At 36.0% G+C, this 72,089-nt stretch overlaps 6 protein-coding genes across 7 annotated transcripts; 3 read left to right on the top strand and 3 right to left on the bottom strand.

Annotated features, from left to right (window-relative positions):
- Nucleotides 1–307: 307 nt before the first annotated feature.
- LOC123881223 lies at nt 308–14,892 on the bottom strand. The gene is made up of 4 exons (XM_045929920.1): nt 14,813–14,892; nt 13,919–14,003; nt 10,642–10,824; nt 308–1,317 (listed from the first exon to the last, which is right to left on the bottom strand). Exons 1-4 carry the CDS (start codon nt 14,821–14,823, stop codon nt 901–903), a joined length of 696 nt encoding a protein of 231 aa, XP_045785876.1. The 5' UTR covers nt 14,824–14,892; the 3' UTR covers nt 308–900.
- Nucleotides 14,893–21,932: 7,040 nt separating this feature from the next.
- LOC123881213 (multiple inositol polyphosphate phosphatase 1-like) lies at nt 21,933–29,896 on the bottom strand. 2 transcript variants are annotated; one of them, XR_006799433.1, is made up of 10 exons: nt 29,624–29,896; nt 29,150–29,284; nt 28,540–28,715; nt 28,009–28,134; nt 27,194–27,344; nt 25,951–26,051; nt 25,162–25,265; nt 24,481–24,663; nt 22,216–23,296; nt 21,933–22,149 (listed from the first exon to the last, which is right to left on the bottom strand). XR_006799433.1 is itself a non-coding variant. In XM_045929908.1 (9 exons), exons 1-9 carry the CDS (start codon nt 29,805–29,807, stop codon nt 23,140–23,142), a joined length of 1,317 nt encoding a protein of 438 aa, XP_045785864.1. In that variant the 5' UTR covers nt 29,808–29,896; the 3' UTR covers nt 21,933–23,139. The 2 variants fall into 2 exon arrangements, 1 of the variants encoding a protein (XP_045785864.1); XM_045929908.1 differs by having other exon boundaries at nt 21,933–23,296.
- Nucleotides 29,897–31,956: 2,060 nt separating this feature from the next.
- Nucleotides 31,957–33,622, top strand: LOC123881212 (heat shock 70 kDa protein 14). The gene has a single exon (XM_045929906.1). The coding sequence runs from the start codon at nt 32,157–32,159 to the stop codon at nt 33,576–33,578; it is 1,422 nt and encodes a 473-aa protein (XP_045785862.1). The 5' UTR covers nt 31,957–32,156; the 3' UTR covers nt 33,579–33,622.
- A 590-nt stretch (nt 33,623–34,212) lies between these two features.
- On the top strand, nt 34,213–39,728 carry LOC123881214 (kinesin-like protein 1). Its single transcript, XM_045929909.1, has 6 exons — nt 34,213–34,307; nt 34,408–34,647; nt 35,591–35,693; nt 36,630–36,736; nt 37,276–37,401; nt 38,242–39,728. The coding sequence occupies exons 1-6, from the start codon at nt 34,260–34,262 to the stop codon at nt 38,818–38,820; spliced, it is 1,203 nt and encodes a 400-aa protein (XP_045785865.1). The 5' UTR covers nt 34,213–34,259; the 3' UTR covers nt 38,821–39,728.
- Nucleotides 39,729–42,712: 2,984 nt separating this feature from the next.
- LOC123881221 lies at nt 42,713–53,267 on the bottom strand. The gene is made up of 3 exons (XM_045929918.1): nt 52,495–53,267; nt 49,643–49,838; nt 42,713–43,491 (listed from the first exon to the last, which is right to left on the bottom strand). Exons 1-3 carry the CDS (start codon nt 52,871–52,873, stop codon nt 43,314–43,316), a joined length of 753 nt encoding a protein of 250 aa, XP_045785874.1. The 5' UTR covers nt 52,874–53,267; the 3' UTR covers nt 42,713–43,313.
- Nucleotides 53,268–55,075: 1,808 nt separating this feature from the next.
- LOC123881225 (telomere-associated protein RIF1) lies at nt 55,076–70,332 on the top strand. The gene is made up of 12 exons (XM_045929923.1): nt 55,076–55,202; nt 56,524–56,776; nt 57,172–57,411; nt 58,305–58,558; nt 59,303–60,077; nt 60,490–60,659; nt 61,546–61,762; nt 62,046–62,226; nt 63,492–63,712; nt 64,139–67,228; nt 67,299–68,090; nt 68,477–70,332. Exons 2-12 carry the CDS (start codon nt 56,540–56,542, stop codon nt 68,705–68,707), a joined length of 6,408 nt encoding a protein of 2,135 aa, XP_045785879.1. The 5' UTR covers nt 55,076–55,202; nt 56,524–56,539; the 3' UTR covers nt 68,708–70,332.
- Nucleotides 70,333–72,089: the final 1,757 nt, after the last annotated feature.

The raw sequence follows: 72,089 nt of genomic DNA, 5'->3' as shown, positions 1-72,089 counted from the left end.
TTATTGAGTTTGTTACCAGGAGTTTCAGAAACAGATGGATATTAATTACTATTATAAGAGTAGTCTCTACATTTTGCTGATATAATCCAGAATTGGAGTTTTAAGAACATTCTTCTTAAAATTAAACGACAATTAGAATTTTTATTGACGTATCTTTGGTAAAATAACAGACGCCTTAAATATAAAATATTAAAATATTATCTATCTACAGCTTCTAAGATTTATAAGCTTATTGCTACTTATCAAAGTGTAAATTAGGTACCTATAACATATAAAATGACGTAGGTACCTAGCTAATAATAATATTTAAGTCTTTTGTACACGCACATTCTTGTAACTATGTATATTATGTTTCCTACCGTTTACTGTTTATCTGCAGCTGTTAATAACTATATAAGTTAATTTATAAATAACTATTTTCTAAATAACTCATCTATTTACATATAAATCTTAAATAACATGCTTTCACAATCCTAGTTAAAGCCATCCTAGCTTCTTAGATAGATTAAGCTGGCGAACAAAACGATGTAATTGCACTAAAATCGCAAAAAAATTACAGGAGAAGCAAAAAATTGAATGAAAACTGTTGAAGCTTCACTGTAATAGTAACGTTTTGATTGAAATAACGAACTGTGGGCTTAATTTTATCACAGTTTTAGGCCGTTTTGCTTGAAAATAAGTAGGTACTTAAGTTTGTATTCCGTGGTGAAAATCGTGAACTTTGGACTCAATTTCAGGTCTATTTTGCTTGGAAATGAGAGTGGGCCCATAACGTCTGGATTAAAGAAAATTGTGTTTCGATCAGTAGTGTAGGTAATTACACCGTTTTGTTCGCCGGATCCTCAATTTGTCCTCCATATTTCACATTGCCAGCAACTAAATATCATTTAATACCTACAGTTACCCTATAGAATATGATCTTTTGAATATTGCATGCCGCCTGCTTCTACAGAATTTCCGCTTAAACTTCCTGCGTGGCTGAAGCACTTTCAACCTCTCGTTAACCGCGAGAGCTTCAACAATATGCGACCATTTCTGATCTAAATCCAAGTCCTCTGGTAATTTATCATTAATCAAAATTATAGGTTTGACAAAACAAACGCTCCTTTTTTCAGTTTTCCGATATCCTTTTCGAAGTGCTGATGATATTTCAGACCAGTCCTTCTGAGTTGAACCGTCGGGTGTATTGACTTTGGAACTTTCTTTGCTCGATATGACAGATATTTCTATATTGCTTTGAGACATTTCGGAAGTTCTTCCATCGTTGTCAGGGTTGTCTGTGATAACGGCGTTCAGAGCCGCTTGTGCTGCCAGCAACTGAAAAACAAGAAGACCAAAATAAATGATATATCTTTTTTTAAGATAGTTATTTTTATGACCGCTGTAAACTCTGTTTTTCTGTGAGCAGCTGTCCCGTTGCCACCAAGGAAGGGATTAGCTATTATATTAGGTATATCATTTATTTACAGTTCTCACTCAAGAAATGTACAGTCGATATATGATTCCAGGGCAGTAAAAGATATATATATTTATAATATTTATAGTTGATAATTAGTGGTTATACAGTGTGTATGCTGCTAGTGAAATCTCTCTCTCTCTGCACTAATTTGACTAGAGCTATCAAAAAAAAACGTCTCAGGGACGCTTTCTTGGCGTACTATGACGGGCGATTACTCGGCCGTCGCACACGTACGTCGTACACTCGCTCATAGCCTAGCTACAAAACTGTGAACTATCGCTACAGCTCGTTGCCAGCTAACTCGTTTCTCACTAATAGGTATTCGGCTGTCGGACAACAGTTACTGGTTAAGGAGCTGTTGTCTTAGCAGAGAATATTACGGAATACTTTGTTAACAAATATTAGTAATGTTAAACCACCAACTATTATCCTCCAATACATTGATCGGAATTCGGAACCTATGCACTTTAGGTACCCCATACCTAAACGTGCCTAAACTATGCTTACACAAAATACCTTTATTTTAGCAATACATCATCATTTTATTATGCAAAACAAATATTATTGGTAGGTACAATAAAACGTTATAATATTGTTTTTACCGTCAATAACGCGCTATTTACTACATTTTAATTGAACCACTATTTCGAGAACAAAGGCTGCCAATGTAAACGATGAGACTCGCTTACAGCGGAACAAATAGCTAAAAGCAGATAGCTGTAAAGTTTAAATACACTGGCCCAAAGAGATGATATCTATAGAGGAGCAAACCTCAAGCCATCAGGAGTCAAAAATCGTTCCTAATTATTATTTTTGTGATCAGAAGTTTGGAACGAAAAACGTTCATAATTTAAATTTTATATATCCGTCGGTTTTGCTCTTGAGTACCATAAGAGTTGCATCAGATGATAGAGATAACAATATTGGGGACCCAGCTTTTCAACCAATTTCGAAGAAATTCGAGACGGAGATATCTTGCGTCCTGAGGGAGTACGGTTACTTTTTGTTATAGAAAATTACGTATTCGCACGGGATTTTCAAAACCTAAATCCACCACGACGAACGAAGTCATCATCATCTATTTGTTACTTATCCGAGACAGATATAGACTAATTTTTATCCTGGAAAATTAAGGAGTTCCCACGAGATTTTAAAAAAACTGAAACTAAGTTGCACCTTTATCCATCATCAAATGATGCCTCTTGTCATCACTTATCATGTTAAATCCAATTTCCGGGACTATACGAGCTCTAGTAATGTACCTACTGATAACATCTCACTGCATTGGTGTGTAGGATGTCCACACACTAGCTCCCAACCACAAAGTCGTCGTAAAATCGCGCGAAACGAATCTCTAGTCTAGCTGTTGGTCGCAAAGCTAGAAAATTAAAGTGAAGCAGAAACGTATCAACAAAATTTTACGTCTAGGTACATTCTCTCTCAATCTCGGTGACTCGCAAATCGTGTCCCACATGGATTGGATTTAGGTTTACTGCTGGGTATGAAGCTTTTGTCCCGGTCAGTTAGTTCCTACCTAGCCACTGAATAATCAAACCATAAATAGAATCATCTATTCCATATTAGGATTAGTTATATACCCACGGCTTCAGATACAAGTTAGCCCTTGGCTGCATTCTCACCTGGTGGTAAGTGATGATGCCATCTAAGATGAAAGTGGGCTAACCTGGAAGGGTTGGTATGGTAGTTTTTATCAACCCATACTCCTTGAGTTTCTACACGGCATCGTACTGGAAGGCTAAATCGCTTGGCGGCACGGCTTTGCCCACTAATAAGAACACAGCGCTTGCCACTGCGCCAGCGAGTTCGTCAAATTATTTAATTTTAGGACATAACGTATCTAGTCCATGTCCATTTCTACCAAGTATGACAAAACGTCGTCCATGCCCGTCTGTACGAAGCAACTTCATCCATTTGGAATTAAGTTTTATTTGAAATCCCGCGGAATCTCTTAAATTTTCCAAGATCAAAAGTTGTGGATCACTCGTTCACATATCTAGACATACGGGTAGATGCTACGACCGTAACACCAGCTCATTTGTAAACATGAAGGAAGTCGCTGTCGCTTCACAGTATGTATTTAACGGGGTTCACGTGTTCAAAAATTTAACACAAGTAAATGAAAGATATATACCTACAAGGTTCAATGGTGGGTGGCGGTAAACAAAACCGCAACGGGTGTCAGGTGTTTCAACCTTATAACTTCATAAATTTTAGTAGTTGAGGAGCACTTGTTGCCAGTTGAGCGTTAAATATGATGTGGTTCTCATAGTTCCTTCTTGGAAACTTGGCTTATTGATTATATACAACCACAGCACACAACCAACAAAATACCTAAGTATCGAAGTGGTAAAGATGCAAACAGCTACTTTCATAATAATATTACGGTTATACATGTAATTGGTATTAGTAGTAGTCAGTATAGATATATTTACGCTATAGATATAGTATAAACTACAACATACGGAAACTCTAATCGTAAACTTTAATGTAGATGATAATATAGGCAGGCCTGATTCACTTGTTAACGTGAGCCGAACAATATAGGTTAGGTAGGTACCCTTGTTTCTGGTTATCTTGTGGTAGATGCAATATGGTGGTGCGTCTTTTCGACGGCTACCGCTTGATTCTTTATTCTCCTAAATTAAGAGAGAGAGAGAGAGAGTTAAGAGATAAGAGTTTACGTGAAAGAAAGAGAGTCGTTTGTCTAATTTTAGACCTTAGTGTTATTGCACTGAGACGTCGCGAAATTAAAATAGGTGGTACCTACTGAATTTTTGCCTTTAAATCAAGGATTTTCAGGATCATTTTATTTTCAAGTTGTTGTGTTTCGACTCTCAAATTGAATCAACCTTTGTGAAATGTAAATTCTCATACTTAGCACTCTGTAGTTTAGGTGGCATTTCAGAATATCCTCCCACTAGATAGTCTTAGTTAAATTGTGCTAACAAAACAGGGAATGACACCAACAGCTCGTCACATTGTGGAGAATTGGGCAATGAACTTAAATTGGAAACGTTCGTTCTAACACTCCATCGTAAAATGTAATGACTTCTTTAGTTCTCGGTGCTCAATATAATTGAAAGCGATTTGCACCCGCTTTGTCTTTCATTTTAGACCTAAAACATAACATAAGATAAATTGGAAGATGGATTTGATAATGTTGAAAGGACATAGGTACTGATATGTGATTGAACATGGTGATGATGATTGAGTATTATTAGTCCCCTGTGGAACTTAGGGCTGCATTATAGTTGTTTTCTATGTCTTTCTGTCTTTGGCAACTTTCTTGACATGGTTCCACGAGAGTTTCGCTCTTTAAGGTCTGCATAAATGGACCGCCTCCAGGTGTTGGTTGGAAATCATGTTCGCCAAAAATTTTAAGCAAATAGCATGGTTACTTATGTGTTTACTTAACCAGTTTTTTAACAGGGAACCAGTAGAAAATATAATATTATTATAATATTATACCTATCTGAGAATTCTTATATTTCAATATCATAATGTGCAACTAGCTTAATGTTGAAATTTGAAAATTTAGTGATAACAGGGTTCCGCTACTCGACACCAGGATCTCGACTTAGACAATAGAAGAGGAAGAAAAATGACTCGCTAATGTAAGAGCAAGACAACACATCTGTCAGAAAGATCTTGAACACAGACGAATAACTCAGAAGGACAATTCAAAATTGGAACGGAATATTTCAAATCTAAATCAAGACCGAACTCCAAAGCTACTTACAATCCCGACCACCAGCTCGTAACAATAATAATATTATTATTCCAGATATAACTTTCCATCCAGTTAATACTAACGAGCACAATGGTATGGTAGACAACATGAATCGACTAGAACAATTAGATTTAACCAAAGGTCGAAGGTTAGAAAATGTTAGCGGCTTACATTTTTCCCTTTCAAGACTTGGTTTGATATTCGCCATTGAGCTTTGCCCTTTGACAGATATCCCATAAATTACTCGATCCTAGTCTGTTATTTAGGTGTTTAAAAGTATAATGAGTTATTCACAAAAATCTCATTAGTTACTTACATACTTTTTCAATACAATAAATAGTAACTTAAAGTGGTAAGTAGATCTGTTTAAGTACAAAAATGGTAAACTTTTTTGTTTAACTTTTTCTATTCAATCAGCTTGTATGGATATATCTATCTAGCCGAGTTTCATGCTGGTTCTTCTCGGTAGGAATGGCATTCTGAACCAGGGGTAGATTATTTTGACGATTCAAAAGCACTTGTAAAAGTTTAATTGAATAAAAATATTTTGCATTTTGTTTTTTTTTTTAATTTTAGCCTCCGCCTTCCTCATCCACCCACACCCCGCCACCTTCTTCAGCGTCCAGGTCCTTTCCAGCGGGCAGGAGGTCATTCTACACTGCGCTTACCGGTACGCGGTATCCATTCCAGAATATGTCTACCTGGTTAATTTTATTCTCTTCAAAACATGGGCCCAGTCAGACTCTACCGAGAAGGATACAAATATTTGAATGCATCTTGGAAAATTATTATTTTCGGGGCATTCAAATAAATTATTTTACCTAAACAAACTCAAAGAAACAACCGTAGTCGCTATCATTTCATTAATAATGTCACTTTGCTATCTTGTAGCCTTATCGTGTTTGAACATCTAATTTTCGACACCTTTAAAGTTAATTTGAGACTTCATTAAATTAGGAACTTTATCAAGATGTGTAAAATGTTGTGCTGCCAGAGATAAATTTTGTCTCTAGTAACTTTTATCGCTTTGTGAACTTTGAAATACCATCATTAATTTTTATTATAAACAAACAATCCGCCCCAGCTTCACACGGATGCAATTTACTAAGGAAGAAAATGAGAAGTAATTCAGATTTTCGTACCATTTAACTTTCTATTTAAATTTCCGAAAAAAAAAATCTGTCATGCCACCTTGTCCTGATAAATACGAACGAGTTCAAAAGAAAATCAGCCATAATATCGGTTGAGACGTGTTCAAATGATGATCTTTCATACTCGGTAATTGATTTTTATCTATATTGAGTGTGCGAATATGTTGGTGAAAAAAACTTATTCAATATATTATCTACTTCATTTGGCCAAGTTCAGCCAATTCCTAAAAAGTAAAAAGTTTTGATGGTTTGGTCCTTTAACTCCTACCGCCTACGTCGTCCTACGTACGTAGCACTGTGGCTAGGAAAAAATATCTTTACTTCATAAATCGTTTGCGTTATCTATGATCTTTCAAATCCGATTTATTATTTCAGGCACGTATCAGAAAGGTTTTCACATGTAAGTACGTGCAAGAAATGTGCAGATATAGATTAAATTCCGAAATCTATCGAAAATAGAGTAAGGTCCGAACACGCAACACGCTACGGCAAATTTTCCTAAAGGCATTTGTGGTCTTCGTATTGTGAAAAGGCTTTAACTCAGCGAAGCAACAACATGCGACAATGTGGCATGCTAGATAGTAATGAAAACATCTTTTCAGGAGCTAAAACATATTAAAACTTGCTTATGCCCGTGACTTCGTCCGCGTGAAATATACAAACAATATGTTACCCTTTTGGGATTTAATTTTCATGTCCGTAGTTCCGTATTAAGACATGCTTCTTACAGTTGTACATAATACATATTTATTTTCAAATGGAGTCTGTTTTTTTATAATTCTGGTTTTTTTTGGGAGCTTAATACACTATGCGATTATGCCAGATCCATAGTAGCCTAAATAAACTTCGGTCTATCTTAACTTAGTACATAGCATTCTTAAGTTTCTATTAAATTCAAAAAGAGTTCTAGGCTGAGGAAAAAGGCACCGCGAGAACATTGTGACGTTTTGCCATGCTCCTGCCAGTGTGCGTCGCTGTCGTCACGTTTTTTGTTTGACCAAGACTTTATTAGAGGTCCTACAACCTACACTGATTTGTCAAGGTCGAACTGAAACCTACGAGAATCGGAAACATGAAACGTGGCAAGTAAACACACCTTTCGGTGATTTAAGAATCTTTCAAAAGATAGAGGTTCTAATTAGAGTCTGGGATTAAATAAATATTTAGAAACGGATTAGGCGGTGTGGGCAGAAATGTATATTTAGTGTAACGTTAGAGTTAAAATAGGGTTCAAGTTTATTTCAATGCTGATGATTCACAGGTTTTTTATAGTCTACTCCTGTTATACGATGTCCATTGAAGAAGAGCATAAAAATTAAGAAAAAACATTGAATGGAAGGAAATTATGAACTTTTGGGAACAGATTCTATTTACTAAGCATCTTAGTAATTCTCGATATGATATTTTGCTTGCAGCGTTTTTAAAAATCAGAGTACTACATAGTTTTCTATAATACAACAAAACAGCGGACGCCTGCCTGTATCGACATCTCTGCGAAACCTTAGCAGCAAAAGCACTGAAGTATTATCTTACTAACAACTATTTATTGTACATATATATTCCTTTAAATATAATTCAATATCACGTGTTACGGCGAAGGAACACATCGTGAAGAAACCTGTATGTCTGAGAATTCTCCATAATGTTTGGAAAGGTGTGCAAAGTCGGTCTATGTCTTGGTGGACTATGGCCTAACCCTCTTTAATCTGAGAGGAGACTCATGCTTAGCATTAGTATCTTGTGAGCCGACGATGGGTTTGATGATAATGTACCTAATCAGTTCTGTTCCTATATTATGGTCATATTATGGTCTGATCAAAAATGAAAATACCTTCGTAAACGTAGTAGACTCGTACATTATTTACACAATAGGTAGGTATATTTAACAGATTTTAAATTACTGTAAGAATGGCGGAAGTGTCTGCCGATATTAATATATTTTTATTTATTAGAATTTTTTTATCATCTGTTGAAAATATGCATAGTGTTGAGAATATGGTACATTGTTTCTTTAACCTTGCGGCATACCTTAATATTATAAACATTAAGGGAAAATAAACAAGTTCGAGCTTCAATCTGTTTGTGTAACCGACAGACGAGTTGCTTCTTGCCCATTATCACATAATCCAATCTATGTATGTACGTAACATATGTAAGGTTATTTTTAAAAATTGATTTGAGTTGTCAAAAATAATATAAAATTAATAATTTATCTAATGCAGGTAGATTGATAAAATCGATATTTGGCTCATTCGATGTCATACAATCTGTTGCTAGGAGGCCAACAAGATTGAACTTGCATAAATACGGGTGTTTCGAAGGTTTTAGTTCAGTCTCCTTCTGAGATTCGGAGCGATATCGCATATTTTCGGTATTTGGATTGTGAACTGAATAATTAGATGTTGTGATAGCAATCACGCTCTAATTAAATTATTTATTTTGGCATTAGTTTGTTTAGATTAAAACTCTCGGATAACCTTACACATTAAACTTGTGTTTTTTGTGTTGGTAAATGAGAGGACATTCCAATAATTCCATAAAAATAATTAAATAATACCTGCTTTTCTGAGTGACGCCAATACATATGTGTCCATCTCCAAAATTATACAACCTCCACACAAATAAAAATTATAACCAAAGTAGAAATACAAAAGTATCTACTCTTTATTGAAGAAACTTCAGAAACTAGAATCGTAACAGGTTTTTTTGGCAAATAGCACCACAGGATGATAATGGAGAATAATTTATAAAGTGTAAGTCTTTAGGTGTACAAGTGTAAATTTATAATTTAAAACACCCCCGACAAGTGAAGGTTACAGTAACTAGAAAAGAGCTGATAACTTTCAAATGGCTGTACCGATTTTCTTGGATTATAGCTAAGAACACTCTCGATCAAGCCACCTTTCAAACAAAAAAAACTAAATTAAAATCGGTTCATTCGTTTAGGATCTACGATGCCACAGACAGATACACAGATACACACGTCAAACTTATAACACCCTTCTTTTTGGGTCGGTGGTTAAAAATACGTTCTTGACATTGAGTGAACGTAGAACGCGTCCTAATTCATTGATCGTAAACAGTCTGTCAAAGCGGCATCACTCTATATTGGACGGCGGGTGTTTACCCTGATGCACAGGCGGCGGTAAATGAATCAGTCCGCACTGTTTACACATTGAACATTTCTATGCTTTCAAGCCAATTTTGGAAAGTTTCTATACTCACTCTAACACCTCGTTTCGCGAGTTTCAGACTTTAGACTTTTTTCAGACAGCCGCTTTAATATTAGATACCTGCCTATGAAGTTAACTGGAGTAAATTAATATTGGAGGCACCTACCAAGTAGAGACTCTATCGTAGAACTCAAGGTTAGGCACCTACCAAGTAAAGAAAGATTTTATCGTAGAACTCGAGGTCCTAACTCCTGAACCCTGATACTGTAAGGAATTACATTCCAAAATCGTGTTGATTCATCCGTATAAATGTTTTTACGTTTGGTACAGAGATATACCTTGCATCCCTGGGACGGGCTTCTGCGGATAGGCTTGAAAAATTACCACGGGATTTTTAAAAATCTGGATCTACGCGAGCCAAGCCATCATCTAGTTGTAAATAAATTGCGGTAGGATAGACTTTTGCGACTTTACAGTATAAAACATTTATAGTAGATAGGTACATTTGCAAACTTTAATTGTCAGGTAAGATGCTGCATAATAAATAACAGCAGTAAGGTAGGACTGCTGATAGTTTTAGTGGGTAGTCCAGTTTTCTGGGAGTCCCCTGGTCGAAACCTGCCCACTCTTATTAGAAGAGTGAGCATATTAAAAAAACCGGCCAAGTGCGAGTCAGACTCGCGAACTGAGGGTTCCGTACTCGGGTATTTTTTTCAATATTTTGCACAATAAATCTAAAATTATACACAAAAATAAATAAAAATCTGTTTTAGAATATACGAGTAAAGCCCTTTCATATGATACCCCACTTATTGAAACACATTTTAATTTTTTTAAATGATGTAACCACAAATTCGCAGTTTTCAGATTTATTCCTGTATCTGTGCTATAAGACCTACCTACCTGCCAAATTTCATGATTCTAGGACAACGGGAAGTACCCTATAGACAGACAGACAGACAATAAAGTGATCCTATAAGGGTTCCGTTTTTCCTTTTGAGGTACGGAACCCTAAAAAAACATAACTTTGTTAGGTGTGAGTGAAATACCAAGAGGCCTCACTTGTTAACATTTGAACAGGTCCTTTTTCATAAATAAATTACATACCCTTTTCTTATCTCTTGATGCGGTGTACAACACCCATCCTACGTACACGAACATTATAAGCGCAGGTACCACCAGGCTGGCTACCACGGGTATCTTCCGCACCCAGGCATGGTAAAGCGCCACCATCAGGAGGCAGATCCCCACGAGGACCGCGATCAATCTTCCTGTGCGTTGCCTTTCTTCCTGAAAATAAGTACAAATTCGGATAGTAAAAGTATTCATGTTTTTAGAATACCTACCTAAATAAGTAAATAGGTAAATATTTTGTATTGATAGAATCTGTCAGGTCTTTACCAGATCACTCTATAGGAGCAGCAACGTGTCTAATGAAGAAAGAATCCTTCAACGAGCGCCCTAATACAAACGAAGTTTTTTTTTTTAATTCATTATAGGCACACGCTTAACCATTATCACGCCTGATGGAAAGTGATTATGTGGCCTTAGATGGGTTACGTTTACTCAGAAGATGTCTATTCACTCTTGTTTTAAAGATACCTACCCGGATTGTGCCTAATTGGTAAGGAACACAGATAGGAGGCATTGCAAACCTTAGCCATAAGAATGATGACGGAAAAAAAATCGAACTTTACAAAGTTTCCACTCAATCGGATGAATCGGATGAATGATTGCGAACGCTTAAGTGGGTAACGAACAGACAGACAGACAAACTAATTAATTTTTATACAGGTAATTTTTATAAAGATTATACTGGATACCCATTACCCATCTCTCCTCCCAATATTTCGACAGTAACCACGTCAATTAATCAATGCGGATGATTAAATTATGATCGTGCGTATGTGGGACACGTTGAATATTCAGGATTTCGGTTCTGAGTTCCTTGTTTATTTAATAAACCAATGTAGGCTCCTACAGTTGCCCGCCACAATTTATACGAGTAGGTAAGTAGCTATAGCTGTGATAGTTTTCTTTTTTTCCAAAGTTTTTATTTTACCACTTTGTCCACTTGATTAATATGTGTACCCATGCCAAATTATAGCCTTAGTTAATAGTCTCTGAGCTAAGCCGGGGACGGGCAGACAGACAGAGAGGGCGAAACTATAAGGATTCCTTGTTTACTTCGAAACCTCTGATACAGTAATTATGATAGACCACTTATTGGTGGAATGTGTTCGTAACGAGGTAGAGCGATTGGAGGTATTTACACGATTTTCCATGCTTCGCCAGATTGGCGGCTGTATCGGCGCCCTATCCTAATATCTGTTGGATGAGGCTACGGCTCTGTTACAGTTGTACAAGAAGACCTTACGAAAGTAGATTATTTAATAAACATAGATGCCTTATGGAGTTACATGCTCCGAAAGGAAAAACTTCTTACATTGAAGATTTAAAAAAAAAACCTCTGATGCTGTACACTTTACAAGAACGATTACATTTTAATTTATCAAAGTACCTTTTAACGTTACATTACAGGATCCTACGTAACTAATACATGTATAACTGCGTATATAACTACGTAACTTCGCTTAATTTAAAAGCTATTCACAAAATGTTTAGCGCCCGTAAAGAATTTACTGAAAGCTTGCTGTAAAAATACCGTGGGTTGGAAATCACAACATGTGGCTCAGGTATTGTACAATTTTACAAACACGATTATTTCACTCGCTGAAAATCGTAAAGCCTTGCACACACGGAAAATTGAAACGTAGAAACTTGAAGGAGAATTTTTTTTATATAACTTGAAAACAAAACTGCATTTATTTATATTTAACTAGCTGATACCCGCGACTTCGTTCGCGTGGATGTAGGTTTTTTAAAATTCCCGTGGGAACTCTTTGATTTTCCGGGATAAAAAGTAGCCTATGTGCTAATCCAGGGTATAATCTATTGTCATTCTAAATTTCAGCCCAATCCGTCCAGTAGTTTTTGCGTGAAGGAGTAACAAACATACACACACACACACAAACTTTCTCCTTTATAATATTAGTGTGATTAGGTGCACCTGCGCACTGTAACTTAATACTAATCTTGTTACAGAGAATTCAACAAAAATTGGCATAAAGCCAATGGATAGCTGGGGAAGCCCGAAGGACATAGGACACACCAGGATTATCCCTGGAAAAAAAATCCTAGTCAATTTAAAAAAATATCACGCGGACTAAGTTGCGTAATGTAGATACCTAATACAAATCGTGTGCATACTAGCTTTAAAAAGTCACGCATTAATTAAATTGCAGCAAGTTTACACTTATAACGTCTGAATGAAATATTTTTGTTGCGTGTAAGTAATATTTTAGTTTGGTTGTTAAGTATTTATTGTTGTATAGAGTAGCAATGTGCTAAATGTTAAAGTCCATTAAATAGAAATCATTGATCTAAACAAATTGTATCCATCTAATTCTTATTGTAATAATAAAAATGGTAAAGCAAAATATTCTTTACTATACACCAAATCTACGTATCTACCTAGATGTGGTATACTTTTTTCTTGAAAACGACGCGAAATGTTACTAAATCAGTAAAAGCTATTTCGATCAGACCAAAAAAACTAACTTCTCAGTACCTAGGGTTACACTATCACTTAGAATATTTCGAGAGAAATGTTGCACCCGTGTGCATCTAGAAAGCTTTCCAGAAAGCTAAGCAAATCTACGATACTTATAGCAATTTGTATCCCAAGGGGCCAAAGTGATATTTTGTTCCTTGAGGGTATTATTTTAAATTCAGAGGTGAGTGAAGAATTCTAAATAGAATCCCAAGCGCAGCAAGGGATTCTAAATTAGAATCCTGAGCATAGCGAGGAATTCAATATACGCTACCCGAAAACAAAATATTTTGACCCCGAGTGACACACTTTATCATCACTATCTATGAGAAAAATAACATACTAAAGCACGAACGCGGAACAATCAGAAGAGAGAAAGCTTAAACTCCCAATTGATTTGTTCGTTTTGTTCCTTGAGGGTATTATTTTAAATTCAGAGGTGAGTGAAGAATTCTAAATAGAATCCCAAGCGCAGCAAGGGATTCTAAATTAGAATCCTGAGCATAGCTAGGAGTTCAATATACGCTACCCGAAAACAAAATATTTTGACCCCGAGTGACACACTTTATCATCACTATCTATGAGAAAAATAACATACTAGTAAAGCACGAACGCGGACCCATCAGAAGAGAGAAAGCTCAAACTGCCAGATGATTTGTTCGTCTATTCAATTTGCCTTTTCACACACTGTTAGTAAATAGTAAAAAAATTGGATAGGTAAATAAGCAAAAAGTCTTATTAAAGTAGGTATGTACAATTTATTAGATTTACCTTTACAGAAGACACAGGCGCGCTATGAAGCAAGTTGACAGAGCTTCTTACCTCGTTCACGTTGGTTAGTTTCAGATTCATAGTGCTGTCAAAGTAAAATCACGATTAACAAAATAATAAACACTATAAAACTTCAACAGTGTATAAACTGCACTGTTTTATTAAACATTTGTATGCTCGTGAATTTTATTTCATCTCTTGCAAATTAAATGAGTTCTAAAATGTCTATTTTTAACCCCCGACCCAAAAAGAGGGGTGTTATAAGTTTGACGTGTGTATCTGTGTATCTGTGTGTCTGTGTATCTGTGTGTCTGTGTATCTGTGTATCTGTGTATCTGTCTGTGGCATCGTAGCGCCTAAACGAATGAACCGATTTTAATTAACTTTTCTTTGTTTGAAAGGTGGCTTGATCGAGAGTGTTCTTAGCTATAATCTAAAAAAATTGGTTCAGCCGTTCAAGAGTTATCAGCTCTTTTCTAGTTTTCTTGTAGAAAAGAAGGTTAGATAACCGTTAGGTTCATAATATTATGTCAATAGACAAATGTCAAGCTGTCAAGATGGACGTTGCCTAAATACATAATTATTTATTTGAAAATGATGTTTTGGAAACTCAAATACTTTGGATCGTCGGGGGTGTTATAAATTTTTAATTTACACTTGTAATTTAAGAATTGAATTCGTTTATGTGTTGAAATTAATTTTTCTTTATCACTGTACTTACGAGCACAAAAAAAAACACCTACCTAGTTACTGTAGATTTGAATAAGATGCATTTTTTATTTAATTATTCAGTAGTAAATTTTTATATTTATTAAAAAAAAATTGTTTTTAATAAGATATTATATTTCAGATGTGAGTATGTTTATTCATAATTTTATTAGGGTAGAAACACACCTTCCACTCATAAACACGCGTGTCGTATACAATATCGCGCGATCCCACCAGCAGTGCGTATGCGCGTAGGAACTGACTGTTGGGCGCCGGCACACTGCAAAATTAACTGCGAATGCATAATCATCTTCCACCGTATTTCCTTCGCTCGTTAAAAACGCGTAAACCTCTACCTCAGTGAGCACACAGTACACCATTCACAGAACACGCCTTTAGTGTCGACTACCCCGACTTCCTTCTCGTAACAATAGTGCAATTAATCATTGTGAACGTAAATATCTATCGAGCGGCCCGTGAAATTTTCCAGAGCGGTTTTTTATTGACTGCAGAATGCTAACCATCCCACTGACTGTCTATAAACAATTTTTGCTAACATCGGGAATTTACGATATAAGAAGCCACATTTGAAAATTGCACGCATAGCCGGCCATGTGCTGAGTGATGGTTAGCGATATCCACATTCCCAACAGCGCGCGGTGGTGTTTCAAAATATTTAAATCGACTATAATAGAAATTCTCTTATACTTACATACATACTTTGCATCAAAATGAATTGTACGTAAGATAATATAGGTACACATAAGTATAGGTTGTACACACAGAAATCCAAATATACTCAGAAGAGTCTTTCTAAATTGTATATGATATCACTCACGATTGTTTAAACGAACGTTAAATTATGGCAGTTACAGCTATGTCTACCTAAGACATAGCTGTAACTGCCATATTTTTTTTAATTTTTCAAAAAAGTAGGAGGTTCTCAATTCGTCGGAATCTTTTTTATTAGCATGCTTATCTTCCTAGATGATGCTCAAAACTTTGTCCACGTGGTTTTAGCATCGCAGCGCACCGCATCGCATCGCATCGCATCACATCGCATCACATCGCATCACATCGCATCACATCGCATCCGATCCGATCCGATCCCATCCCATTCCATTCGGATTCACGCTTCTAGTTTCTTTTATCATGCTCGCCCGACTACATATATACCTACACGTGACATACATGTAGAAAGTAGAAACAATTTTTTTTTACTTTGTAGTGATTTTGCAAGTCAGTTTTCTAAATATATATTTTTTTTACGCTTTTTAGTGTAAGTAGTCTTGCTTGGTACCTAAAATATCAATTCACCAGCAAAACTTTTCAAATCCACACGGCTTAGGGTACTTACAATATTGACCACCACGGAAACTTCTACTGTCGATTTAAAAAAAAACTTGCAAATCGCACCTCGAAAAAATCGGTGTATAAAATAAAAACGTGCCGAATTGGGAACCGCCTCCTTTTTGGAAGTCCGTTAAACAGCCTGCGATGTTATATATTATTATACCCTACACTGTAACTCACCATCATTTACATCTACTTATTTCGTAATTATTCCCTGGCGGTCATTAAAACAAATGAGTTCAAACGAAGCACCCCATTTATTTGGGGACTTTGAAACTTTTCCATTATTCTATTGTCTTTGATACTTTTGTACCTAAACTAACTGTCGAATTGTGTTGTTGGTTTTATGCGTAGCCCGATTTATCGAAAATAACATTGCCCCCCCCCCCCCCCCCCCCCATCTATAATAGGTAGTACCTATCTATGCGGAGTTTTTTTACAATAAAATAAGTTTATTTTCTTATTCTTCTTCGAAATACTCTTAGTAGAACGGTCATCACAAAGTGGTGTTTTTTAAAGGTTTAAAAAAATTACGTTGATAACTTAGGTATTTGTACTCGTGAGTTTTGCTTATACTTACTGTAGAATTTTGCTTTTTTTAACGCCCAGATTTTAATTAGCATAATTTAAGGTAATATAAGGTATTTAGTACATCTAAAAACTTTTATTCTGAAATAGCGAAGATCACGACCTAGTTAACCTCTACGGCTACGAAGTGCTACGAATTCTTGTTCTGCTTGTAGTTGTGTAGCAAGGTCTCTAGTCTCTACCTACGCTTGTGCAACGTTACGTTAAGAAATTTTCGAAAGGCTATCTGCCTATACCTATCAAAGTTGTTTAGAGAAAGACGACTTGGCACTTTGACTAAGCCAGGTTTAGGTTTACCTACGCAACAAGGCACAGCTGGTGACATAATAATTATTATAATAGAAGGCCTAATATTCAGGGCATTGTCACAGAGTCTCACGCAATGTAGTCTAAACATAGTAGGTACTTACCAGTTTGTTTTGTTTATAGTTTGGACGTCAGAATCAAAGCGCATATCGTTTGTCGTTAGGGCTAGACGCCTCTATTCTAATTTAACGGCCAGTGATTTATTAATAAGACAAATGATTTAAGAAGTAGGTTAACACGCACTAACTGTTAATTCTTAGGCTGTCCTTCCACCAGGGTTGCGTGAAGATGCGTATAAAGAGAACTGTGTAGCTAATCAACAAAATTGCTTCAATTTCGAAGCTTATTCAAACTCTTTTCCATCGGTTTCAGAGCTAAGGCGAGCTAAGGAAACGCCCAGACTTTTGTACACTCAGGTTAGAAATACAAGCAAACGAAAAATCGGTTAAGTGCCAGTTGGAGTCGCACAGGAAGGGTTCCGTATCAAATACAAGAAAAATAACACTTTTAAATTTTTTTAAATTTTAATGGCTGCAATTCTGAAATTTTTAGTACTTTTTAATATAGCAGCAATAACACATTCTGTAAAATTTTCACGTCTCTACCTATTACGGTTCATGAGATACAGCCTGCTGACAGACAGACGGACGGACGGACAGCGGAGTCTTAATAATATGGTTCGGGTGCTTGGGTACGGAACCCTACAAACGTCATACAAAGACGGTCTTATTGCTACTTACAATCTTTTATAAGTAACCGTTATTGAAAGGATTCGAGATTAGAGAGCGGGATAGTGCAACACTAAATTACTTAGAGCAAGGCTATGAAAATAAAGCGATCCCATGAATGGGTTTCACACACACTTCGCTGCGCATCCTCACACATCCCTGGTGGAAAGGCAACCTTATGTGCAAGTCACTGAACTGTGGCATGCTGCCCGATGCAGTTGCCAATTCTGTGACACCATAACTCAGGTCTAGCGACGACTGCCAAAGAGAAAATACGAGCAACTAGATAACCGTTGTAGAACAATGAAAGATATCCTTTATCTATTCAAAACTTTGCCAAAGTTTGGCCAGTTTGGCTTGATGCAAAGGATAGAGTAACAAATCCAAAATCTTAAAAAATTAAAAATGAATTTCCTCTTGGTGTCACTTTTCAAGTTTTGTCAAAAAAGTCACCTCAATTATTTTACCTTAATTCACGGGTACCTTAAAAGGAAAAACGGAACCCTTATAGGATTACTTTGTTGTCTGTCTGTCCGCCCGTCCGTCGTGTCTGTCAAGAAACCTATAAGCTACTTCCCGTTGACCTAGAATCATGAAATTTGGCAAGTAGGTAGGTCTTATATAGCACAAGTAAAGGAATTTAAAGCCAAAAACCGTGAATTTGTGGTTACATCATTAAAAAAAATATTAAAATGTGTTTAAATTTTCAAAGTAAGATAACTATACCAATTGGGATATCATATGAAAGGAAGGGCTTTACCTGTACATTCTTAAACAGATTTTTATTTATTTTTATGCACAATAGTTTTTGATTTAACGTGCAAAATGTCGAGAAAATACCCGAATACCTACGGAACCCTCGGTGCCCGAGTCCGACTCGCACTTGGCCTGTTTTTTTACATTTTAGCCATGAATAGAATAGAATAGATTTTTATTCAACTAAACTTTTACAAGTGCTTTTGAACTGTCAAATAATTTACCACTGGTTCGGAATGCCGTTCCTACCAAGAAGAACCATGTTATCGTTGGACGTTGGGTTGTTTTATACATAGAGGTGCCTACAGCCAATATAAAATATAAAAGATTAACGATTGATTTATCTATCAGATAATCATGGAACTTTATGAGTTTTTTACATCTTTTTGCATAGTAATTTAAAAGTCAATGTCTTTTTGTATCCTACTGTCTAAATCACTTATTACCTTCAATACCTTTGTATTCGAGATTAACTCGTTCAAACAGTGTATTATTTTAATGACCCATAAAAATGACAGGCGCGGAATGTTCAAGGAGCTTTTATGAGAGAAGCGTTTTAAATCGCTTTTGACCTGATTAACATAATTACCTTTGATATTTAATTTTGGGTAATGTGTTTGGTTCACTGAAGTACAGATATACTGAATGAATTTTTCATAATATAGGTAATTTTGATTTTGATACTTAGGTATTACTACCTATTATTATGGTGCATAGTAGATTCTGTTACGGGCCAAGACCAGGTGTTATGCAACTTTTGTTTACGTGTAAGTTGAGCATTTGCACAATGTAGAGTAGGACATGTAGATAGGTACATTGTAGGTACTTACCTAGGTATAATAATATCGAGGGCCTCAAGCTAAAAGGTCGGATCTGTAAAAAAGTAATTTTACGGGAGGCCAGGTTTAATATATCAATGATAACTTTTGTATTGCAATGTAGTTAGGTATACAGGGTGTTTGGTAATTAGTATATAATGACGACACGTACCCATGGTACTTTGATCTGATAAACACAATACTGAAGTATAATGACGAAATAAAATTATAAAAATTCCCATACAAAATTTAAAAAAAAAATATGTCAAAGTTTTTATGACCCTAACGTGCCCTAACTCACTGGGATCGTTGGCCATGTTTAGATAGGCCAAGGCCACCTGTATATACCTACGCATTTTTAGCAGAAGAAGCGCTGTTACACCCTTTCAGTATAGGTAGAGGTTGTCTATTTTGAAATGACTACTACTACTTATAATGTACTATCTTTTAAATTTATGCACATATAATAATTTCAAAAATAAGATCGAAGTAAGTGCCCAGGTACTTAAAACACTTTTTAACCTATGCTTATTTGTTCTCTCTCTCTAGTCTCTCTTTAACTATAATATTAGCACATATTATTAGTTAAATAAAATGTTTATAGTAGTCAAGTACTTTGTCGCCATGTTAAGTAGGTACCTAGGTAGCTTTTCGTAAAAGTCATAAAGCATCAAAAAGTTAAGGAAGATTAATGGATGAAATTAGCAACTCACATCCGATTTCACGCGCTCCCCAAACCTTCACATAAATTCGAAGCTTCCTGTTTACGTAAGTAATGTCTGTTTGAGGGTAATGTTTATCGATCTTCAACGTTTTATGTTTTTTTAAGAACCAGTTATTTTTTTATTGCCAACTTGTATAATACGTATGACTTCCCTCATTACCAGTGTATGTACAAACGCAATTTGGACACAGTTTTCTCTTCGTTTGTGCGATAGGGTAACGAAAAATTCTAAGTTATCTATATAGTATCTATCACCGTCATATTTTATTTCCAGGAAATTCTCAAGTCCTACTAAATTACCTACCTCCCATTTTAAACGTTAGGTATCTGTTTGCGATAATTTAACAGTACCTAAGGGCCACATGATATATTATGTGCCTACTTTTAGCAGCAACGATCGGCGATTTAGATGCTTTTCAGAAGCTCGGTGCCACAATTGAACGCTCCACTCCGCACCGTGTACCGTTGTCCCCGCTAACGGGGACAGCGGGATTCGAATAAAATCACACAATGTACAATCGCCAGTCGCAAGTCGCAACGATCAAGCTGATTTAATTATTTCAATACAGTGATTGTAGGTATGCAAAAAGTCGTCAAAACGCGATGCAGCATCGATGCAAACGCATAACCACCGATCACTGATGCTAAAAGCATCGTGCCTGCTATATGACCCTAAATGTGGACGTTGTTCTTTCTATGCGACGGTAACATGGGACACTTTAGAGACAATACTGGCACACTGCTTTTTATGAAAATGTATTGGAAGCATCAGCTGAGTAGAGCGCCCGCGACGCGCGAAAATTGAGTGTCGTGTATCGCAGTCGCGCGTCTCAATCGCCGAGCTGAAATTCTACCTTTACCTTGCCTTTACCTAGTCTTGATTAGATCTTTAAACGGTTTCCACTCCCCACGTTCCTACTCAGATAGACAGGAATATGCTCGACGTGCAAACGGTTCATACAGTGGCTACCTAACACAAAGATACAATATTATAAAATTATATCTAGGTACTATAAATGCTAAGTTATGTATAAGGATAACAATATTACACCACCTCCCTAGCTACTTAGAAATAACAATGTAAACCATGTAGATGTATTTTTCGCAACGCTGTACATCGGTTATAGTGTCGTTAATGCCAATGCGACCCTTGTCACCCATTTCTCGTATGAAACATTGTAACTATACTCAGTGTTTATTAAATTTTTCACGACCACCTTTATGCGGCTGAAAGCAGGTGAATGCGTGGACCGTTAACTTTCATAGTGTTTTGCTGTGACCGTTTTATTATGAAATGTGTTACGCTTCTCGGTTCAGCATTATATTGTTGTTGTACAAAACATCGTTAACTAAAATATGATTTTATGGTCACTCGTAAGAATGCCTCACGTGATTTGTGAATGGCCTAATTAATTGTGTATTTTATAAATCACACTTAATATTACAAAGGCGAAAGTTTGTATGTGTGTGTGTGTGTGTGTATGTTTGTAACTTCTTCACGCAAAAACTACTGGACGGATTAGGCTGAAATTTAGAATGGAGATAGATTATACTCTGGATTAGCACATAGGCTACTTTTTATCCCGGAAAATCAAAGAGTTCCCACGGGATTTTTAAAAAACTACATCCACGCGAACGAAGTCGCGGGCATCAGCTAGTAATACATATATGTACTTTACCTACTATAGATAGACGTAATATTCTAAGAGATCTGTCCTCGGTAGTAGAAATAGAAAGATTTTTATTGGAATATACTTTTACTAGTAGGTACTTTTGAATCGACACACGATTCTACCTGGTTGTGAATAATTTTCCTACCGAGAAGAACCAGCAAGAAACTCGGCAATTGCTCTTTTCAAAATGCATCTATCACGGGCATCACTTGTGTGCTACGCCTCGAAAATTCTCTTACGGTCGTAGTCCTTCATTAAATAAGATACCCAGCATCCAGTTGAAGAAAGATGCCCAACAGACTTCACTTCCCTAGTAAAATTAGCGTTAAGTAGGTTTTTTTAAAATAAAAACCACACGATACCTTTTATAAAAAATGTATTCGCTGTTTAAAATCACTGTTTAACAATATAAAATATTAAAGCTTGCATTATTCTGGTAATCATTAAAAAAAGTTTGATACCACTGGAATTCGTACTGTAGGTATACCTATCGGTGCGCGTGCAAAATCCGCTATGTGAATCCGATCCGAAAAAATATCCGATTTTCTACATAGCGGAATTTTCATGCGCAGCGATGCTAGTTAAAATTAAATCAAAACAATACAATATAAAACATTAAACACTGGAATTTGTACTGTAATACCTATGCATAATACATATTACAAAAGTTAATACTAAATCGAACACAAAAAAAGCGCCCAAAATCCGTTTTTAGCATATGTGTTGTTTCATGAGAACATCTTAAGTTATGCAATATGATTTTTTAAATAAACGTAATTGGATTTTTTCTGTTTTTTTTTTTTGGGATTTTTAACGTAGCAAAATTGACATGAGCCGCGATGATGAATATTTGAGGTGGATCTTAAATTTAACTTTATATACTTTGGTATTTGTGTAAAATTGGCAGCATAAAATCAAATTACGCAGTAGCCTTGGGCGCGGGTCGCGCCACTTTGCTAAAGTAATGAAGCTGAGTTTGAACTGTTATTAAAAAGACGCTGCACCTCGGCTCTACTTCATTCTGCGGGTGTACGTTGCGCTTTACGCTATGGGATGGGCTCCAGTATTGCCAAAATTTTTGCTTATTCTGTTGATCCACACTAAAACGAAAACCCTAGAGTATATTTTCGGAAACGTGAGTTCGTCTATCCACCCCGCATTAAAAAAAAATACAAATTCGCCGTCTGGAGTCGATAAACGAACAAATATTTTTGAATAATATACACCTAGGGTAGCTGTTTAAAGGTCATAGCTCATTCATAGAACCGCCCGACACTCGACCTGCACCGCCTCGCCTCGTATGGTTAGTATTCTTCTTTGTACGGACTTTCTATGGACGTACGCTCACTATTACACATACACATCAACTCTGTAGCGTCAGAAGATCACCTCGCTCGCTGACGCTACAGAGTTGACGTATATCCATTGAAGTCCACATACAATGTCACGAACCGCGCGAAGCAACGCGGTGCAGGTCGGATGCCGAGTGGCTCCAATGAGCTATGACCTTTAGAGTGGATAAACGGAATAAGCCATATGTTTCTACCCTTAAAAATGTTATTAGGTACTAATCAACACTGCATAAGTCAGTGAAGTTACAGTTGTGTATAGTATTGTGGAAATGCTCCTTCAGATCAGCAAGTGGGCACAGTTCGTGGGTGCACATTGGCAGTTTGATTATTTTCTCCTGATGTAGCGTCAATACTTTGTCTCCGTCCTTACATCTGGAAAAGAAGTTATCCATTTATAAGAAACTAAATTATTACATACCGCATTGATGGAGGTTCTCAAAAAAAAAACCGAGATAAAAAGTAGCAAGAGCGATTACGCACACATCCGATCCGAGTCCGTGAAAATACGGTTATAGAATAGGATTTTGCTTACGCACTAATCCGATCTCAGATCCGAATCCAAGCTATTCAGTGGACATCTTTGACATATTATGTACGATTTGAATCAGAGGCACATTCGAGATACTGTCGCGGATGACGGAGAATCGTTATTTTCATGGACTCGGATCGAATGAGTGCGTAATCGCTCTAAGTATATAAGCTATCTCTGTACCAAATAGGTACATGGGGCCCGCAACTTCATCTATGTACATTTACGTTGTTAAAGTCCCGTGGAACTTTTTGATTTTCCTGGATCAAAAGTAGTCTATGTCCTGTTCCGGGGTGCTATCTCTGTCTGCTCCAAATATCGTCAAAATCGGTTGAATAGATGGGCCGTGAAAAGCTAGCAAACACACCATATTTGGTACTTATAATAGGCATTAGTATGGATGGATAGCTGCTTCAGTTATCTATACTAATGCTTATTACATCCATTTTAGAATAGAAATTATTTGAATCCCGAATGGCGCTTGCCAAAAATGAGACCCAGGGCGTCTCACTTATAAAACCACAGCGCTCACCACTACATCAGGAAGGCCATCAAAAATTATGTTGTTGCAAATCCTACTAATATTATAAATGTGAAAGTGTGGATGTTTGGATGTCTGTTACTTAATCACACAAAAACGGCTAAATGGATTTGGATTAAATTTGGAATGGAGATAAATTATACCTTGGATAACACATCGGCTACTTTTTATCCCGGAAAATCACAGAGTTCCCGCGGGATTCTGAAACCCGTAAATCCACGCGGACAAAGTCGCGGTCATCAGCTAGTAAGAGATTTTGTTGGACACAAGAAAATACTCTCAGCGGTTCGAAAGGGCCGCGGCGCGTGCGGCTCGCAGTCTCAACCACGACGCGCAGCGAGCCGAGGCCCTATGAAAAAGGACCCCGGATAGGGCCGAAACTAGTCGGGCTTAAATCGACTAAATACGTGAGTATAGCCGGTACATTCTATACTTAAAATGTAAATAACTCACGAAAGTGTAAACATTAAAAAATAAAATACTCACTTAAACAACACAAAAGCTATATTAGAAGCGAAGCAGTCAATATTCGACATCCTCCACGGCCTCTTCTCCACCATCGCGTCTCCTCTCAAATGCCCATCTGGCTTATAAAGCTGGAGATGCGTGAGCAACTTCAAAATCGTACCGGAATGAGAGAACAGGAATGTCGCGTTACGACCCTGTTTGCTGAAATCAAAATAAAAATCAATTATGAACCATCTCAATTTTAGGGTTCTGCACTTATAGGGTGCCAAGGGAACCTATTACTAAAGGCTGGGCCAGACTGTTTTAAACAAGCCCTCCACATCGGTCTCCAACGGTGGTTTACAATACAACACGCGGTTTTACACTGTTGTAAACCACCGTTTGAGACAGATGTGGAGGGCTTGTTTAAAACAGTCTGGCCCAGCTTTAAGCCTCCGCTGTATGTCCATCCGTCCGTCCATCTGTCTGTCTGTCAGTGGGCTGTGTATCACGAACTTAATAGTAGGCAGGGAGATGAAATTTTTACACAGTGTGTATTTATTGCCGCTATAACAACAAATAATAAAATTTCAAAACCACCATGCAAATTTAAAAAAATACATGACAGAGCAATGAAAATGAAATGGAGCTTGGCTCTTTCGGACAATATAACATAATAATATAAAACACTTGAAATCATTTAGTGCAGATGTTCTTTACCTCATAGATTGGAACATATTTTTCATTACCATACACGCAGCTTGCTGTGAATTTCCATAACCATCTACCCAATATTTTTTAAGATCATCATAGTATTCTAAGACCTGAAAAAATAATTAATTGTTTGTATTAGGGTACTTAATAATTCATTTTTATTTCCACTTGCTCGGAAATTGTTTCATTATTAAAAAAAAACAAAACGTTAGTCGACTCTTTTTTCTTGAATTCATTTTACTGTTTACTGTTTCCTTGCAAATGAGAGAAAAGTAGTACAAGTCTCAGCCGAAATGGCAATGAACAGCATCATTTAGTTTAAAATGACTCGGCTGGCGCTTCTTCCTCTTAAAATTACTTGGCTTCCTCTGGTAGGTAAATCACTTATGGTATAGGCCCATGCAGTTTATTTGTACAGGTGCCCGTTTTTTGCCAAGAAGTGCAATTTTGCAGTAACAAAATATAAAGAAACATGGACAGCTAAGGTCATAACATAGTCAATTAAATGAAACTAACTTACTTTGAACAATATGGAGAACTCTCAGGCATGTAGGTTTCCTCACGATGTTTTCCTTCACCGTTAAAGAAGCAAGTGATATTAATCGCTTAAAGTTCCCATACAGTCTGAGAGTTCTCCATAATGTTCTCAAAGGTGTATGAAGTCTGCCAATCCACACTTGTAGCGTGGTGGACTATGGTCTATGGGCAAACCCTTCTCATTCTGAGAGGAGACCCATACTCAGTAGTGCGCCGGCAAAGCGTTGATCATAAACACGATGATGATGATGATCTTACTTTAATAGATTTCTCGTCGAAGCCGTAACACCATGGCGATGTTGAGTATTTGTGCCACGATATCTCAAACCCACACACTCTATACATCAAAATGACTTCATCTGCAAAACAAAATAAAAAATATTAAGATTTATTCAAATGAAAAGCACCATACAAATTGAGATTTAGGCAGCTTTCAAGCGGATAATTTTAGTGCAGGTGAATATTAAGAAAGAAAGAAAGAAAGAAAAATATTTACATAATTGTGCCAAACAATTTCAAGCCTCAATCGCTCAACGGTTATAGCTTAAAAAACAGCTCAACGGTTATAGTTATAGTTTTAAAAAAAAAGAAAAAAAGAAAAAAAAAAAAAAAACAATGCAACACTCAAAGTATGAGTTACCCTGATACTTCCACCACTAGAGCATCTGCTCATAGAAATAAAAGCGCCAGGATAATAACTGATAACTCATTATCGCGTGTGGCACAACCCGAAAAAAGGCTCCATAATGCTGTATGCCTTATAGTAAAAATACAAGAGCACACAGCGATTTTCAGCCAGTACCTTTATCCAGGTGATGCTATAGCTATGGACCAACTAAAACTATTCATTCTACCTATTCTACAAACACACTATACTACAAGATGAGTTGTTACTGTAAATATATTAATATTTATTACTATGAAATAATAAGAAGAATAACACTAAAATAAAATAAAAAACATCATACATAATAACATTGCACAGATATATTTTCAAAGTACAATTATTATTTAAATATTATACACTAGAGGATGCCCGCGGCTTCGCCCGCCTGGATTTCGGTTTTTTAAATCCCGCAGGAACTCTTTGATTTTCCGGGATAAAAAGTAGCCTATGTCCTTCCCCGGGATTTAGCCCATTTCTGTACCAAATTTCATCAAAATCGGTTCAGCGGTTGGGCCGTGAAAACGTAGCAGACAGACTGACAGACACACTTTCGCATTTATAATATTAGTATGGATAATGGTATTATAGTAATATATTATAATCATATTATGTAGTAGGTATCTTTATTTATTCAACATCAGTTCTTGGAAAGAGTACTCCGCCACATGGTCTTGAAATTCTAATTGTTTAGAAGAAATAGTCATGTCTTGAAAGAATAATTGTTTCAAAGCTGGCAAGAATGTGTATTTTAGTGCATTAAAAGAAATGAATGCAGCAAATAGTATAGCCAAGCTACAAGAGGTACTCTATAAGCTATTTTATGAATCCACAAACCCAAAGTCAAAGCTTTGTCTAGACCAAGTCTTTTGGACACAGATAGTAGAGTGTCATTCATTTCTTTGCTTTGGCCAAACAAAGATAGCTCCTTGTATGTATCGGGATTTTTCTTGACTTGCTTTTGCCACCTGTCACAGTGTTTGTAAAACTGAAAAACCCACCCTGTTGTAATTATAATAGTAATAAACTAAGATTGAAATCTATAGAGCGCACTTTGACTTTGCTTAGACATAAGCTTCAGTTAAAACGAGACAGATTGATGCCAACGGTATAACGCTGTCTCGTTTTAACAGTATCTTAAGTCTGAGCAAAGTCAAAGTGCACTTTACAGCTCCCAGTCTTAGACTCACGAGTCACGCAGCACCGATTACTGAACAGGCGGCGTCATTCGTTACCTCAGTAATCATCAATAAGTGAAAGCTATCAAACTCGTTTGACATTGGTTTGTCCTACATTGCTTCTTCACTGAGCTATATAAAAATGGTATTTCATAGCAAAGCTTTATTGGATTAAAAATAAATGTCAAATGAGCTTGGTGGCTTTCATTCAGTGATGATCACTGAGTTAGCGAATCATCCCACAGGTCTTAGTAAACACCTGCAGCAGGCCTGCCCACGTTAATAAAGCGGAATGGATATGTGTTTAGGGGACACAGATCCGTTCTCTGTACTGAGCCGACGGTGGGTTGATCATGATGATGATTTTACTGTTGAAAAGATGATGCTTGTAACTTCATCCACGTGGATTTAGATTTTTCTTTATTAATTTTTTTTTAAATTAATTTATTATGTAAGTATTTAAATTATTCTTACTCGTAATGTAGTATCAACTTTGAGGACTGGTTCAAAGTACACATGTTGAGAATTTTTTTTGTCGAATAAACCAACCGTAAAGTATCTTGCACTTTGCTGAGCTCTTTGTGTTGCTGTATATCTGAACTGAAAATAAGATCTAATATTAGTAAAATTGAACATTTTTTTATCTAGAAGATGGTGATTCTGATGTATTTCTCTAAAAAGAGCAATAGGTAGGGCACATAGTCCGTAAAACAGGCCAAGTGCAAGTCAGACTCGCACACCAAGGGTTTCGTACGCGGGTATTTTTTTTCATTTTCACGATAAATCAAAAACTATTACACATAAATCCTATGGGAATTTTTAGATTTTCCAGAATAAAAAGTAACCTATTTGTGTCTGAGATGCAAACTATCTCTTATACCAAATATCGTCAAAATTGTTTAAATGGATGGGCCATGTAAAGCTAACAGACACAGACATACTTTCACATTTATAATATGAGTATAGATACCTATAGTAAGATCAGCAATTCAATTATAGTCTTACCATAAAGGTTTTATTGTTGTATTTACTTTGAATAGCATTAGGGAACCTCTTCTGCATCCGCTCAGCGATCAGTACCATTTCATCTTGCCCCTCAAGGGCAAGGTATTTTTCCTGCCCCAATGGAATATCACTGTCCCAATTCTCAAACCAATGTAATTGCTCATTATTCAGTGTACCTTTGAAATAAATAAATTTGCTACTAAAAATAAAAGAGTAAAAAATAAACGGAGCCGCTTTGGTCTAGGTCTTGGATGAATTAATTCATCCAAGGTGAGGTGACTGATGACTTATCTTCCATATTGTTTTTATAGTCCTAAATTAATAGGAAAATTAAAATCATAACTTTCCACTCTGGATTTTGATATTTGTAATTTGTTGCTTTAATAGTAATCTGGCTGAATTTGTACTTGTATTAATATTAACTATTAACTAAGCAGTATCTTGATTTCATATATTATTAACATACACTTTTTTGTTAAATCTATGTTTCACAAAAGATATCATAGATAAAATTAGTGTGTCTCATTTTTTTTATAAGGCTTTTATTGTTTATTTTAATACAAGTATGTAAATAATGAAAACTCAGCAATAAAATCTAAAAATGACTTACCTTTTCCTTTTCTATTGTGTAATATTATATCTGTTCTCAAATCTTTTAACATAGTATTCATGAGAACTATGTCTTTCGCACTGGGTAATCTTGTGCCATGTCTGAGGACCATCCATATTTTTGTGTCCTTGCAATCTAAGACATAAATACCTAGGTATTAAATTATTGTCAGATCTATCTATTACTACTACTACTATTACTACTACAATTATACGCAGAGTAACTAAAATAGCTGAAAGGGTTGTAAAATGAATTAGCAATGAGCAGGGCACACATTTAAAAACTGCCCTTTTTTCCTACCGCCCATAAAGGGGTAACAAACATCCATACATACAAACTTTCGCGTTTATAATAATAATATAAAAGGATAAACTAAAGATTTGGCTGTTATTTGGCTAACGTTACCTAGTTTGCCATGGAGAGATCATATTGGGTTCTTTGATCTGTTTTGTACAACGATAGGAAGGTACTTACTGGGAAAAGTTATCCTAGAGTCGTCTTTGTTGAATTTATATCTGTAAGGGGTACGAGTTCCTAGGTGGTTTCGAATATCAGCTGATTTGAGAGCTGTTACAGTTAAAGTAAAACTAAAAACAGTAACGAGACTAAGAGTTATAGCGACCAAAGTGCGTACATAACAATGGCAAGGATTTTTCATTTTGTTTTTACAAAAATTTTATAAATAAAAATTGGATCAACAAAATACTAGTTTTTAAACAAAATGTCAAAAGTCAAATACAGGCCAACCAACCCAACCAACCTGATAGTAAGTAGTAAGTACCTACGTAATTGTCAAATATCGCAAATATAAAGTGGGCTTTACACTCGCGGCGCGAACGGCCGCGAAAGGCCGCGACAACAGCTGCGAATCACGAGTGTAGATCGTTGTTCACGCCTTCGCGTTCGCGCTTCGCGCCTTCCCCGATCAGTGTCGGTTTTTGGTCCGCGACAAAGGGTTTGCGGTGCGAACTTGAACGCATCGTCAACGTTACGAACAAGACTTGCGAGTGTGGAGGGACACAGTTCACGCGTGGATCGCGGCATACATTCACGGCGTGAAATAACGGCGCAACTATGCGTGCGAGTATAGAGCCGGCTTTATGTCTCAACTTCATGAACTTGACATGTTGAGTGTTGACATCAGACCCGACCGGGGTCTGATCTCTCGCTCTTATTTAATAGTCGAAATCCTTGATTATAGAAGAGAGCCACGTCGAAGTAGTTCCTTTGATTATGTATATAGGTCTTCGATTAGTTGATATATGTTGCTGTTCATGTTGTTCATCACAAGCGTGTGGATAGGTATGATGGAAGCGCCTCATACTTGTGACAAACAGCAAGCGTGTGGACGGCTGTTTGCGTATGCTTGTCAACGCTTTGGAGCGTTCCGATTGGCACCACATTGGTATTGCAAGCCATCTGTGATGTTTGCCGATGCTTACTGTATGTTGTTTGCCGCAAGCGTATGGGGCTTCCATAATATCTATGGTTTTCAATGTATTCATTGAGTACATGGATTGAGCGTATTACTCTATGATATTACTTTACTCTATGATTCATTCTCATCGTTCTCAACAGAACGTAGAATTATAGGTATTATTCTCAGAGACGTGCTACCTAAACATGATTGTGCACTTCAGCTTTAATTCCCTGCAAAAATAAATTCTATTGCATTAGCATAAAGTCCAATTTCTAATACAATTATGCTAAGCGGAAAAACGAGCCGAGCGAGAGGTCTATAAATTGGAGTGTGTCACTGTCTAATGGATTGCAAGCATAAAAAAATAATTTCTATGGTACGAATTATGATGTAGCTCACAAAGTTCTTATTCATTGTTTATTTAATTTCAAACAACAAGATTACTTTCTTTTGTTTTCGCAGTAATTTTCATACTGTTATCTTTATTTTATAATGTCATTAAAATATCATTTAGTTTAAAAAGTATTATATTTTTTTTTAAAATTAATAGGATGACAACACTGGGTGTCAAGCAAAACAATATGGCGAACATTCTGTACTATACTATACAGAAGTAGTAAGGTAACCATAATTTGATTGTTTAATGGAAGTGTTTTTTTCTGTTTACCGATAGATTTCTCAAAAATGAAGACTTAAGGCAAAAATGGATCGCTGTCGTTCCAGGAAATATCACCAAATATTAGGCAGTTTGCGGAATGCATTTTAAAGCGGAAGATTTTGCTACGGCTTCGTGTGCACTGAATTTTTTTTAAAAAGAAACGCTGTACCATCAATTTTCCCAAAAGTATGCCTTGCTTACGAACTTCCTAAAACTGTTTAGGACCTAAACACATGCACCAGATTATACAAAATAATTTTCCTTACCTATATTATAGGTACCCATACTTAACATGACTGGTACTTTTTCGCAGAACAAAAAAAAATTGAATTTCTCTACTTTTATTACTACAGCGCGGCAGACTATGGCCTTAACCTTTATCATTCTGAGAAGAGACCCGTGCTCAGTAGTGAGCGGCGATGGGTTATCATGATGATTCATCCTCTCCTATTCTCATATAATCCGTCAAATGTCTTACATTATCAAATCGTGTTGTCACCTTAATAGAAAGGGACACACTCCAATTTAGCGCTATCTCAATAGGCTCGTTTTTGGTGTCTCAGTGCACAATCTTGTTTAGGTAGCATGTCTCTGATTATTCTCTTTGCCCATCACAGATATTGACAGATATCCAATCCCATCCCATTCCAGCGAGTACCTATAATAGTTAATACCGAAGCGAAAATTGTACGTCTATGGTTAATACTTAATAGTTAATAGTTATCTCATCTGTGGTGGTGTCCCCCCCATTCATTCCTTTCATCCAGTACGAGAGTTTAGGTTATTCCGGTTTTTTAATTCTTGAACTAAAAAGTTTCCTCATTCCCTGTAGATTTATGTTTTAATTACAGTACTTGTGAGATAAATATACATTAAGAAAGAAAAAATTGAATTGTAAAATAATATTACCGCGCCATAACCTATACAGAATGGCGACAGCATACGGAATACATTTAGGTAATAGTTCTGGTAGTTTAGCAGTATTTGCTAATGGTGCCGCATCGGTTTTAGCTAATGATGCAGGAGACAGAGTTACACCAGCTATTGTCGCTCTAAACGGTGTCGAATGGGAGATTGGTCTTCCAGCAAAGTCTGGCCAAGCTTCTTCAAAGTCCATAATAAAACACAACAAACGTCTCATGAATAATGACTTCAGTGAAGATGATTTGAGTTACGTCGAGAGTTCTTCGTCATGTAGAGTGCAAAATGATGATAAGCTAGTCTACGAATTTGAGACATCCGAAACAAAGCTCTATTCTAATCCTGATAATATAGCAACAAAGATATATGCGAAATTGTACACCATTGCAAGTCATTCTGTACAAAATGAAGGCGATTTAAAGCTGGTGCTAGCTGCACCACTCAACTGGTCCAGTGCGAGCAGAGAAAGATTAGTGAAATGTGCAGAATTAGCTGGATTTGATGTTCTGCAAGTCATCAGTGAGCCAGCAGCTGCATTATTAGCATACAACATTGAAGATTTGTGTGAGGATGTTAATGTTCTTGTCTATAGACTTGGAGGTTCAACATGTGCTGCATCTGTTGTCAAAGTATCCAGTGGGTTTATGTCAGTAGAGAAAAATATTTTTAAAGCTGATCTCGGTGGACAGTGTCTCACCAAAGACCTGGCTGACTATATAGCTCAGGAGTTCAGACAGAAATGGAAGTTGGATCCACATGAAAGCCGCAGAGCTATGTCTAAATTGTTACACCATGCTGATAATTGTAAACATGTGCTGTCAACACTAAATTCTGCTCATGTATTTATTGAGTCCCTTGTAGATGGTGTCGATTGGAGTCAAAATGTGACTCGAGCGAGGTTTGAAAATATTATATCTTCAAAGATCTCATCATACATAGAGCCTGCTAAAAAAGTAATAGAGAGTTTTGATGGAAAAATAACTAAAATCGTTCTTTGTGGGGGCAGTATGAAAATACCTAAATTACAATCTGCTATAGCGAGCTTATTACCAGAAGCTGAAGTGCTTTCTGGCATTAATCCTGATGAAGTTATTGCTGTTGGTTGTGCTAAGCAAGCTGGAATGATATTAGATTTGCCAGAATTATCCCTAACTGATACAAGTACTGAAATAGAATTCCTAGGAAAGGATATTTACTTGAAATATTTGGACCAGACAGTTAAATTATTCAAAGAAGGAACACCTCCATTTGCTCAAAATGTATGTAATATTGAGGTAGAAAAGGATGCAAGAGATGTCAGTTTCACCTTACATGATAATCCTGACAATGAGAAATTTGCTGAGGAAGTTTTTAATGTGGAGAGCCTAAGCAAACCGTTTAAATTAAAAGCCACACTACAACCAGCAAATATTTTACTGCAAGTTGAATAATTTTGTAAATTAATTTAAAAAAATAAATATTGTATATTTCTATTTATGCTAGTTTTTCTTTTATATCTCAATATGCCATCCAAATTACATATTGATTCTACATATTGGTGAACTATGCCTTTTCGATAGAATTTTGTGGTTACAGGACTACAAAGTTTGTTAAGGTATTTTCGACTTCTTGAGGCGTTCTTGAGAACAAATTTTTTTTTGTAGGGTTTTCAAGCAATATAAAAATGGAACAAAATCCAGAGAGTACAGACTATGGAGGGTTTCTAAAATACATATAAGCCCAAAGAGTTCCAAAAGCTGCTAAAGATTGGACTGCACAATTCTTGGTTTTGCCTATGTAGTTTTAATAACATACTCTTTAATAACAGTGATTATATACTCTTTGACTGCGCAGGCAAGAGGGAGCATGTAACCGAAGTGTTAGTTTGGACTTGGAAAGCGTTATTGTCTACCTAATGCATCAAAAAGGAAACCCTCGCTATTAGACCAATGTTACCCGATTCTACTGTACTTTATCTTTTAAAAAGCTGCAGCTGTCTATTACTGCGAGCTTATTAAAAAAAAAATTGTCTATAGCAACCTGTAGGCGGGAAAAAATATTATTAAAAAGTAAGGTCTAACTGGATATTTTAAATTTTTTCATTATTACCAAGATAGAAAAATAATTTTGTTATGGAACGAATACAAAACATGGTACAAAGTTTGGCGAAGTGCAAAGTTGTACGTATTGTTTGCCTACTTGTATTATTTTATTATCTTGTTCTTAGTATTTTTCAAGAAATTCACGTAAATTTACACAAAAAATATTATTTTCTTCAAGGATTTTATTACCGCAAAGGAGGAGTGTAATAAATACAAGGAATTATATTTAAAATCAGAACTGGAATTAAAAGAAACGCGCGAACTTGAGAAGTCCCATCATTATCATTTGCAAACTTCACGTGAAATGATTGGAAATCTCCAGAACACAGTTTCACATTTGGTTTACCTCAAAAGAGATCACAAAAAATTAAAAGATGAAAATGTTTCAAAAGATTTAACTATAGCATCAATGGAAAAGGTATTACAATTGTATTTTTAGGTATACCTACTACCTAGGTATCCATACCTATGTCTCAGGTTAGCCAACTCCCTTAGTGATATGGCTAACGCCCGGTATAGGTACTTATGTTAAAACGATTGCGGCTGGCCATTTGGATTTCTGTGGGCTGGCCAAATGAATATATTTTATGTTCAAATCTAACTTAACCTTACTTTAGAGTTTGGTACTCAGATTTCGTTCTGAACCACATTCGATGTAATCGTAAACTCCCAAAGGAAGAAGAAGGGCGCCAAAATCTAAATTTTGGTTAGGTTAGGCTAGAACATAAATATTCATGCGCCCGGCCGGGCACTTAGGTTCTGTTGGGTAATATTATCTTAATATTATCAGTTGCTCAGTATTCTATGATTTCACTAGATTTGTTTATTGAAATAGTCTAATTGAGTTGTTGTTTTAACATCTCCTGGGTGTTAGCCATATCCATACGGAAGTTGGCTAACTCCTGGTTTATGTCATTTCGCTGCGACATACCTATATACGTATATCTAAAAGCACGGGTAGACACCTAAGTGGTGACTAATGGTAAGTTAGACGTGTTGCCTGTTTTTGTCATTTAGACGCTGATAGCAGCAGCAGTGAGCGTCATGTGAGCGTACTCGGAACTAATGCTATCGATGTGACACCTGTCAACTCAATTTTAATTCGCGATACGCTCGGTGGGGTGCTGGAATCGCCACAAAAAATAACCGTCATTTTGTATGGCACGCCTTATCTAGCGTATCTACTTGTTTATGTCCATATCAGTGATGATATCAGTACATACCTACCTACTCTGTTTAATTTCTCATTCTGCCAATTCGAACTAACTGGGAGTTGAACCTGAATTGTGTACATTTGGGTAGACCGTAAAAATAAAACTCAAAGATGTAGAAGGTCAGAAGCCATTCATTTATGTTTAAAGGACAAAGAAGACATGCAAGAAACATGCAACCAGAGAATAGCAGATTTGCGCAAAGAGTACGACCAAGTTATCGAAGAACTAACATCTATCAATGACAAAAAAAGTAAGTTATATACCACAGAATACTTGATAGTACCTTACTTGAATAGAAGGCGCACTCCGTAAAGATGCTTGATTAAAATATAGTGACTCTTGTTACGACGCAATAAAGTGCAATTATTTAGCTCGCATTAAAGCACACAAAGTTAAACAAACGCCTCTCTATCGCGTAAACTCTTATATCTTCTCACTCTTATGAGATCAAAGGAGATGGGAATATAAAATTAGATAATGCGATAGCAATTGGTAGGTAATTTGTTTTGTCATTACCTACTTTTTTAGATGAAATCTCGGTAACCCTTACGCGTTAAGATCTGTGTGCCTAGCGAATGATTTGCGAGGACTTTCCAATTATTATTTGAAAAAAAATCTATGATACCTGCTTTTTTTGGGTGGCGCTTACAGTAGATATAGATGACGTCATCATGAAAAAAGAACTGTGAACTTGAACTGGCACAGTGGATTGATCACGTGACCCAAGATACTCCCGATACTTTTTAGACTTTTATTACCCCCTTTAAGTTCGCTTCAGGTTACTTTTTCAACATTCAAGACGCGATATACAGGGTGTATCCAGAACACTAGCAAAAACTTAGCGATTACAACTCCAACGCAAAGAACTATTTGCCTTATCTTGTAGTTTTAGTGATTTAGTATTTTTCAAACCCGCATCATATACCTACCGTGTAAAACCTACGACGCGGCATTGACTTCGAGTGACATATTTACGGAACCTTCGTTAACCTCTAGCGTCAGTCAGATGTTTTATTTGCAATAGTTGTAAACTTTAAAAAAATATAGTTAGGGTTTTTTTCAAAAAAATTTTTTATGGTATCTTTAGTAATCATCAGTACGTACTATCACCTGTCTTCGTTTTTGCTAGTGTTCTTGTTACACCATGTATAGTAGTAGTACCTGCTTAATTATTTTATACTCTCAGTCCAGCAGATTCAGTATGACTCCGATACCAAGACTGCCCAGTTTACTTGCGTCATTGAAGAACTGCGAGCCAAATTGAAAGACTCGGAAAAGGAGCATAGAGATAAGGTAGGTGGTATTGTATCTAACAGGTACGATTACTGATTGCGGATCCACATGCTTGCGACAAACAGCAAACAACAAGTACCGGCAAGCATGTAGACGGGTGTTTGCGTATGCTTGCCAACGTTTGGGAGCGCTTGTGGTTCGAACCGATTGTCTCCCCGATTGACCGATTGAAGTACTCCACGAGTACTTTTTATGTTTGCCGATGCTTGCTGTATGTTATTTGCCGCAAGCGTCTGGCAGCACCATCAGGCTTTCATTTTATCGGCATCCAGAATTTCGGTTAAATTGAAAACATCTAAATGAGTACTACTCCAGCAATGCGCGGGACTCAATTGCTTGTATACATGGCATAATATTGTATATCAAATCTTTGAAAAGAGCAACCGCTGAGTTTCTTGCTGGTTTTTCTCGGTGGGAAAGGCATTCTGAACCAGTGGTAAATAGATGCTTTTGACGATACAAAAGAACTTGTAAAAGTCTAATTGAATAAAAATATTTTGAATTTTGAATTTTTACTTAATCTCTATTTTGTTTCAAAGATGAACGTTGTGGTGTTAGAATACGAAGAGAGTATGCAGAGGAATGCTGTAGAAATCACGCAACTTCAAGAGCAGCTCAGGATGCAGGCTGCGACATATGACGTCAATATTGACGCATATCGTAAGGTGAGATACACCATTTTACCATTTGAGTAGATTAACGGACTGCTATTGGAATACAAAGAGAGGATACAGAGGAGTGTTTCAAAGGTCACGCAACTTCAGGAGTAGCTCAGGATGCAGGCTTCGAGAACTGGCGTCAATATTGACGCATATCAAGGTGAGATACACCATTTTACCATTTGAGTAGATTAACGGACTGGTATTGGTATATAAAGAGAAGATACAGAGGAGTGTTTAAAAGTCACACAACTTCAAGCTAACGCCAATATTGACGCATATCAAGGTGATTTATGCACAGACGATATTTGTAATTGTAATGCGTTCGAAAGTACAAAAAAATTGAAAAACAAAAGTAAACGCCACCGCACACTTGCTTTTCTATATGCAGCAGGCAGGTCAGTAACCGCTACACTTCGTTGATATAATATACTAGAGTGATAAAATTATTTAATAGTTGGTAAAGTCAAGACACGTAAGGCCGTTTTTAAGCAGAAATTGAATTCGAGGGTAAAAGAATCAAGCAATAATTTTTCAATGGCCCCTTGAAATAAACATACCGAAGTAACTTACTTAAGTAAGTACTAATATTTTTGCTCAACTTGACGTGATTTTCGGGGCCAGTATTTTTGTTCCAGCAAAAATTGTTTAAAATTTTGTTCTTTTCAAATAGGACAATTAGGCTTAATAAATGCTAAATAGAAACTCGAGCGTGGCGGATACAATTTTTTTGATAATTTTTCAGAAAAGATAAATTCAAGAACTAGTGTAGGTAATAGGTACATTTTAACCCTAAAACTACTGTCAGTAATAAATTTAATTTTAATTCTTACCTCTCTGATATAGAAACTCGAAGACTTGGAAGAGAAGCTGAAACAGAATCAATTCAAGGATTATTTGGCGCAAAGCAACTATCCGTTGCATAGTTCGCGCTCCCAATTTGAAAATAGGGTAGAACGACCGTATTCTGGCCGCAGGGATTACACGGATGGAACTAATTATGATTCCATCCCAGTTTACCCCAGTCCAAACCCCATGACGAACCAAACATCAAACAAGAATTTTGACACACCGACGTTACAAATCATGCACAAAGATAGCCAGGATGCAACTAATTTTAACTCTCTAGTTCACCCAAATCCAAAACCCATAACGAACCAATCATCAAACCGGAATTTTAATAACCCGAAGCTAAAAGTCATGCAACATGATAGCAAGGATGCAACTAAATTTAATTCTATCCCAGGTTACCCCAATCCAAAACCCAATCCGTACCAAACACCAAACAGAAATTTTAAGAACCCGACGCCGCTACAAGTGATGCACCATGATAAAAAAACACATAATTTGTCTACAAACGAGAAACAAGGACTTTTCAAGATAACTAAGAAAAGAAAACTTTATAGCGAGAAGGACACTGTGTGAATCTTGTGTATCTAAAGGGCCACCGAGACGATCAATCGCGATTGTCAATGTTTACGTGATTGATGCTCATTGTCAATGCCAAGTGATCGTTTACCAAGATAATTGAAGCAATTGTCAATTGCAACTACGGTATTGAAGAACATTGATGGAAACTTTGATTGATGGCAATTGACGCGCTGTGTATTGACGTTCAATGACAGCAAATGTCAATCGTTTTTATAATCACCCGGCTCTGTTTCTTGAACAGTTCTTGGTAAATGTTCATTATTGAAGCGATATCTTAGTTTATCCTTGGACCAATGTCTAGTTTTTTTCGTTTTTTGTGGGTAGAAACTGTAAGAAAAAACTATATCTGCGTTTGTAATCATATTTCGAGCGACTTTACTTTTATTCTTTACAGTTCAGAATCAGACTGAAGCAAGCGCAAATGATACACCTTCATTTGAAGCTTCAATCACCCACCATTTGAAATCTTCAATCACGTGAGCATTGTCAATTGCAAATGATCGTTTCGGGCATCCTTTAAGAATAAAATACACGTTCCGAGACATCTTGGCAATGTTTTCATTTCCTGTACTTTCACATGTTTCTTCTTCATTGTTTCGTATCTACATATTTACATTGTTAAGTTGTGGTTAAATTAGAACAAAAAACGTTTTGTGACATTGTGTTCGCTAGTTACCGAATAATTACGCATGCTTTTATTTCGTATTCACAAAACGTTTCCATGTCCAAGAATGTATTGTTCTTAGTTTTTGTGCGAATTAATCCATATATAAAGACTCCGAAACTGTAGGTATATCTATACCTACTTAGTTTGCTCGTACAATTGAAAAATAATGTATGTCTTCTAGCTTTCATTAATGTGACAAATTGTGATATTGTTATATTTTACATTGGTACTGATTCTGTTGGCAACTAAATTTTAGAGTACCTACCTACCTATCCACATCCTCTTCTTGCTAATCCATACTAATATTATAAATGCGAATGTGTCTGTCTGTCTGCTACCTTTTCCCGGCCCAAGAGTTTAACCGATTCTGACGTTTGGTACAGGATTAGCTTAAATCCCGGGGACGGACATAGGCTACTTTTTATCCCGAAAAATCAGAGTCCCCATGGGATTCCTAAAAATCCATCCGCTTATTGTTATTATTATCCGCTATTGTTTTTTGTTGTGTGCATTAAAATTTAGAGTCTTTAAATTATTATATAATTTACTCTAAATTTATCTAACATTAATTAGGTATTCTTAAATAGTCAAATATTTATTCTGGCATCATCCTTTGTCATTTAAGGTCTTTCTGCCCATTTTCTGCCCGTCGCCGCTGCGCAGTACCGTACACCTCCGTAGTTCTATATATCTATACAATAGGTACACATTGAGAGGAAATAATCTGTCGCTACAACAGAATAATCATCGATACTTATTAGATCTATATTTTTGAGCAGAAGAACATAAATTGTAGCAATTGGAGTCAATTATTCATATTCATAGTCATATCGCAACAGTTTGCGATATGACTGGCATCGATCTACGCTTACAGTCGATGCGAAGTTGCCTAATCGAAAGAATCATTTGTCATTCATAAATGCAACGATGACATCGTTGAACTAAATGCGGCACTCTACTCAAACCTAATATTAATTAGGTACTTAGCTGGAATTTAGCAACACTCAAGAGTATATTAGTCTGCACCTAGCTCATACTTCATATTCTAACTTGTAACTAACCAAAAGATAAGAAGTGTCATTGCCCCGACCCAAAAAGAGGGGTGTTATAAGTTTGACGTGTGTATCTGTCTGTGGCATCGTAGATCCTAAACGAATGAACCGATTTTAATTTAGTTTTTTTTGTTTGAAAGGTGGCTTGATCGAGAGTTTTCTTAGCTATAATCCAAGAAAATCGGTTCAGCCGTTTGAAAGTTATCAGCTCTTTTCTAGTTACTGTAACCTTCACTTGTCGGAGGTGTCATAAATTTTTAATTTACACTTGTCACAGTGTGATTTCAATGAAAATATTACAATAAAACTTAAAGCTAGCCTTATCTTAATACTATACAAATCATGCCCGCGTGGAATGGAGCCAAGAATACTGGCTACATTTCCGCGTTGGACAGCCAGGCTGATCCGTTGCGCAAAAAATGATTCAGCCCTTCTGTCACCCGATGAGGCTATTAAACGCGGTGAAATGTCTCGTAAAAAATTTTTTGCACTAAGACTCCATGGCCCCAGGGTCTCCACGGCAAACGGAACAAAAATGTAACTCTCAATAATTGTAATTTCAATTAGGAAAATTTGAAAAAGCAACGTATGGTACCTACGAGAAAGTCTCTTCATAGAAGGTTTCTTTTCATAAAGAAATTAAGTTTTAAATGGAAAATTAATTGTAATATGCTACGTAACTACCTAGGCAAGTGTGTATGACATTAGTAGCGTTATTTTTGTTACGTAAATCTCATCCATTTCGACATTAGATATTTAAACTACATTCGTTTTGGTCATGTTTTTTGTTGTTTTGTATGATACATGAGCAATTTGTATGAACAAGCAGGTCGTTATGTTGTAATTATTAACGTCTTACGTAGGCACATGAATATTCATAAGTTGCAACACTAATACCTAGGTGATAAAATATGATGACCTGAACGATCTAATTTTCGAAAGTTCGGAATAAATAATTAAGGTTGGGGGCTGAATTGAAATTGGCTTGTTGTTTATTTAGATTAGAAACTGAGTCAATTGAATTTCAGGCCTCAACCTTAATTCTTTATTCCGATTTAATGATTCTTGAAAAAGATGCACTTATTTTCAAAATAAGTACCTATGTGACTGTATCAATTTTTAAAATGTTGTTGTTGCAAGCAACTTGTGGCACTTGTATTGACAGCTTAAAAAGCAATGTTGTGTCTACGATAGGTATTCGGTAATTTCGGTAATTAATCCGAAACGGTAATTTTAGTTTTTAGGGTAAGGGTACCAACGGGAGTCAGGACACTATTAACTAAGCCTCCGCTGTCTGTTCGTCCATCAGTCAGCGGGCTGTATCTCGTGAACCGTCATAATAGTTATCTTTACTTAAATTCGATCACATGGCTGTACCAGAGAAACCAAATAAAAAAGAAAGTATCTAATCTGCTACTACCCATATAATTTTTCTTTATTAAATCAGATATCTTTCGCTATAATCTACATGGAAAGTTAACCACACCATAATAAAATTATTCTAAGGTGAAAATCCTTCGTTACACCATGAATGAAAGTTAATCATTATTGTGAAACTAGCTGATGCCCGTGACTTTATCCGCGTGGATTTGTTGCTCCTCCGTTGCGATGTTATTGAAGGGCAAACCAACCAACAAACAAACACACTTTCGCACTTATAATAGCGGTAAGTATAGTGATGGTAGTAGGTATTTTATTTTTGAAGTCAAATAAAGTCAAGATATGGTTAATGCCCGCGGCTTTGCGTGTATTGGTATAGGTTTTTAACAATCCCTCAGAAACTCTTCGAATTTGCGGGATAAAAAGTAACACATATTAAAATGGTAGGTACCTAGATATGCACTTACCCTGATTTAATATACTGCACCTACCAGCCATCTTCATTCCTTTCAGACAAAATATCAGTTTATAGTCAATCTAGCGTGAAGGAGCAATAAACATCCAAACTTTCACATTTATCTATTAGGTAATATAGGATTGCAAAATATTCAATACAATTAATTTAAGCTCTCAATAAAGTTCCATAATACTTAGCCACTAAGTAAGTCATAAGTCATTTACTATATTCGATAGAAAGTTAAGATCTCTAAATTTTTATTTAAAAAAAATTAGAAATCTTTTGATGACTAAAAATAAAATTAAGATACTTAAGTATAAGAAAAAATAAATTTTTAACAATCATATTTTATTATCTTTGGCCAGAGCGTTAATTTCAAAGGACGACAAAAATTCTTTAGAAAGATAACTTTTCTAATGTTACAACTTTTGCTGTTATCATTTTACATTTTTTCTTAGATTAAAGAGATAAAATTTATAAAAATAATTAAATTTATAACTATAAGTACTGTATTTACATATTCTTGTTAATAATATTGCTATAAAAGAGGAAAGTATGTAGCTGTAAAATATTAGATATTTCTTAGTACTTACTCTAAATAAAGCTTAATACTGTAGGATGAGTAGAATATCGTTGTTCATTATAAGTGCTAACTGCTAGGTAATAGTTAGGTAATTACTTATCTGCTATTTTACTTAAGTAAGTATTTACCTGATTCGTCATTCGACCAATCGATGATTGGTCATTATATTATTAAATAATAAACGTTATATTGCAAATTACTACTACTCTCTATATTTTAGTTGTAAGATTGATCTAGACCGCATCTAGTCTAATTTTTTTAGATCTAGACGTTTTAACTTTGTGTGTCATACCAACTGAATTACTGTCACTATACTGCAACTGCTTTTTAAAGACAGTTGTATGGTAACTATTGGTTCCGTATGATTCTATCCAGAGAATTCCAACTGCAGGAGTAGTCGATTTGCAGGTGTCCGTACCTAGATAAATGAAAATTGTCAGGAGCTGTTTTCGGCATTGGTCGCGCCCAGTCTTCATATTCTGGCGACAGAGTTTCGTACGCGTATTGCTCGTACGCTTCTGCCAACCTGAAAAATGAAAGGATATATTAATAAAAACTGACCAAGTGCGAGTCAGACTCGCACACCGAGGGTTCCGTACTCGGGTAATTTTTTCGACCTTTTGCATGATAAATCAAAAACTTTTATGCATACAATTAAATAAAAAACTGTTTTAGAATACTATACAGGTAAAGAAATCCCTTTCATATGATACCTCACTTTGTATAGTAATCTTACTTTGAAAATTGAAACACATTTAAGTTTTTTTTTAATGATGTAACCAAAAATTCACGGTTTTCGGATTTATTCCTTTACTTGTGTTACAAGACCTACCTACCTGCCAAATTTCATGACTCTAGGTCAAAGGGAAGTGCCCTATAGGTTTTCTTGACAGACACGACGGACGGACGGACGGACAGATAGACAGACAGACCATAAAGTGATCCTATAAGGGTTTCGTTTTTCCTTTTGAGGTACGGAACCCTAAAAATTGGTACCTACTGAAACCACTATGCTTAGAAGAAGGTAAATGGTAACCTTACAGCTAATATCAACATAACATATTATTACAAAGACGTTTAGGACTTTAGGCTTTAGGTGCACGCACATTGCGGTTTACCAAAACGGTTTTTAGTGACAACGGCGCGGCGGCGTATAGACACGATTCAATAAATTAATACGATAATAATCAATTGTTATATGTATGCATTAAATTAATGATAATCAATTGTTATATGTATGTATTAAATCAATAGGTATGCGATAGTACTAATAGGTACCAGCCTACATACTTATTATTTTTCAAAGTATAACATTTTCGGTAATACCTAATATTTTTCCTATGGTAGGTAAGAGTACAAGAGCAAGGCAGTTTTTGTTTCGTGTGGCTTGTCTGAAATACAGGAAGTATTGATTAGTTATGCGGAAATGTAGCTATTCTGTGCTATCTTTCAAAAGGTATAGAGAAAGAGCTCGCGAGAATTAGACCTTCGTTATGTTAATAAAAGCTGAAAGTTTTTTGCGTATTGTCCCCAACACAGGGAGGACGATCAGCGACTATGGAATTTGGATCATAGTACCTTTGGGAGATAATACGCACCTAACAAATGTGTAAAAATCTAACATCAAAGTAAAAAGGTTAATTTTTTATACTTACATATTTTCTTCGAAATAGTATCAATTAGAAATCACGTCATGCTTTGCCAGACACTTTAACAATTTGTTAAACTTTAAGAGTGTCTGGCAGGGGGTTGAACCACGACAATAAGTGTCTTGCAATGGATGACGTGATTTCTAATATAATTCCGAAGAAAATATATAAATTACACTCTATACCTACTTTGACGTAAGATTTTTTAACACCTTTATTATCTGTACACATATAAACTTTCAGCTTTTATAAAATAACGAAGGTTTGGCCTTCGCGTGCTCTTAGTCCAATACCATTTCACGCGGATGTCAATTATCATATTTATAATAGTTATACCTACCTAGCATAATGCTTATTGCTTATGACAGCACGATATGATTTGGCTTTCCATTGCTTCATTAAAGTCCACTTCGTTTATGGAAATCAATTATTATTTGTGTTTAATATTGAAACCGTTTAAGTAATAACAGTAATTAGGTACTATCTACCTGTATGATTAATTAATAATAAGAACAGAATATTATAAAATAGGCATAGCGCCGGCCGGTAGTTAACGAAGTTAAACTAATTATAACTACCAGATTCTTAAAACTAGTGACATTTTATTTTGCAATACTTATATGGATTAAAGAATAAAAGGAAACCCAGAAACTCACAAATTACCTAGTGGATAGCTAACAGTAGCGTGCATCGCACTGCAAATTGCAAAAAAAGAGGTAATTATGTATTTATTAAAAGCCAGTTTTGGTCTGATAACTATTGTAGAAGTAATGGAATAATATGTAGGTAATGCAACTAGATTTTCTATATAAAAAGGCTATGTATCTTTATACGTGCAGTGTGCACATCCTACCTACTAGGCCTACTTACAGTTATTAAAAGATTTTTAATATTTATATATTTCATAATATATACCTAAAAGAAAACAAATACGAAAGTGAAAAACTGCCACGGTTTATAAACAAGGCCTATTGAATAGGCTAATTAAAACTAGATTAGACATACACCAGTTAATCAACAAATTAGGTGGGTAGTTGCCAAAACTAGGTGCCCCAACAAGCTGTTACTTAATTTCATGTCTGACAAGCCGAGACCGAGCGCTGCACCATTTTTTAAACTTTTTACATTCCACAAACTCATTAATTACGATAATTATTGCAGTTATAATGATATGCATTACTTTTGCAATTGCTATGCGCTCTCATCCATGTCAATACAAGATGGATTAGATAATTTTATTTGGTTGGTTTCTATGTTACGTTTTCGCACCAAAATGTGAAATATCTAACCAGGTTCATGCCCTGTATTACTTTCTATGAGCTTCTTTTACATAATCTAATGGATAAACAAACATACAGTTAAGTAAATAAAGATTTGTGTTAGTCGCATTATGTACCTATAGCTACGCTAAACTAAGTAAGTATTTATATTTACCTAGGTATGTGTTATGTATTTTTAACCGACTTCAAAAAGGAGGAGTTTCTCAATTCGTCGGGATCGTTTTGTGGTAAAGGGTACTAGGTTCCTCTATCAAGGCACCTATTTTGATTTTCTGAAGAGAGTTTGATCAGACTGTTTAAGCAGTAGATATTAGTGTACCTAGGAATGTAATTAGAAAGATAAATGATTTTCTTAAATTATTCGAATTTGATAATCAACTTTTCTTTTAACTTTTCGTCAAAATTCTAAAATCGATAACAATAATATTGAAATGAATCGATAACAATAATATTGAAAAGTGAATGCATGATTTATTTTGACTGAAGATGATCAAAATGATGCAATCTAGAGGTCAATGCTAGGAACAAGTTTCTCCGTGATAGCAGAGACGAGCTAGATTCTCACAAGTGCGACTTTCATTTGCAACAAGCGAGCAAAAACTGGCATACGTTCACACGATGGATAGACGAACGTTATATTACAAAGAAATCCATGTATAGATAGGTTGTTGCGAGCCCTGACTACGACGGTTTACCTTTTTTCTACTCTTTTATATGCTTGTACCGCGGAACGCTACACCACGCGGTTTTGCTGGGAATGGGAACTTTGCATTCAACTTAGCAAGTAAAAGTAAACAAAAAGCTAAGTACCTACCGATTACCACTTCTCCTAGTAGAAATAAAAACAAAAGGTACTTATTCGTAACTTAGTCTTCAACAGACGTGAAAACCTTGTACCTAAATTGATTTTATTTTAGTTTGCTAACATATGTATTAGGCACTTACTTATTTTCTTTCACCGATTCGGACGAAATTCTAAACCGCTAATTTTAGTTTTAGCGAACTAGATGAAAACTAAATTGACTTTGATTGATACTAAACTCTAAATTGACATTAATACAATTATGTTTTGTTAATTTTACAAAGCAATCCTACATTTTATAAAAGCGAATATATTAATAGAACAGGGAATCAATTAGTATTCTTTTGTTCTTGCTTCTAGCTACGTAGGTAAGTACTAATTAGGTACCTATATTTTTTTTAACAAAAAGTAAACCTATTCATCATCTGCATAAAATCAGTTTGTTCCTTGTTTTGATATGCGAGTAATCACGGAAGTATATTATTAAGTTGGGTACATTTAAATGAGTAAATTATACTGATAAAATACCTAGGTAAGTAGTAAGTACTTATTTATATGGTATCGTACTTACATACCTTCCATATAATGGTTTTAATTTACTATTTTGCAGATGCTCTAATTTTGGGCGCAACAAGAATTACGTGACCTTTGTCTTAAAAAATATTATAAATGCAAAAGTGTATCCGTCTAGATGTGCTAGCTTTTTGGCGGTCCATACGTTTAACTGATTTTGAAGAAATTCGGTACAGAGAGCTTGCATCCCGGGTCATTAGATTAGGCTTATTCCGAAAAAGCTAAGAGTTCCCACGGGGTTTTTAAATAACCTCAAACCACGCAGATGAAGTCGCGGGCATCGAAAATGCAGCAGACGTAGGTACCTATGCTCAAAGTTGTGCCAATGTGCATGTAAATAATACATGTTATTTTAGTTTGCTCCTAAAGATAATTACGATTGCGTGGATAAGTACCTGTAGCTACTCAATCGTTTTACCTCGACCGCGACAAAATATTAGAAACTCTGTTGCATGCCTTTTAGGCTAATAAAATGTACCTAGTTTGCATTAAGCAATACGGAGCAGATTTGCGTGCTCTTGAGTGGATAGATTACCATCTAGAGAGGATATGATGATGCTTTTAAGCAGGCGTAAGATTAGTTACGCGTGACGCATAATCATACAGTGCAGAGATTTAGGTAAGTACTACGTCTTTTAAAAGCTAGGTACGTTTTAACTTATGACAACGCCCCGAGACATGCGTTTACATAAACTAGCTAAAGCTACGAGGGTTCCAAACGCGTCGGCCTGCGAAGCCCACAACCAAAGAACTCAGAAGGCAGTCTTTTTCCTAAATCTGTGCCCACAACGAACTCAGGTAAAATGGCAATGCAGTAGGTAGGTATGGTCTGGGATTGATTTTGGAGATAAGGTGCAAGAGACGGGTCTGCCCGCGAAATTCAAATTTAATTTGGTTTTTCACAATTTGTAAATTAATACGACAAAGTAGGCTTATGGCATTCTAATTCCGACAATGGCAGTATCATTTTCACAGGATTACATAAAAATCTTTACTTGAAAGTGTTCAGTTTAAGAAATTCTCAACTCATGTCACAATAATGAGTTTGACATGAGCTACTCACTAATTCGTCGATATAATAGCTAATATCTTAAACTGGACTCTTTCAAGTAAAAATTTTTATATAATCCTGTGAGGATGATTCGACCATTGGCGCAATTAAAGTGCCATGTAAGCCTACTTTGTCGTATTAGTTTACAAATTGCGAAAAACCAAATTAAATTTGAATTTCGCGGGCAGACCCGTCGAATGCACCTTAAGGTTATCGAGGTATCAAGACTTACAACTGCGAATCAACTGCAAAATATACCCTATTTTACTGAGTTAGATTTAAGGGAAAAATTGTATGAATCAGTTACGACTAGTCACACTAAAAGAAGACTCAACTCTAACGGCGCCTTCCAAAGCCGCAAAGTGCCACGCGGAGGCACCGCGACAGCAACGCCGCAACCGCGCTTCAGTTCAGTTCATCGAACGAAACTAATTAAATACAATCCTGGCTATGATGCTCGAACAGCAGCGCAGCAAAGCCATAATTATAGAAAGCAGTTTATGCTAGTTATGTTTTAAAATACTTGAACGAATAGACAAGCATCTGGCAATATGCAATCAGGCTCGCGAAAGTGAAATTGCAAATGACTCCTACATAAACATAAACTATATTGGCGCATAGCTGTCTGGCTCGAGTCATAGCTACTGGCGTAGAATAAATTATGGAATCTAATATGCATGTTTAGATGCTAATGTGCAAACGGTACAGTGCTGACTCAACGGTCCCTCGCTTCAATAGGGATGATGGCTACCATACAGTCAAAGCAGCCTTGTACGACTTAGCCTGTAGTCAACTTCATCGGTATGGTCTAACGTAGGTATATACTATTTTACCTACGGGAGATATCGCAATCAAAATTCAAATACATACCTACTTAACTAGTACCTAATATCGTCTAAATAATTGTACCTGATACCTAATCATGTTGAGAACGTAGCTACTACCTAGGTACATATAATTATTATTATTACTAGAGGATGCCCGCGACATCTTCCGCGTGGATTTAGGTTATTAAAGATCCCGTGGGAACTGTTTGATTTTACGGGATAAAAAGTTGCCTATGTCAATCACAGGGACGCAAGCTACCTCGGTACCAATTAATTGCATACAAATCGGTTAAGCGGATGGGTTTTTGGGAATCCCGTGGGAACTCTTTGATTTTCCGGGAAAAAAAGCCTATGTCCGTCCCCGGGATATATAAGCTAACCCTGTACCAAATTTCGTCAGAATCGGTTAAACTGTTGGGCCGTGAAAAGGTAGCAGACAGACAGACACACACTTTCGCATTTATAATATTAAGTATGGATTATCAAGGAGGATACCTGGAATGTCTTCGATGCTTGCCATATCCATTTGCCATCGCGTAATCAGGCTGGTGTTGGAGCGACATACGCGGTCTAGGAGGGTGCATGTATGGGTTCGGCATTGGCACTGGCCCGTACAAGCTCTCATACACCATCGGGTGAGCCATAGGTATGTATACTGGCTCCTCGATGTACATTGACCTTCTTCGTTCCGCTGTAAACAAAACAAATGCTTTGAATAACTTTCAGACAGATGCTTTTGCTTAAAAAACTAAATAGTTAGGTAGGTAGGTACTAGGTACCTATACTAGGTATCGCCGGTTTAAATTTTCGAAATAGACGATTTTTAGAGCAACTTCTAATGAACAAAGCAAGTTCTGCAGTTCTGATATAATTATAATAATCATTATTTAGGTAAAGCGCCTAGGTAGCCTATACCTAGCAAAAGTTTTTCGCAATCTTACTGATCGATGATCGATGGTGGTATGATATGATTTTTGTCGGATTTCAATCTATCCCTAGGTAATCTGTCGAGCACGAGTGTACCAGAATGTCGACCAGCAGGGAGAAGTGGCGAATGCTCGTGAGGCGTGTAACATCTGCCCCCCAAAACGTCACTTCATGATGACCACGACCTCTCTGCCAAGAGTGTAACGACAAAGAAGAAGAATCTGTCGATAAGTTAGTACTTGGCAACGCTTAATATATACTTACCTACCTACTTCTTTGTCAAAAACCATACAGATCTTTTTCGACAATTAGGTACCTACTTATCTACTCGTAAGTACATAATTTTGCTTAGCAACCAAATAACTTATTTACAGATTAGATTAGGTACAGCTATAGATTGAATCTGCCGATCCGCACTTAGCCAGGGTGGTAGACTATGGCCAAAACCCTTCTCACTTTGAGAGACCCGTGCTCTGTAGTGAGCCGGCAATGGTTTGATCGTGATGATGATGATGACAGATTGAATATATTGAAACGCTAGACCGAATATAGCGATTGTATAATCATACTCACAGATGACTATTAAACTCGTATCTCTAATTAGCTGGTATAAGGCATCGTTCCGGAACGCTAAATCACTTGATACGGTTTAGCCGGCTAGGTTAGTTAATATGGTTTGGACTAGTCGTGGTGCTTTTCAAGATAGTATCAAGGTTTTCATTTAAAACCCTTTTGCATTCCTCCGGAAGTAAATTAATAACTCGTTACAATAGTGTGCTAATCCGCACTTTGCCACCGTCTGTGGATATGGTCTAACTTAAAGTCTAAGAGGAGACTCGTACTCTATAGTATAGTACGCGACAGGTTGAGATGGCAATCAGGGTCTGAGGCCGGGGGACGCCCCGTACATCCACATGTCAACCGCGCTCATCCGCAGCGGGTTAGTGCGAGAGCTGTGCGGGTGTGCGAGATGTCCCCATCCCGGTTGCCGTCTCAAAGCTTCGATAGCTCAACGGTTGAGGAGCGGACTGAATTCCGGAAGGTCGGCGGTTCAAACCCCACCCGTTGCACTATTGTCGTACCCACTCCTGGCACAAGCTTTACGCTTAATTGGAGGGGAAAGGGGAGTATTAGTCATGATTAGCATGGCTAATATTCTTTAAAAAAAAACCTGTCGCGTACAATAGGTCTGCTATCAGTTGACATGATGATGATGATGAAATGAAAAAAAGGAAAGTGAATCTTAAATCTTTTCCGATCGGCTTAGCGAAATCATTTAAGCGGTTGCACAGATAGCAAAAAAATTTGTTTACCATAGAAGTTCAAGAGAGAATACAAAAACAAATTAAGAAGGCAATCATGATGGCGCAAGTAGACTGACCTTCGTATGCAAGTTTGTATCGCATTTGAACGATTTCTTTAAACGCACATAATTCCGAAAAGAAGAGGTGCGTCGGTGCGTGGTACTCAGCAATACCTAAAGGGCGCCCATGTATTTCATTATTTTACTAAGTAGGCAAGTAGGTACCTAGGTATTTTTAATCGTGCGTAGACCACTGCGTAATCTAGGATTGTCATACTGAAACTTAAATATTTAAACCAAAAATACAAAAGAAAGTCGGTATGCTTAGTTATTAGACGTGCTTCATGTAAATCTAACCACAAATATGCAATTCTCTACCAATTAAATAGGAGTAGAGAGGTACCTAAGAGCCGTAACGTGCTTAACAGCAATTAGACATCAAATTAGATAAGTGTAGCTAGGTATGTATAGCTAAGTATTTATTTGCAAAGATATTTGTATTAAATTGATATTATTATACCTTCAAAACTGTTTTTTTTTTACTTTTCAATAGTTATAAGTACCTCCTGTATAATTTCCTGTCAAGGCTTTGCTCTGCTAGAAAACCGAATATCAATAGAAGGAACTCGATGGAAGAATTTCAACCTGACCACCTGGGTGCCTGAATGTACCGTACCTACTTCGACTACCCGTTATGCCAGATTTTTTTCGACACATTATTTTGGAACCTACAATTATAATATAATATAATATAATATATTATAATATAATAATATTCGGCGGTATTTCCACTAGATTTTAACTTATGTAATACAAGTCAAGCATCGGATCAACCTGAAAACCGTCAACGCATTTCCGGTTCCTCTAGTGCTGCAAATGTTCATGGTCGGTGACAAGCATGATTGTCGTAAAGTGCAAGCTTACCATGCAATAAAAAAACCATACAACATCAGGTTACTCGTCTGCTTGTTTGCTCGATATTTATTTTAAAAAAAACATAAATTCAGAATAATAGATGGATGTAGTATAATTGAGTCGGACCTATTGCCGCTGAGCTATACGCTTGAAAGAATTGTTGAGGGCGGTTATTTTTAAAAGTATTTTTCACTGGACTTACGCATTGGTCTGTGACCGTAGATCGGCATGTCGCGATCGTAATCAGGCATCACATATCTAGAGGTTCTTCGTCCGTAAACAGAATAATCAGGTGGGATAACATCCTCTGGGAACATCGTGCGCTTGCTTGATTTCGGCTCCTCTCCAGAATCGTAAGTCTTAGTAGGAACGTAGTAAAAGCTGGCGCTGACCGGTTCTCCTGCGAACGAATTCATTTGTTCTTGGCTGGAATCTGGGGATTCTCCTTGCAACATCCCAAACGCGTCGTTATCCCAAGGATCGAGGTACACACGGTTACTCGGCGGTGGGGTCTTCTCTTCATCGCCTTCGCTGTCGAAATCCACGGCCGTCCAGTACGGACTGCTTGCGTGTCCCGGCATTATTGATACTTCAAACACTAGCACACAATCAATTCAAATAAACCTCCCGCACTTGAAACAACGACTTCCCAGTTTGGGCACACAACCATTACAACAGTTCGCACGTCCTATCCACACATGGTCGTGTATTTATGTGTATTCGCTTGGCAATGCTTATGTTTATTCCGAGCACAGCACGCGAGAACATTCAACAATGCGATGCAATTGGCGGGAGTAATTCTCGGAGCACGCGAGTGAACGCCACGGGATTTACTTTTAGAATAAGCAAAAGCGTGAAACAATAATTACGCTTGCGTGGGGAAACACACTACGATAACCTGAAGATGCCTCGAATGTCGTTCAGCGATCTATTGTATCTACCTAGCACAGTGTAGGACATGTACCTAGGTACACCTACAATACGTAAATGGAACTACTTATAAAATAGATGGGTGTACTCTGTGATACCTACGGATATACATATAAATTTTTTTACCCGCAATTTTTAAATAACCTTTCTCTTTTAATTTTAGAGCCACATAATATTTTAACACATCGTTTCTTCTCGAATTTCCTTCTGTATTGTCGATAATGGTTATTTCCTAATTTCACCATTAGTGTTAATTAAAAATTTAGAAAGCGGTAATAGTGGGATTTTATTTTAGTCAATTTAGTGGAACTACGTTAACTAGGGTTGTAATCCTGTAACTTATTCCGTAACTAGCTGATGCCCGCAGCTTCGCCCGCGTGGATTGGTCAGATCCCCTGCAGCATCAGGATTGAGGAGTTGGACTCCAAATTTTTTATGAAACAATGTCGCAAAGTTCCTCTATCGATTAAAAAAGAAATGACGCAAATCGGTTCAGAAATCTCGGAGATTTCGGTGTACATAGGTAGAAAAACACAACTCCCTTTTTGAAAGTCGGTTAAAAAAGTAGCCTATGTTACGCCCTGGTCAATCCTCTACTTGCCTGTAAAAGTCCCGTCAAAATCGATTCAGCCGTTCCAAAGATTAGCCTTTTCAAACAGACAGACAGACAAACAAAAATTTTAAAAACGTGTGATTCAGTTATGGTATCGTTCAAATAACTATATGAGCTTAATATGAGGTAGTTATTTTGAAATTACAGACAGACACTCCAATTTTATTTATTAGTATAGATTAAAGTGTCTTACAGATGGACTAAGAGTGTTTCCGGGGCATTTTAATTATCTTTAACAATAATTAATTATTTATAGAAGTCGTAACATTCGAACCAAATGCGAGGGTATTATTATGTCGAGTATAAAATGGGTTTATGAGGTTTTATGACGGAGCTATACACTCTGCTTTTCATTTCAATTGCAAGCATTAAGCACTTAAAATTATTTTCATCCAAAGTGAGAACGAGAACACCCTGAGAACACAATATCATAATTCACACAAGCGCTGAGTCTCTTGTTTGAAAAATACTAGGTATATGGCGTTTCCAAATGAACACTGCATCGAACACGGATCCACCATATTTTGGGTTGACTGCAGACACAGATGTGTGAATGTAGGTACATGAAGTCGTGACTCAATTATTTTCAACGTGTGTCTCGTAAAACAAGCGTGCAAAATTGCATGTTTTAATGTGCATAAAAGTCCACCAAGGGCAAATAGAGGGTAGTATGAAAAAAAATGTGACACACTTTGTTCCGTCATTATATTAATCAATGAAATATCCACAATTTTGCTGTTATTGTTCAATCGTTACGGGTAACATTGTAAACGTGTGAAATATTTGTGAGTCGACGGCTTAGTGGAAATAATGGCAAACTATAAAAAAACAATTACAAACTGCGTTTTGTGCATTCAACAAAATAATTAAAAACTTCACTGTCTGAATGGTGTGTTTTTCTTAAATATCTACCTGTATAAAAATTCATTTAAAAAATTCTATGTTCTGGTTTAACTCCTTCATTATCAAACTTTTAAAAACCACATTGTTTCACCGATTCTTGGGTTTTTAATATCAAAATTATCTGCTCACAAACCCAAAACTATATGGTAACTTTATCATAGCACAAAAGTCCGATTTAAATATCCTTTAAATCAGACACCTAATTCATTCACAAATTATACACAAAAATAATTTAATTGTAAACCTAAAATTCGCCCCTACTATATTAATGTTACCCGTTCACCCGTTTCTACTGTTCGCGCCATCTTCGCGCCCAATTCGCGCCAGAATTGTTTGAATGTCAATTGTCAAATGTCAATAATTTATGTGAGATAAATTTTTATTTGTTTGATTTGCGACAAAAATAATTAAAAAAGAGAACCTTTTATGATTCTAAGGTGGTTTGGTTCATTTTTCGAAAGAAGGTAAGCGTTTTTATTATTATATAGTTTGCTTTAAGAGAGTACGACGACGGGAAATAATATGCCCCTGGGTGATGTTTGACTGATAGCTGAACCACTAGCCTGACGCCATTTTCCGGTATTGTTTAACACCAACACCGGTTTATTTAGCGTCAGGTAAGTACATTGTATCGATATACTTTCATGATAAATACCATTGTGTACTCAACATTATAATTGGGCATATCGTTTTTACTGAAACCTAATCCGAACTTCAGAGCCTCGCACCTGATATTACTTGGTGCCTGGTAACCTGGTAGTAAATCTACAGTATCGGTACCTATCAAATCCGAAAGAGTAGACCTAAAAACAGTGTCATCCTATTCACTATGCTTTAATATCTACTGTAAAGGTCAATTTAAAATTTCTAAGGGTTCAGTTTGGGTGACAAAATAAATGGTGTAAAAAAGAGCAATATGTTGGGACCTAATTTTATGCTTCTTTGTGTGTGCTGAGGCTCTTCAGCAATCATCTGCAGTCTGCATTATTAGGTACTTTTCTTGTACTTACCTAATCAAGTCTTGACAGTTCAAAGGTTTAGGAGACCAGGTTGTTAGCTCAAAACCTACCTGTTGGATTATTTGCTATACCTATTACCTACTCCTAACAAAAGCATTACACCTATCAATAATAGTACAAAAATTATGATATACTTACTTATTTAGAATTTAAAAAAAAACATACATTTTTTCACATTTTCTGTGAACTCATCACACTGATAACTAAATATGTTAAGACATTCACGGTTTGCAAAGTAGGATCCACTGAGCCAGCAAGAACTCAAAAAGACTAAATGCAAAGCAAATTGCTTCTATACATCTTTCTTATTAAGGACTACTTACTTTAAATTACACTTAGATTCATTGTTTTACAAATTTTTCTTTGTTAAGTAAATATATTTTTTAAATCCAGTGAGAATTCTTTGATTTTTTGGCATAAAAGTGCCCTGTCACTCTCCAGGTCTTTGCCAATATCCATGCTAAAAATCGCATCATTCTGTTGCTCCATTGTAGGCAAACCAACAAACAAACGCACATTACTGGCCGTATTATAATTGTGAAAGTGTGTTTGTTTGTTGGTTTATCTTTATTGGTTTGTCCCTCAATCACTTCACAACAGATTGATGTGATTTTTTGCTACTTTATGCTGGCTACTTTATATCCTGGAAAATCAAAGAGTCCCCATGGGATATTAAAAAACTAAATCCACATGATTGAAGTTGTAGGCATCAAGTAAAATATGGGTAGTGATGTAATTATTAAATAATCCTTTTCATTTATTTAAGGTTTGATATTTAAGTCATGCCTGAGGATTGTACAACAGAGAGTGAACTTGAGCAGGTGCTAGACGATTTGGAGGACTACAGCCTCAACGCTCGCAATTATCAGACTTTACTGGACACATTGAATTCAGTGGACCATATCACAGCATCAACAGCAGAAAAACTACTATTACTATGCTTTAGAGACAGGATAGAAGACTGGAAATATACCACACATGTCCTAAACATAGTAAAAACTCTATTGAAAAAAATCAAAGTGAGTTCATAACTTATTTACCTAAACCACTTTATTGCATATTATAATATGACAAAATAAAAGTACAGAAAATATTATAATTTAGTAAGCATAACAGAGGGTGACCTTATGACTTAATTTATAAACTTGATTTATAAATCTGATCAATTTCTTGAAATTCCATGACATAAAAGGAACAAACGTATGGTGCAACATGCAGCATGGGATATGTACTGCTCGCCCTCCCACTGATAAACATGCAGGAAAAACCAGCCACTAAGCAAGCTATATGTACCACAACCGCGCAGCACCACACATATCCCAAAACCACGTGACGCACGTTTCGCCCTGACGATATGATGATGCCCTGCATCTGTGATAGATATATTAATATTTTTACAAAAATTTTTTTTTAGGATGGACTTTGCACACCACTACCAAATCTTGTACCTTCAGCATTAGCAATACTAAATGTGCTTAACACGGCAGCACAATTCAAACTTGAAGCACTGAAGACAATGTGCTTTGAGATTTTATTATCTTACCCTGATGAAGCTATTATCGGTCTATGCATTAGCCATTCTCATGAAATATTTAAGCTTATCAATCTATATTGTCAGCGCGATGATTTAATACCTGCTGAACTCAGAATACAGGTAAGCTCTTTTATAGTACTGAACTGTAGTATAAGAACTGGGTTACACTGAAAATATTGGCTTATTCCATTTATCCACCCTTAAACAGTCACCTCAGGGTTTATACTCAGGCATGTGAGTCCATCTACCCCAGACTAAAAAATAAGCAATTAATTGACTGATCCAGGGTGGATACTGAATAGATGGACACATTTTTCCGTGCATACGACCTAGGTTATTGTTTTATGGCAGATAATTGGAATAAACTCAAAACTTTGAGTAAAATATCATGTATCTGTTAAAGTAAATCATTAAATTTTTGTTACTATATGATGCCTGCAATTTCGTCTGCGTGGATGCAGGGGTTTTTAATCCTGTTTTTTTTTAAACTGATTCTCCTGAATAAAAAGTAGCCAATGTCTGTCTCTGGGATGCAAGCTATCTCTTCCAAACTTCGTCAAAATCATTTGAATCGATAAGCTCTGAAAAGCACTTTTACATTAATATTATTAGTATCAATTTGTTTAAGTATAAAACCAGCTTGAGAAAATCCCCACGATTTTTCTGCTAGATTCCACCATTTTGATGGATAAAATGTATATTATGAGAATGGCGTTAGTTCTCTTTTTTTCCTCTAAACTAAATTTAGAGTATCTGCATCTTTTTCTTTTTAATATTGCTATAAAAGGACAGACCATGAATTTTTAATTTTAAGACACTTTTTAGTGCACGCTACAAATTTAAACAATAGGCTCGCGACTGGCAGCTAAAGCCATGAGGTTTGTCTGTCCTTTTCTTATTCCATTGGTAAGAAAGAGATGCTAAAACTCTAAATTTTAGTTGCGCTCAGAATCAGGACCAAACCAGGAATCAGGACTTCTATGAGTACTAAATTGTTTATTAATTATTCCCAGCCAATACACATTGTAGCAAGACTTCTCCGAATATTGCCACCTGATACAAAGGAAACATTCGTAAAAGATGGAATTAATATTTGGTTCACACGAGTTATACCACTTGTGGTTGGAGAGTCAGTTACTAATACTAGTGACACAGTGCTGAATTTATTGGAGGCATTAGAACTGTTGACTGATGAACTTGTTAAATTTGAATATGCGAAGAATTCAAGTTGGCTAGAGATTTTAGTAAATATTCATACACCAACAAGGTAATTTGAAAAGTTGTGTACATGACTGTATTAGGCTATTTTACATCTTTTTAGGGTACCATACCTCAAAAGGAAAAACGGAACCCTTATAGGATCACGTTGTTGTCTGTCTGTTCGTCTGTCCATCTGTCCATCTGTCCCATCTGTCATGTCTGTCAAGAAAACCTATAGGTCCTATAGGGTACTTCCTGCTGACCTAGAATCAGGAAATTTGGCAGGTGGATAGGTCTTATAGCACAAATAAGTTAAAAAATCCGAAAACTGAATTTGTGGTTACATCACAAAAAAAATATGTGTTCATGAACAAATAATTAGTATTTTCAATTTTCAAAGTAAGATAACTATACCAAGCGGGGTATCACATGAAAGGGCTTTACCTGTACATTCTAGAACAGATTTTTATTTATTTTTATGCATAATAGTTTTTGATTTATCATGCAAAATGACAAGAAAATACCGGAGTACGGAACCCTCGGTGCGCGAGTCTGACTCGCACTTGGTCGGTTTTTTTTCTTTATGAGAAAGGTTGTCATACGAAAAGTATATTATTATACTACACAAATAGGTTTAAAATTAGACTCATCTAAAACAACAAATTATAATGAGTGTCATTTGGATATATTATTTAGTTATAAATTATAACATTTCTCATAAAGTCAAAGTGTGTAGTTTCATATTAATTAAGAATTTGTTATGAAAGATGTACAAATTACATTTACCTCAAGATTCCTATGAATGTTTTAGGTATCCAGCATTAGTGAAAAGCCTTTTAGAAAATCGCAGTAACTATTGGCATAGACTATGGATTGTTTTCATCAAATTATTAAAAAGTCAAATAACAAAATGTAATAATACAACTGCGAGTCCAATTAATACATTGCTCCCTTGTGTAGAGACAGCTTTTAAATTGGATGTTAAAAACCGATGTAGAGCTTTTCTTTGCTGGAATGCTTTAATAGACAACTTCTCAAAAGAGCCAAGTGAAGCGCTCTTGAACAAAAGGTTGAAACTATTAATGGTACCTCTTACAGCAAATAATGCAAAGGTAGAAGAAACAGCTTTAGCCAAATTGAAAACATGGTGGTATTTGATTACCAGTTTTGAAGCAAAGCTAGATAAATTCTTAGAAATAGTTGTGATACCGTTCTTGACATTCTGTTTTGGTAAACCAGGAGGTCATCTGCTAGTACCAGGAAAGATTTCTGCTAAAACAAAAGTTATGTGTGTACAAGCATTTATCAATGTAATTGGACATTCTCAATGCGAAGGATGCGTGGCTATGCCTAGATTGAAGGTGAAGTTGTTGAATACAAAGCTACTGGTAAATCATTATAAAGACTGGATTCATTCCATCAGCAGTGCTATAAGGATATGCGTGGAGCAAAGTGGTGATTTTACTGAGCAACACATCAAGTGTATTTGGAAGTCTTTTATTATGACAATCGGCGAATTGCCAGAGAACAATATTAGACGAGATCTTTTTAACGAGGCATTAATATTGTTGGATGGATTGACACAGGTATTTTTTTTCTTTTATTGTTCACAAATACTTACTGATGACATTGGCAAATGTACACCATTTGAATGAAATGTTGAATAATTATTTATTATTTTGGCATAATTTATAATATCTAACCTGTAATTTAATTTTAATGTTGTTTCTAAAAATGTATACCATGCCATATTTCGAAATGAGTTGAGTTGTTTCCCTTAAAAATGTTACATGCAGACACATTTTGGTATTTTTTTGATGTAACCATAATTTACGATTTTTGGAAATTTTCCCTTTACTTGTGCTATAAGATCTACCTATCTGCCAAATTTCATGATTCTAGCTGAATGGGAAGCATCCTGTAAGTTTTCTCGACAGACACGACAAACTGGCAGACAACAAAGAAATTCTAAAAAAGTGTTATTTTCATTATTTACAGGACTGTGACAATCGGCTGATGGGGGCTATAGTGAATGTATTAATACCAACATTGTTCGACAGGGATGAGGAAATTCAGCCATTGTTGAAGTCAAATGATGAACAAAACGCACCAGTTCACAAAATTTTTGCAGTACTCAATAAACTGCCACTTGACAGCTTAGAAGATAGGTATGTATAGTACGCGACAGGTCGACATGGCAATCGGGGTATGAGGCGGGGGACACCCCCCATACCCGCGCTATCCCGCATAGAGTTAGCGCTGGAGCTGTGCTGCTCTGCGGGGCTTCCCTCCGCCTCATACCACGTTCACGATGCCGACCCGTCGCATACTATATGTGTAATAACTGGTATCTGATTAATAATTTTTATTTGTAGCAAGTTACAATCTCACCGGATGGTCCGGTCCGGATCCAGTCTTTTATCAAAAACACTTGTGTGATAAGAAAAGTTCCACCATAAGTGGAAATTCATATATGATTCTGATCACCACTAAAATATTTGCATCTTTCCTTACCAATGTAATAAGAGAAGGACAGACAAACTTAATTTAATTCAAAAGGGTCAAACCTTGTTAAAACAGGCACAGTCGCGCAGGTTTACTTGAATTAAACGAGAATTATAATTAAAAGAAAGCAACTTAAGAGAAGAGTATTTAGAGTCTTTAATTTAAAATTAATTTTCCGTCCTTTTTAGCAGTATTAATAATAAAAAGATGCAGATACTCTAAATTTAGCTTTGAGAAAAAAAGAACGACGCCAATCTTTAAGCAAAACTACATTGACATGTCTAAACTCTACTCTAAAGGTATATCCATTTCCAGAGATCGCACATTTTTTCTTAGAGAAGAATTGAAGAAGATAATCCTATTTTTAATGGATCTGTCAGTTTAGTTTCAATCAGTTTCAATTTTGTTTTATGGCGCCTCCCTCCCTAGCTAACTCCCTTACTAAGAGTGTGTTTTGATGTTTGATAAAAAGTCACTGATTTGACTGGTAGTCATCATCCCTATTGAACTAGCTCCATTATGATATAAAACAAATTTCTTCTATTGCAGGGTAACTGCGCTAGAAAGTATCAAATTGATGGTAGACTATGCTGTTAAGACATCAAGCAACACAGTGGAATTGTTGTTGATGACGTTGACGTCAAACGGCGTGTTGCTGTGGACGGCGCTGGCTGAGGCCATCGGTTGGCGTGTGTACAGCGCGTGTCCGCGCCTGCTCGCTAAGATGTTCCTGTGGCCGTTCAACTTTATGAACAATTTTGCTAACGTAAGTATACACAATAACACAGACTCAGATAAAGAATCAATGGATTTGTCAGACGCGTATACCCAATAGGGTCAAAATAACAAACAAATCATACTTACAATTGAAAGGTTTGTTTCTTAATTTGCGCTTGCTATGACTGTTACAGCCGATCACACAGCAATGCACCATAAAGGTCTTTCGACACACCTTCAATACTAAATATAAAACAGAAATAAAAGACATACTTACCCAAGGTCTTCGAAAAAATAAATACATATTTAAAATTATATTTTCATTGTTTTAGAAAGTAGAATCGACGTCAGCTTGGCTCAACCTATACAAAACCATAAGTTCGAATAAACAAATAAAATCAATTAATAAAGACATTATCAAAGCATTAATGACCCATGGTGTTAAACATTCATCTTGTGTGTTCGTTTTGAACGCTACAATTGCTGTGCTGGAGAACAAACTACTGCAAGGAGGTTAGTATATACAACCTTTTTTTAATTAGCCTATATTACGTCCAGATTCTTTATAGGTTGAATAAAATATGGCAGCAAAAATACGAATAGTAAGAGTGTAAGTTTTAAATTCGTCTTTTGGGGATTTTCTATTTTTTGGCTTGTAATCATTGAAGTAAATTAAATTAGTTCATTATAAAAGAGATATTTTAACCAAAAAAGCTATCAAAATTAGTATGACACTGGAAATCAAGTTGTAAGCAAAAACGAGTTGCAGCGAGTTGCATTTTTTCATCATGACTATTCGAAAAACGAATATAGACATTAATGGCTGGCGGGTACATAATTCTATTTTGTTCTTATGGGAGTTTGAATTTTCTCTCGCTGATTGAGCCGTGTTCATGCTATAGTATTTTGTTTTTTCTCATAGTTGGTTATGAAAAATAGTGTTTCACTTGGAGCCAAAATATTTTTCTCGTAAGGCGTAGGTATAGTGAATTCCTCGCTACGCTCAGGATTCTATTTTAGAATCCTTCACTTAGCACTGAATTCAAAATAACGCCCTCGAGGAACACAATATCATTTTGGCCCCTCGTGACACAAATAACTATTGTTCGGAATGTCTCGTCTTGTACTACATAGAGCGTGTAATATAAATAGATTTATATCTGTCATATTTGATTTGATTGGTCATTTTTGACAGCGAAACATAGAATTTCTAAATGGACTCTTAAAACTTACACTCCATTATTGGCTTGGAATTTGATGTAGTATGCAATGAGCAATAAATGATTAGAAAGGCGTGCTGAAATCACTCTACCGACAGTGGAATAAGCTTCAGACTCTACCCAAGACCCGCTCACTGAAATCTTGGTGGCAATAGCTCTTATCTAATGACCATTGTAAACTCAGTGAGACAATAAGGATTTACAACTAAATTGTTGCATTTGTGACTTCATTAAAAATGAAAATTAAATTACATAACTTATTTAATTAAACTAATGTATTCAACATATTGTTATATTATGGAGTTTTTAATGCAATAGCTTAGTTTAATCATCAATATGTTCTTGTAGAAATAAAAATTTCTGATTTCAAGATATAAGCAGAAATTAATTGAAGTATTGAACAAAATATTTATGAATTGTGGCAACTTGGGTACAGCTTACCACCTTGGTAGAAATTTGACGAATCTTTAGTAATATGATATTGCTCAAAAATTTGTTTATGGATTTATTACAGTTGAAAACCTGATGCATAATAACTATGGTTAATATTTTTTTCAGATACTGATTTCGATAAAGAGGTGGAGTTGATTCTTCAACTGACCAGTGAAGTTAATGAAACACAAATAAAATTAATACTTCCATCGCTTTCTGGTATTATAGTTCATACACTAACTGCTTTGATTAAAAACATAAATGTACCTGTAGCAGAAACTGTAATGTTTATTATTAACAACATATTGAAAATATGTAAAGTGGTATTTCAAGAACAACCTGAAAATGTAAGTATTAATTAGTTTAAATATTAATTCAGTAATAATTAATTATTATTAATATTTTAAGATGCCTTCCCTGGCGCAGGAGTAAGCGCTGAGTTCTTATAAGTGGATGGTCCTGTGTTCGACTCTAGACAGAGGCAATTTGGGAATCTACAAAGATCTGGTCTGGTGGGAGGCTTTGGCCATGGGCAGCTACCACCTTACCTACAAAGCTGTGCTGCCAGCGATTTAGCGTTCCAGTGCGATGTTGCATAGAAACGCATCAAGGGTATGGGTTAATCAAACTGCCACGCCCCTGCCATATTAGCTTGCTTTCATCTTAGACTGCATCATCGCTTGCCACCAGATCAGATAGCAGTCTAGGGCTAATTATTATTGGGATAAAAAAAAATTATAATCCAAATCTTTGAATTGTCCTCTTTGTTCCAGGAAAGTGATCTCCTTAAAGATATCAATAATATCTTCAATTCATTAGAATCCTTCTTCAAGTTGGATTTGTACTCTAGACTAAAAATTTATTTAGCGGATCAATTAAAAGAGTGTGCACCATATCTTAAAAATGACAAATTATTACATAGCCACATTCTCGCCATTTATAAGACATCTGTAAATAAAAATCTTGCTTACAATACTGTGGAGGAAGTTGTCCAAGCATTTGAAATTAATGAAGTGCCTAATTTAGAAAGTCTAACCCCTAAACAAAATGAAGATTCAAAAAAATTTCCTACCCCAAGTGGTAAGGCTGTAAAGAAATCCAAAAAGGAAGCTAGTATAACAAGTACTGTTATAGAAAATGGAGAAGAGTATGTTGTTGTCAAATCAAACTGGAAATTTAACCCTAGAAAATTAACAGAGAATCAGAAAGAAAAGCTGCAAAGAAAGAGAGAAGATATACCAGCCATGTATCAGGATCTGTCTCAGTCACAAGATGAGTTTAAGCTAACAACTTGGAAAACAGATTCACAAGACACAAGTACCACATCGAGTAAATCAGCAAATGAAGATGTTTCTGTGATACTTAAAAATATACCTAACTTTTTTCCAAAAATAACAGAAAATGTCTCCTCCAAACCTGTAACAGATGTAACACAAAACACAGAACCTAGTAAAGAAAAATTTAACATTAATAATGACAAATCTGAAAATGATAAGATAAATAATGTCCAAAGTACTGTTAAGGATGTTAAATCTCCGCGTATGGCATTGAAAGATCGTGTTTTACGTAATGTGCGGAATTTGACAGAAAGGTCTAATTTAGATCAAGAATGTACAGATGTTACAGTAAATATTTTGAAAACTCCTATAGTTTCAAAAGTCAAGCCTTTAAGTAACTCAATAATCTCTACTCCTTCGCAAATTAATCCAGAAAGACCATCACGAGTGAAAAGAAAACCTAAAAAGTTTGACGATGTAGAATTACTCTCACTGACAAAAAAACGGCATTCATTAAATAGCAGCGATTCACAAACCGATATCGAAATAACTGAAAATCAAATTAATACTAAAATGGACACTGTGAAAGACGACAAGACAGTTGATTATAAAGCAAAAGATGATAAAGATAAAAAAGATGATGACAATGATAAAGCAAAAGATGTGGACAATACTATTGAAAACTCTGCAGTGGTTAAAAGTGATATAAATGCAGTAGAACGTCATGAAAATGATGAATTAGGAGGAAAAGTAACAATGACCAATTGTTTTGTAGTAACAGAAAATTTAAATCTTACAAATGATGCTATAAAAAAATGCTCTAAAAAAGATGAAAGTAAAAGTAATGCCCTACCTGCAACTATGTATTTCAAAAAGAAAGAAACAATAGAAGAGAAACCATGCCCTTATAAAACTGATAATAGCAAGGTATATATATCAAGTGATAAAATAGAAACAGTAAAGGAAAAAGCTGAAGAAAAGACATGTTCTGATGATAACACTGTTGCTGTCTCTACGCCTAAAGTAACAGATAAAGTGATAGAAAAGCAGGCATGTTCAAGTAAAAAGTCAAACAGGAAGAAATCGCGTATAGAAAGTCAACTGGCAATCGACATGGTCGAAGGGCATCCGTTTTTGAAAGTTCAGTCTGAAAAACGATCAACGAGAAAACCCGTCTTAAACTCTCCACTTAAACGAAAACGTCTGTCGTTTGATCCGGATAGTAATAAGTTTAAAAGAAAAGGTACACGCAAAGCGGAAAATAAAACAAAAGAAAAATCTATTTCCATTAAGGATACTCCGAACTCTGAAGACATTTGCGCATCACAGGATTTTATTGAAAGTTCCCAGGATTCAGCTGTGACTACGATATCTGTGAAATCTTCAAAACCTCTTGAAATTAAAAAAGCCGTTGTCGTATTAGAACCCATACAACATGCAGAAGGCTCAGCTGAAACAGATACACAAAATTTGATAGATGATCAAATCAGCATAGATCTAACAAATATGGAAAATAACAGTGATATTGAATTGCCTTGCAACAAGACCAATTTAATCAATCTAACAGAGGAAATGGACACTCAACCAATAGATTATAATGCAGTGGATGTTTTTAGTGAAAACAAAGATCCTCCAATTCTTGTAATTTCTGAGGTCGTTATAGAACCATATACACAAAATACGGCTGATGCCGATACGGAACCAGTGGACCCCAACATGTTCTTAGAAACATATACTGTAAAAACAGGCACATTTGATTCAGATCAGAACACACAAATCACAGACATTCCTGAATCTAACAAAATAAATAGTGAAAGTGCAGAAATAATTGTAATAGAGGACAATGAGACTAATGCATCCCTAATGACAACTGCTGAAGATGTAACAAAAACTTTGTCCGAGTCAATATTAATAGAAGTAGAAAAAGAGGATTCGAACACAGCGTGTAATAATGAGCAAAGAAAAAAAGACTTTCTGAATAACACATTACAAATATCGCCTATAAAATCAATGAGCCCGGTTCGAGATGAGAAATCTCCATCGCCCGAAACGAGTACCGATTACGTAGTGATAAATCTGACATCACCTGTACAAAGTAATGGACAACCGTTTGAAATTTGTGAATCTCCAGAAATATTTACGGAAGACAAAGTGTCGCCTGATAAGCGAGACCAATCTCCGCCGCGAGAGGAAGTCAGTGTCAAAAGTGGAAGTCCCAGTTCGTCTTTGTCTTTAAAGAAAAATAGACCCCAGATGCGTTCCGGCGGCAGGGCTGCCCAAATGCTAGGACTGTGCGTCCCAGATAGATTACAACCAATCATGGCTTCCGAAAAACATACAGACCCCGAAGAGGCTAAACGAAGTCCATCTTTGAATACATCCGCGAAACGTAATTTGAGAATTCTTTATAATAGTTCTGTTTCTAATAGTGAAAATATTAACACTTCCGATGATACCGAGGACAGCGAAAGTTTCCTCAAATTCAAAAGAACTTTGCCCACTACTGATTGCAGTCCTTCCGGGCCAATTTTGAAGAGGAAGTTAATCGACATTACAGACGAAACCACCGCATCACCGGCGAGTAAAGTGAGTGTTTGCCATATGAAAATCTCGTTATGTTTTAACACAATTTGCTTACTATCTTTTGTTGTTTCAGAGAAAACGTGTGAGCTTCCACGACCCACCGGTATCTACGACTATTTGCGTTAAAAAGTATATTGAACCTATCAGTATTCGGTCTCCACAAAATTCTGCAACTAAACGCCTAGAGAGGCAGACGCGAGCACAAACAGCTGCCAAATCACCCAGAAGATTAGAAAACGCATTCAAATTAGATTGCGTATTAACTAAAGCGGTAGAGAGTTTTACCGGGGCTCCCGAGACTATGACCGAAGACACGGAAATGAGCTCTCTAGATGAAACGCCTGTACTTGAAATAATAAAAACCAGTGATTTGAATGATACGGATCCAATTTGTAAAGAACTAGAGGATTGTGAAGATCTTATAGATAATATAGCTGCGGAGTTATCGTCGCCCGCGATGAAAGCGTTGCTTGTTAAGAAGTTCGAAGGAAAGGTAGAAACTATAGGGGACTTGGCAAAAATGACTGAGCTCGAAGTTAATAGACTTTGCATCAAAGCACCTAAAGTCCAGATCGCTAAGAAAGTTTTAAATGAATATTTGTCGAAGCTCAAGCAAGCGAGTGAGGAAATTACTCCGACGGTCGAAGCGGCGATGAGCGAATCGACTGTTCTGGAAGCCAGAAAAAGTATAGAAGTTCAAACAGACAGTACTACATTAGAAAGTACTGAAACACAGACTGATAGTGTTTCAGTCGCATTAGCCAGTTCTCAGACAGATGAAGCTGTGATGTCACATAGCTTTGCACAAACTAATGAAACAGGAAGCAAATCAACGACAGATATTATAACTGAATGTTTATCAGAGGTGGGTAAATTAATGACATACATAAATCAACTGCAATAGATATAAAACATAGTGATTGTTACAATTCTCTTTCTTAACATTTTATTATTAGACATTTATATTTCATTTTTATTCTATTTTATTACTGTAATTGTGTAATATTGCGTACCGTGAGGCTAAATTTGGCTGTACTTTTTGCTTAGATCAAGACCAATGTATTTTAACTCAAATCAAAGCAATAAATTGATGGATTGATTGATTGATTTATTAGTCTGTTGGTGCAATGGTGTTACCGCATATATGGGAGGACCCAGGCTCGAGTACAAACTAGATCAATTCGAACCTAACTTGGTAGTAGAGTGCGAATTTAGGTGATACACACTAATAAAGTGCATATATCTTTTCAGAGACCCGATTTTGTTGAAAGATTATCTGAAACTATGGATGAGATATCCAAAAAGAAAATTCTTGAAAACTTACCAAATGATGTATTAATCAAAATATTACTGGATAAGAGCAGCAGTGGGGATGGTAAACACGTATTATCGATTCTGCAAGATCATCTAGTGGAAAGGTTTGAACATAAAGATTTGATACTGTTTTGCAGTAGTTTGTTAAAAATGGTTTATGATGCGTAGTCTATACTTATATATTATAAGTTGGTATGTACAACTAATCCAAACATTACGTATAGTACCTATGAATAAAATATCATGAAGTCTCCCTGTCTCCCTCGCACACGGGCTACTTAGCATGATTGAGAAAATTATTGTTTTGTTTGTGAAATACAGCGTGATTTTTGTTTTTAAACCGAACATTACATAACCATTTGTTAATTATGTATAGCTTTCGTTAAGTGTTCGACAGTGAATGATAGCCACAAAGCTCATTTGACATTTATTTTTAATCCATTGAAGGTTTTCTATGAAAAGTTATTTTAATAGAGCATAGGCGAAGCAGCAATGTAGAACTAACCAATGTCTAATCAGCTTGGTGGCTGTCATTCAATGTTGAACACTGATTTAGGGAATCACTCGCTGGTCTATCAATGTAACAGTTTACTATGTGGAATCTAATTAATTGTATGTATTATAACTATCAATATTATACTTGTACATATTACACGAGAATAGAAATCACTTGGCATCAATGACATAATCTGAAACATTATTTAATTTTACAAAAAATCTTATCATTATTGTATGCTAAGTCCAGTTTAAAATCCTATGTTTTCTGTTGTGTGACCCTCCATAGCAAAAAACAGTATTAATGCATAGAATAATTAAATTGATATGCAAGCAATCAGCATACTGCTGAGTCGTATTTACAATCAAAATATTAAAAAAATTCAAAGTATAAAATACTTTTATTGTTATATTTTAAACACGGACACAACCATTTTCAATTTGATACCATTTCTTTTTTTTTTTTTCAATTTGATACCATTTTTCACTCGGCTTTCACTAGACAAACTGTACAGTGTACATGCTTTTTTTATTGTATTCAGTTTTATTTATTGTATCTCAATTTTCAATAGTTTTAAGATGTGTGTGAATATGACATGCGACTAGTTGCGACGGTAGATAGTGATGTTTTATACAGTACTAAAGTTGAAAATTGAAACCTATAGAGCGCACTTTGGACTTTGCTTAGACTTAAGTTTGACTTAAAACGAGACAGACTTATGCCAGCGGTATAACACTGTCTCGTTTTAACAGTGTCTTAAGTCTGAGCAAACTCAACTCAAAGATCTCGCCTTTACTGATCGCAGACAAGTAGTCCAATCTGAATGTTGCAACATGGAGGTTTATGCAGGTCATAGACTAAAAAATAGTACACAAGCCCGCCTAAGATCTGGTTTTAGGATTACGTACATCAACAGGAAAAAAGGAACCCTTATAGGATCACTTCGTTGTCTGTCTGTATGTTTGTCCGTCTGTCGTGTCTGTTAAGAAAAAATTATATGGTACTTCCCGTTGACTAAAATCATGAAATGTAGACAGACAGACAAAGTGATCCTATAAGGGTTCCTTTTTCTCAGGAGATACGGAAACCACCTTCGGCCAAATCTTCGGCTTCACCCAAAAAGGGGCCGAAGTTTTGACTTAAAGCTAAAGGTTTCTAGCATGTGCAGAAATTGAACGAAAGAGTTTTAGGAGTTGATTATTATGATAATCTAATTATTTCACACTAGTTGAGAAAAACTGAGACTGATTATGATTGTTAAATTACTTATGTAAATAAATTTTATAATTGACTTTTTTTCGAAGTGTTTTATTAATAACATGTTTAACTTTCAACAAACTAACAATTAAAAAACCGGTTAAATGCGAGTCTCACTCGCGCACGAAGGGTCCCGCACAAAATATTTTTACATTAATTTTTTCGTGAACACATTTTATTTTTTTTTGGTTATTTTTATAGGTTTTCTTGACAGACACGATAAGCGGAAAGACAACAAAGTGGTCCTAATAAGGGTTCCCTTTAGGCCGAGATCTATAGAGCGTATTTTGACTTTGCTTAGACTAAAGTTTCAGTTAAAACGAGAGATTTATGCTAATCATAAAATTTGGCAGGTAGGTAGGTCTTATTGCACAAGTACATGAATAAATCTGAAAACCGCGAATTTGTGGTCACATCATTTAAAAAAAAATTAAAATATGTTTTAATTTTCAAAGTAAGATAACTATACCAGGTGGGGTATCATGTGAAAGGGCTTTACCTGTACATTCTAAAACAGATTTTTATTTATTTTTATGCATAATAGTTTTTGATTTATCGTGCAAAATGTTGGAAAAAATACTCGAGTACGGAACCCTCAGTGCGCGAGTCTGACTTGGACTTGGCCGGTTTTTTTTTGTTATTGAATGAATTTGGAGTATCAGCCAGTCTGACTTGATTGCATTCGTCACACTGTAGCTATCAAACTTGTGCTAGGCCTGCTGAACGTTGATTCATACTTAAGGCTTCATTTACACGAGAGCTTTTTTAACGTCCGTTAAAAAAGCGGCTAAAAAAAGTATCTGTTCACATGTAAAAAAGCGCTGACGTGTGAACGTAAAGGCACTTGGGAATACATTAAAATTTGTTCTATTTGGACGCTTTTTAACGGACGGTAAAAAAGCTCTCGTGTAAATGAGGCATAAGGGAGGAACAAAATCAAATAATAATGCAAATGTTATCAAAACTTATTTTATTTTATTTATATAAAACAATTCAAATATTTACAATATTCAGTCATGAGTTGTGATCGTGTGTGATCACGATATACTTGTCATTCATACATAACAATGGGTTGTAGTAATTACAACAAATGCAAGGCAATATCGTTACAGTATGAATGAGCTATTTTTAAAATAGAATAAGGTAATGCTGAAACGGACACAAAGCGCGACGGAAACCAACGGAAACTGCGTGTCAGAACGTAACACAACGCGTGCGTATGGTAATATAACGCATTTACGTTCTCACTCGCCACTTTTGCTTTATGTGTACCTACGTCTGTCATGACAAAAATGACGTGGCATTTGTCACATAGAGCAAAAATGGCGAGTTATCAAAATGTATGCACCCTATAGAGCCGATTCACACCCAGCACGTACACGTGACCACGCGTGTAGTGACGCGCGTGAATCCATAGACATAACTGCACGCATTACGTCTAAGCGAACGTTCACGTCACGCAAGCGGTATGCCATGTCGCATACAGTTCCATACATTACAACGTCATGGTACGCCCTACGTCTACGCTTACGCGACGCATACGCGGCCTGTGTGGCCGACGCATTAACTGCATGAAGTATGTTGCACTCTGTGGCAAGTCATAACAGGAGCGCGACTTATTCTCTGTCTTACTTAACACTATACCCGTGTATGGGGTGTGAGTAAAACGGAGTTATTAGCGCTGCTTCATTTCGATTCGTTTCTTTATTAATACGCGTTATTATACCTACTCGCGCTTTACAATATTCCTTCGTACAGCTCTTAGAATCGCGTATTTAACATGTTTCCGTCGAGGTT

Source organism: Maniola jurtina, chromosome 3 (genome assembly GCF_905333055.1).
Source record: "Maniola jurtina chromosome 3, ilManJurt1.1, whole genome shotgun sequence".
NCBI classification, from domain to species: domain Eukaryota; kingdom Metazoa; phylum Arthropoda; class Insecta; order Lepidoptera; family Nymphalidae; genus Maniola; species Maniola jurtina.
Note: the sequence above shows the minus strand (reverse complement) of the source record. Positions and strands in the feature narration are given on the sequence as shown.

Excerpts from the sequence above, each read along its gene's own strand:
- LOC123881223 (XM_045929920.1), bottom strand. Across the intron at positions 10,825-13,918 it reads CGCCTGTGTCTTCTGTAAAG|GAAGAAAGGCAACGCACAGG; the intron begins GTAAATCTAATA and ends ACTTATTTTCAG. Across the intron at positions 1,318-10,641 it reads CATCAAGAGATAAGAAAAGG|TTGCTGGCAGCACAAGCGGC; the intron begins GTATGTAATTTA and ends CTTGTTTTTCAG.
- LOC123881213 (XM_045929908.1), bottom strand. The coding sequence starts at position 29,807 with ATGAAAAATCCTTGCCATTGTTATGTACGCACTTTGGTCGCTATAACT. Across the intron at positions 25,266-25,950 it reads TCGACGAGAAATCTATTAAA|GTCTTAGAATACTATGATGA; the intron begins GTAAGATCATCA and ends TTATTTTTTCAG. Across the intron at positions 24,664-25,161 it reads AATATGTTCCAATCTATGAG|CAAACAGGGTCGTAACGCGA; the intron begins GTAAAGAACATC and ends TTTTGATTTCAG.
- LOC123881212 (XM_045929906.1), top strand. The coding sequence starts at position 32,157 with ATGGCGACAGCATACGGAATACATTTAGGTAATAGTTCTGGTAGTTTA.
- LOC123881214 (XM_045929909.1), top strand. The coding sequence starts at position 34,260 with ATGGAACGAATACAAAACATGGTACAAAGTTTGGCGAAGTGCAAAGTT. Across the intron at positions 34,308-34,407 it reads GTTTGGCGAAGTGCAAAGTT|GATTTTATTACCGCAAAGGA; the intron begins GTACGTATTGTT and ends ATTTTCTTCAAG. Across the intron at positions 35,694-36,629 it reads ATCTATCAATGACAAAAAAA|TCCAGCAGATTCAGTATGAC; the intron begins GTAAGTTATATA and ends TTATACTCTCAG.
- LOC123881221 (XM_045929918.1), bottom strand. The coding sequence starts at position 52,873 with ATGCCGGGACACGCAAGCAGTCCGTACTGGACGGCCGTGGATTTCGAC. Across the intron at positions 49,839-52,494 it reads CTACGGTCACAGACCAATGC|CGGAACGAAGAAGGTCAATG; the intron begins GTAAGTCCAGTG and ends TTTTGTTTACAG. Across the intron at positions 43,492-49,642 it reads AAGCATCGAAGACATTCCAG|GTTGGCAGAAGCGTACGAGC; the intron begins GTATCCTCCTTG and ends TTCATTTTTCAG.
- LOC123881225 (XM_045929923.1), top strand. The coding sequence starts at position 56,540 with ATGCCTGAGGATTGTACAACAGAGAGTGAACTTGAGCAGGTGCTAGAC. Across the intron at positions 58,559-59,302 it reads AATATTCATACACCAACAAG|GTATCCAGCATTAGTGAAAA; the intron begins GTAATTTGAAAA and ends TGAATGTTTTAG. Across the intron at positions 68,091-68,476 it reads TAACTGAATGTTTATCAGAG|AGACCCGATTTTGTTGAAAG; the intron begins GTGGGTAAATTA and ends ATATCTTTTCAG.